Here is a 72,089-nt window from a genome sequence, read left to right as displayed (position 1 = left end):
TTCCTTTTTTTTTTTTTTGATATTAAGGTTTTGATATTAAGGTTTTTGAACCCCTGTCTAGAAGGTTTTGGACTTACTTTGGATTTTCACCAGTCTAACAAGATCAGAATCTTGTCTTGTTTAAATAAATGATTTAAAACCATATTCCCCAATGGCTCAGCCTCCACTAGATACTGCTGTTGAAAGGCTAGTCCCTTTGTTTGTTTGCCAGAAATATGACTATGTGCACTTTGTTTTTGAAGTCTTACTATTAGTGGACATGAGTCTGCTTGTCCTGTCAGGTCCTCAGCCAATACTGAACTTGAAGTTTGCTCTTCTGTTTCAGATCTCATGAAGCCTCTCCATTTTGTCCAGACATATCTTATGGCCCAGAAAGGGTATTTTCTCTACTCACAGACATTATCTTGCCCCAGCCCTGTCAAGAGTTTTTTTATCATTTCTCAAACAGTCATGGAAGGAGATTTCTGAGTTTTTTCTCTGCTTGCTATAAACATAATTTTATTGTCTTTTGGACCTCTTCTTTTTCATTTTGGACTCATGGTTCCAGAGCTGCCTGCTCAAGGTGCTTCCCCATCCCAGGTAGGAAACTGTGCTGCAGCATCTGCAGCTTGAGACACTTGCATTCACCTACACAACGGTCAGATATGGGACTGCCCACAAAGTTTTCCCAGATAACTTGAGTTGAACGTGTTTTGACTAGTTCCCAGGGATCCTAGTCAAACTGGCTAGACCTTTGAGTTGTACTTAATGGATCTACCTGCATATAATTTGAAATACTGTCCTTTTTCAGAAGAACTACCTTAATTCTCTGGTGATGGTTTCTCACTTTTCCATCTTAAGAATGTAACTCTTGTAAGGAATTTTTTAATACTCGGTTCAGTGAAAAATGATGCTTACATTGCACTAACAAGGAATTGCAGAACAGTAGTTTCAATACATTCATGTGCAAGAATTATTAATTACATTATCAGTACCTTACTGACTGATTTTTGAGTAGTTGTTCTCTGAAATTGCAATTATACCTAATTATAATCTTTCTGCAGTGATGCAAAGTCCATGAGAATTTTCCCCCACAGGCAAATAAACTTATATGTGTGAAGAGTCCCAAGCCAAAGACTTAGAGACCTGTGAGTTTTCTGAGTAACACTGCGTGAATGATGGCAGCACAAATGGTCACAGTAATACCATTTTGCTTAAGATTGACTTTGCTATCATGAAAGTTCCATTTATGTACCATATTTTTCTCATTAAATTACTTCTTCTGTAGCAAAAGCAATAAGAAATGGTTGAAAGATTTCATTTTCAATATACTGCAGAAGCAATGTAGTTTTTTGAGTACAAACAATTTCATAGGACTACAGAAGACTGTACATCCTTGGAACATTTTGCACAATTCTTTAATGTCAAAGACACCATGTATTCCAAACTGCTGAATCTGCAACTTAAAAGCAGGTAGGTTTTGTTCCCAGGCTTCCTAATAAGAATTGAGTCAGAATATCTCTCCTTTGATGGTCAAAACCTTCTTCTAATTTTCTTCAAAAAGTTTATTTTTCTAGTTTTAATGGGAGTGTTGCCTGGTATCTTAAGTATTTTCCCCTGCCTGTCCTTTCCTCTCTTAAAGAACTTCTAAACAACAATCATATCGCCATAAATAAACCATGTTATTTTTTTCATTTATTCTGCTGAAGCAAATTTGCATTTTATTCTTGGAAGGTAGATACACCATTTTCCTCACTAACCCATATACTAGATATGGGTTAGTGTCCTAGATATACTCATTGTCTGCTACAGCTTGGATTGAACTTTTCTGAACAGGGAGGGTAGAATACGGCTGATTGTTTTGGTTAAGGTCTCCCACAGGTATAATGACATTAATGTTTTTCTGTTCCTTTTGGATACTATGCATCCTGCAGTCATACCTGTTGTTTCCTGGGTTGCAAATGGTTAATGGTCCTAGTCATCTGTTGTCAATTATCACTACATAAAGTTATTTTTTACATTTCTGGGTTTTTTTCAAATATTAGTAAAAATCCACCCAGATTTTCAAAATTTGAAATATTAGATTTTGTTATTGGAAACCTTTCAATAAATTAGATGGAAAGTTTTATGGACTTTTTCCAACCCTTTTATCAGTTTATTTTTAATAATTTTAATTTGGATCAACATTTTAAAAACCTCAGGTAAACAGTACTACTTGAAATGGTTAAATGTTGATAAATATGATGAGTGTGGAGAATAATCTTGTACAGCATTGTCTATAGTGGGGGTCAACAACATCTGACCCCTGTATTGGTGCAGGACATTAAAAAAACTGAACCAAAGTGACTCTTGTCTGGAGAAAATCTTTAAGATTCCACAGAATATGGAAGCTTTATTAGTCAAAATAAGTTGTAAAATGAAAATTTTTGACATACCTGTTGGCTGAGGAAGAGAAAAAGTAGTTCATGGACTTGTGAATTATATGCCAGATAAAATATATTCAGCGATATTCTAGACTGCCAATCTGGCTTTGCAAAATTCCTGTGACATGCATGACAGACTTAAAAACCCCCACAAACATCACTGTGTTTAAAAGTATCCAAAGAGATCACAGAGCTGTCAACCTATTGTGTGAATTGCAGCAACTATTAAAATTAGGGAATATTTGAGTTCTTTATAAGCAACTCTCAAATCTTGTCTAATGTGTAGCGGAAACCAAATTTTATTTACTACCATTTTTATTAAAATAAAAATTACACTTTGATAAACATCATATCAAACTAAATATTATTGCAGCCATAGCTTATTTCGTACTCATTGCTGCCTCTTCAGATTTTGCCACAAAAGAAGAGGACATAACAGACTACAGAGAATAAGTTACAGAAGGTCTTCAAGGCTGTGATGAGTGAGAAGGCTGCCACAATTATTAGTGTTACCTAGATATAAAAACTTTGATAGGAATAGTCTCATATCCAAGAAGGGTTTGTCACAAAGTTTATAGTAAAAGGCAATGAGTAAATTTTTCTTCCACCCCCTTAACCTTGATTTATCCAGCAGTTTATTACTATTGAAACTTTATATTGTTTTGATTTTGCTAACTTTGAAATAATTCCTTACAGTGAACGGTTCAAAAGCACAATGACATGCTACTGAGCAACACTGAGCTTCATACCATGTGCCCAGGAGAGCCTGGAAGAAAATAAACAGAAATCAAGCAGAAATAAATGATGCAGAAGTCTGCATTGCACCTTGTCTTATTCACATCTGAGGGGTCCTCATACCATAGCAAGCCTAATCATCTGTAGAGTTGCCCAACTTTCTCCACGGACAATGTAGGACATGCAAGCTGCTACTTACATGATGTGGTGGGTTGACCCTGGCTGGACACCAGGTGCCCACCAAAGCTGCTCTATCACTCCCCTCCTCAGCTGGACAGGGGAGAGACAATATAACAAAAGGCTCATGGGTTGAGATAAGGACAGGGAGAGATCATTCACCAGTTACCGTCACAGGCAAAAAAACCTCAGCTTGGCAAAATTAATTTAATTTATTAACAATCAAATCAGAGTAGGAAAATGAGAAATAAAAATTAAATCATAAAACACCTTCCCCACACCCATCCCTTCTTCCTGGGCTCAGTGTCACTCCTGATTTTCTCTACTCCCCAGCAACGCAGGGGACCAGGGAATGGGGGTTGTGGTCAGTTCATCACACGTTGCCTCTGCTGCTTCTTCCTCCTCATGGGAGGACTCCTCACCCTCTTCCCCTGCTCCGGTGTGGGGTCCCTCCCATGAGAGACAGTCCTACACAAACTTCTCCACCATGAGTCCTTCACACGGGCTACAGTTCTTCATGAATTGCTCCAGCGTGGGTCTTTTCCACGGGGTGCAGAGTCCTTCAGGCACAGACTGCTCCAGCGTGGGTCCCCCTCAGGGTCACAGTCCTGCCAGCAAACCTGCTCCAGCGTGGGCTCCTCTTTCCATGGGTCCTTCCAGAAGCTTGCTCCAGCATGGGCTTCCCACAGGGTCACAGCCTCCTTTCAGTGCATCCACTTGTTCCAGCGTGGGCTCCTCGACGGGCTGCAGGTGGAGATCTGCTCCACCGTTAACCTCCACAGGCTGCAGGGCACAGCTGCCTCACCATGGGCTGCACCACGGGCTGCAGGGGAATCTCTGCTCCAGTGCCTGGAGCACCTCCTCCCTCTCCTTCTTCACTGACCTTGGGGTCTGCAGGGCTGTTTCTCTCACATATTCTCACTCTTCTGATTGTTGCTGGTGTTGCACAGCAGTTTTTTTCCCCTCCTTAAATATGTTATCCCAGAGACACTACCACCGTCACTGATGGGCTCGGCCTTGGCCAGAGCCGGCTGGCATTGGCTCTGTCAGACATGTGGGAAGCTTCTGGCAACTTCTCACAGAAACCACCACTGTAGCCCCCCCACTACCAAAACCTGGCCATGCAGACCAATACACACGAACTGGACCTTGACAGGATTTCTAATGTACACAGTGCAGTTTTTACCCCTCTTCTCTCTGTTACAGAAATGTTAATTTTAACCTTAGGGCAGATGTCACTCACTGATCTCTGCTTCCTGAGGGCTGCATCTTCATGTTGGTGCCCTTGGGTGTCACCTCTGCACAGAAACCAAAACCTGCATTTGTAATTTGACAAGACAGTGGAAGGTATCAACTGATGTCAAAAACCAGCAACATAGTTATTTTAATCTAGAGTATGAAAAACTGCAGAACCGCCGTATTATTAATAAACTGATAATTTGTGCTGCTTTTACTGAATTCCTCCAGGAACTTGTTTCAGATCAACATTAATTAAGGTATTTATCAATAGTTTAAAATACATAAAATTATTGCTAAAAGAAGTTCTACAGGCAGAACAAAGATACTTAGGGGAAAAATAATGTTGAGGCCAACTCTTGTTTACAGGACATTGTGGTTCATGTTGTAAACTGGATACAGTCCAGCTACTGTGTTTTAACCGAAGGCCACAGACTCATTAGGAAAAGGGATCTCGTACTCACAGGGTGGGAGGCTTCATTTGGGAAAGCAGTGTTTTGCAAAGTTTTGAAAGGACTGGGTTCCCAGTGTGATCCTGTGACAGAGAGAGATGCTGTAATGCTTGGACAAATTCGTAGCAAAACTGAATGGGCAAACAGGGCTAGGAAAGGGAGATTATTCTGTAGGTTTCAAGAAACACAGCTCGACTCTAAATGACATTGTGGTGGGTTGGACCTTGGCTGGCTGCCAGGCACCCACCTGCAATCCTGCAACCACCCAGCTGCAATCGCACTCCCTCTCCTCAACGGGAGGAGTAAATAAAATGAAAAAGCTCATGGGCTAAGATAAAGACAGGGACATCACTTACCAGTTACCATCTGAGGCAAAACAGACTCAACTTGGGGAAGATTAATTTAATTTACAGTCAATTAAAAACAGAGTAGGATGGTGAGAAAACAGGCAAAACTAAAACACCTTCCCCCCAGTCCCCCTTCTTGCCAGTCTCAACTTCACTCCTGACTCTTCTACCTCCTCCCTGCAAGATGCACAGAGGGATGGGAAATAGGCATTGTAGTCAGTTCATAATGCTTCATCTGTGTCCCTCCTTCCTGCTCATGCTGCTCTCCTGCTACAGCATGGGGTCTATCCCAAGGGATACAGTTCTTCACAAACTGCTCCAATGCGAGTCCTTGGCATGGAATACCGTCCTTCAGGAATGGTCTGCTTCAGTTTGGGTCCTCCACAGTGTCACAGGTCCTGCCAGAAAACGTGCTCCTGCGTGGGCTCCTCTCCACAGGCCTCAGCTTCCTTCAGGGCACATCCACCTGCTGTGGTGTGGGGGCCTCCACAGGTTGCAGGATCTGCTCTACCATGGTCCTCCCCTGCACGGGAATCTCTGCTCCAGCTCCTGGAGCACTTCCTCCCCCTCTTTCTTCACTGACGCTGGTGTCTGTGGGGCTGTTTCTGTCACATATTCTCACTCCTCTCTCTCGCAGCTGCTCTGCAGAATTTTTTACCCTTTCTTAAATACATTTTCATAGAGGCACCACCAGCATTGGGCACCTTTGGCCAGCAGTACGTCTGTTTTGGAGCTGTCTGGAACCAGCTATGTCAGAACAGCAGCCCCTGATCTCCTCTCACAAAAACCACCCCTGCAGTCCCCCTGCTACCAAAACCTGGCCATGTAAACCCGTTACTGGGTTTACATGGCCAGGTTTTGGTAGTGGGGGGGATAGAGGGGTGGCTTCTGTGAGAAGTTGCCAGAAGCTTCCCACATGTCTGACAGAGCCAATGCCAGCCGGCTCCAAGATGAAACCACCGCTGGCCAAGGCCGAGCCCATCAGTGACGGTGGTAGTGTCTCTGGGATAATATATTTAAGGAGGGGAAAAAAACTGCTGTGCAACACCAGCAGCAATCAGAAGAGTGAGAATATGTGAGAGAAACAGCCCTGCAGACCCCAAGGTCAGTGAAGAAGGAGGGGGAGGAGGTGCTCCAGGCACTGGAGCAGAGACTCCCCTGCAGCCCGTGGTGCAGCCCATGGTGAGGCAGCTGTGCCCTGCAGCCTGTGGAGGTTAACGGTGGAGCAGATCTCCACCTGCAGCCCGTCGAGGAGCCCACGCTGGAACAAGTGGATGCACCGAAAGGAGGCTGTGACCCTGTGGGAAGCCCATGCTGGAGCAAGCTTCTGGAAGGACCCATGGAAAGAGGAGCCCACGCTGGAGCAGGTTTGCTGGCAGGACTGTGACCCTGAGGGGGACCCACACTGGAGCAGTTTGTGCCTGAAGAACTGTACCCTGTGGGAGGGATCCATGCTGGGGTAGTTCATGAAGAACTGTAGCCCGTGTGAAGGAATCATGGTGGAGAAGTTTGTGTAGGACTGTCTCTCATGGGAGGGACCCCACACCGGAGCAGGGGAAGAGGGTGAGGAGTCCTCCCATGAGGAGGAAGAAGCAGCAGAGGCAACGTGTGATGAACTGACCACAACCCTCATTCCCTGTCCCCCTGTGCTGTTCAAGGAGAGGAGGTAGAGAAAATCAGGAGTGACACTGAGCCCAGGAAGAAGGGATGGGTGTGGGGAAGGTGTTTTAAGACTAAGTTTTTATTTCTGATTTGATTGTTAATAAAATAAATCAATTTTGCCAAGCTGAGGTTTTTTTGCCTGTGACGGTAACTGGTGAATGATCTCTCCCTGTTCTTATCTCAGCCCATGAGCCTTTTGTCATATTGTCTCTCCCCTGTCCAGCTGAGGAGGGGAGTGATAGAGCAGCTTTGGTGGGCACCTGGTGTTCAGCCAGGGTCAACCCGCTACACCAATACAGATACAGTGTGCATTGTTTCACACCTCGGAAAGGGCATTGAAAAACTGGAAACAGTTTGCAGAACTACAAAGAGAACACTGAGTTAAAAAACAATAAATTCAAATTGGATCTCTAAAAGAGCTGCATATATTTAACTTATTAAGGAAGAAAGTTTAGGGGCAGTCAAGTGATATTTTTTTTTGGTAAATAATCCTGTTGGTATAAAATTTTGATAACAGATGGAGATCTGTAAGTGACCCAGTGCCAGGAAGCTGAAGTGAGCAGAGTGCAAGTGGGTAGTAAGATCATATTAATGGTGAGGATTTTAGTTCTTGAAAGAGTTTACACAAATTTATAATAAGTTATTTCCAGCCTCAAGTATTTGAATGAGCCATTTTTCCTTTTGTGACAGGACTGGTACTGCTCACGCAAACAAAATCCAGGTGTCCTCCACAACGCTGAGTGTTTCCAGCCATGTGGAGGATGTGTGTGCCATGCAGCTGAAGGCTGCTCAAATGTCTCACCTTATGGAGGACTTGCATCTGCTGTATCACTGAAAAAATCAATATTCCCCTACAGTTTAGCAGGCCTGAGGACTCTATTCATGTACCTAACTCTATTCATTAAATTTAATTTGAATGTGGTTTTGACAGAAGAGGAGCCATATGACAGAAGAGGAACCCCAGCATCTGTTAAAAGAAGGCAGCAGACAGTGAAGCATGAGCTGCTCTGGGTCCTTAACTGCATCTGAAGGACCACAGGGAGGCTGGAAACAGGATAATTGGGTAGCAAAATCTGGCAAACTAAAGCAGGTCCATGTTGACCACCCCTTCTCAAGGACAACATTTGACTAGACTCAAGAACTGGTGTAGATTTTTTTATGGTAGAAGGATTAGATTATTATAATGGCCTAGCTGATTTGAATTGTCTATACAATTTACAAAATTCAAAGTATGTATGAAAAAGATTTTTTTTTTAGATTGGAAAGGGATATGACTGGAAGACATTTTTAGTGAAAAGGAAGAGATTAAAATAGAGTTATTTTTTAAAATGGATTTAGACACAGAAACAACAATTCTTATTCTAGATCACACCTTTAAATTTTAGTCCATTTAATTTAGTATTTATCTTTAACAACAGAATGGTCAGTAGCAGATATGTTGGGGAGCCAATCATCTATAGGATAAAATGCAAGAAGTTTCCTAGATCATATCCATAAATCACTTGTGCTGTGATGGCTGAGTTTTTGCTTTTTGTTTTTAATTGAATGTAACTGCCAGCCTGCCGTTTATTCAATACGGCTGTTGAGAAGAGGCGCATATATTTTCCTGTGCCTAGTCTGGGTTCTTTTCTAGTTTTATTTATTAGCCAAAGCACATTATCTTAAACTGATTATTTTGTGTTGCTGTCTGGTAAAGTAACTTTGGATAGTTTATTATATTAATATGTATTTGATTGGTTGCTGGTTTTATCTTAACTTCAGCATTGCCAAAGTAATTTTGTTTGGGATTATTTTAAGAATATATAATCTCAAAAAAGAAAAGATGTTGTTAATATTTAATTTATGTTTCCTTTTTGCCTTGATGGTGCCCGTTGACAGTGAATTCCACTGTGTTATGCGCTGTGGGAAGATGACATAATTCTTAACAGTTTGAATCTTGCTGTTCAGTTTTCTTGAAAGTGCACTGTAGGATGTGAAAGGACCTGGAATTTGTGTCCCTTCATGTTTATTACTTTGAGTCTCCTCTCTCCTAAAATGACTCTTCCTTTTAATAACTCTTGTCACTCATTTCTATATTTCTTTGAATATATTTATATTCCTGTTGTTTGACACAAGAAGGGGCTTTATCCTCTACAATAACTATCTAAAAGGTAGTGTCTAGTCTAAGATAGTCACCTAGGATCTCTTGATGGGAAGACAGACATCTAAGGAGAATCTCACTGCATTGTAAAATGAGTGCTTGAAATAGCTCAGAAAATTCCCATCCTTGAGGTCTGTCTGCCTGTCTTTTAATTACCAAGGGAAGTGTAGTGTCCATTATGAGACTGCACACTGACATTTTGGACAGCTAAAGTTAGATGAGATCGATCCTACACACATGACCAATCCTGAATCACTATCATGGATTTGTATATCACCCAATTTTTTCAGTGTCACATTCCATACTGTTCTTTAAAAAACCATAAAATTCACTTTTTTTTTTTTTTTGGACAGCCATTTCATAGAATCAGAAAATGATTTAGATTAGACAAAGTGTCTGGAGATCATGTAGCACAACCTTCTACTCAAAGCAGAGCCAACATGTCAGGTTTCTCAGAGCCTAGTTCAGTTGAATTTTGAATATCTTCAAGGATGGATACTTCTCAGCCTCTTTAGACCACCTGTTCCAGTGCTTGACCACTCTCATAATGAAGATTTTTTCCTTATAACTATTTTATATTTCCCTTGCTGTTATTTATGTCCCTTGTGTCTCATTCTTCCACTGTGCACCACTGAGAAGAGTCTGGCTCGACTTCTCTGTATCCTCTCATTAGGTAGTTGCAAACAGCAATAAGGTCTTCTCTTAGTCTTCCTAAGACTGAAAAATCCCAGTTCTCTCAGCCTCTTCTTGAACGTCCCTTCTTGCTCTAGCCCCTTAATCACCTTCATAGCCCTCTGATGGACTTCCTCCAGTTTGTTGGCGTTGCTTGTACAGAGGAGTCCAGAGCAGGACACAGCACTTGAGATGAGCTTCCCCTCTGGAACCAAAGGGAATAAACACTTCCCTCAACCTTCTGGCTATGCTTTTGCTAACACAGCCCCATATGAACTGGACTTTTCTGACTACAAGAGGCTTGCTCTAAGCAAAGCATTCCTAGAGCTGTGCAATATGAAGCCTGGGTCCTTTTCAGGGTGGCTGCAGTTACTGCAGATCTAATTTGATATAATTCCAGTTGTGTCTTCCAGTGTGAATCACTTGATGTAAATCAGCATGAAATGGTAAGTGCCATTGCTCAGTCACTGGGACTGGGACAATTTCAGGCATCAAGATGTTAGGTGGCGTGTCTGGGCTAAACATCTGTGGTTGCTCTATGGGTAATGGAGAGAGAACATCTGCAGAGAGTGATTCTTCTCACCTATTTTAGAGCCTTATTTTATGAGGGAATGATGTCTTATTGGAGGGGGTCTGGCTCTTTTCCTTGGTTATGGAATACGCCTGGAGAGTTGGCTTAAACTAAACTCCTAATCATTTGATAGATTTTCTTAAGTCAAGAGAATCTTACCCTTACTGCAGGGTTTTTGCAGTTTTCTCTTGTATAGGCTACACAAAATGTATTTATGAGTAATCTGATGCCCATATGTGCAGATTTCATGCTATTACCATTCTAAATGTTTTCTGCAAGTTTGACCTCCAGAGTAATCAGGTGTGGTGAGATAGATGAGCCTACTTAAAATTTTATTTTACCAAGCAAAACAGATAAAACTCAGTAACTGTTCATCTAATTGCTCTAATAGCCTCATTCATCACATGGCCTTGGTGATCTGATGTTTTCCACTCTATTTCACTCTTGTAATTCTTATAGTAGAGGAACAGAGAACCAATGCCAAGTCTAAGCAAGAAGAGATCCCCCCAGAGAACAGCCAGCACTGGAGAGATGTTGGCTTTTGCTTCCAGCTTATTGAAAAATCAGTGGCCATTTGGTTGACCAGTGCAGATGGCTTCCATCAGCGGCCATTTGGTTGACCAGTGCAGATGGCTGCCATCAAGACTGATAGCTGCTCAGATCTGCCTGATATCAGACAAGAAAAGGTAGTTGTGGTAGTGTAACTTTGGCTTTAGGTTCAAATATTTAATTTTAATTATATTCTTAAAAAGGCTGTCCTACTTTCATGTGTATCTTCACCGATGGTATTTATAATGCTTCAATATCTGAAAGAAGAATTGAATATTTGTTGCCAGAAGGATGTACTAATTTTAAATTGACATGGACAGCTTTCAAATTCAGAGCACTGGCTGTCCTTTGTGGATGACAAAGACAAGGTATTCTACATGAGGTGGGCCTGTGCTACACCTGGATGTCCTGTATCCTTTGGGAGCTTCACACCACTTGCTGAAAATGGAAACACATCTCACTAATGAAACTGAACTTAGAAATGTTGTAGCCTGAATACAGAAATTCCCCTTTCAGAGGGAACCACCTTTCTGCCTCTCATCAGTCATTTTTAAACCAGAGCCTGCATTTCTCTGTGAGTGAGACAGAAGCAGAATGATTGCATTCTTTCCTCACCCAGAGGGCCAGATGGTACTATTGTAACATTCATCGTCAGCTTCAAAGGTTCACTGCTGTGCATCAACACTTTGTTCCCTCAGTCCCTTCTCATGCTCAGGCTGGTGAGAAACACAGTGAGGCAATTAGGCTGTGTTGTCTTTAACCTACAGATGATATCCAGGTTTGAACTCTCCTGGGGCTCACCTGAACATCATTCAAAATCCACAGCTGTTGTCAGATATTGTTTTCATTTTTTAGTGACACATCTTATTCAGAGGGCATTATACTCACACGCTTTCATCCATAGAATTTGTTTGTTCTTGATTTGAAAGATGAGTATGGTTTAGCTGAAACAAAAGGCCTCTCAGAGTGTAAATGTGCAAGAATACATAAAAATGCTTACTTTATTATAATTTAATCCCGCCTTGAAATAGTTTGAATAATTTATTCGAAGACTGAATAGATTAACATAGTCTATGGTAGAGTCTCTACCAGCCAAACCCTGCTGAAAAAATTGTTCCTACTAGCTAAAATCTTGGGGATGTAGAACACAATTTACAATGTGAAGCACAAAATAATGAGACTAATTATGTGTGTCAACTGCTTGTTATTTTAACATCTTTATGCCTCCAATGCGTTGTTTCAACTGTCAGTTTAAAATGCTTTATTTCAAAAAGGTCCTTGATCAGTATTGCTGTCGTGCGCTTTTGAAGTGAGAAAACAAAAATGTTTGAGCTCGGTGGAGGATGCGTGGTGAGAAGCTCACATTCTTTATTTGGAGTGGTAAAATCTTGGCTACCTTAGGTTAAAATGAGAATGAATAAAGGGCAATTTAAGTCAGAGACTTGACTTGGAGATATCAGGGAAGTCAGAGGGCAAACTCAAGCTGTCAGCAGGAACTGAAATTTTATTCTCATTGTTATTTTAATGCCAGCCAGTCAAAATAAATAAAATTATTTAAAATACATCATCTTTCAGTGTAGATGTATGTAAGAATTTCAAGGCTCCAAATAAAAGCAAGAGACCCATGGCCTGAGTGCTGTCAAAACCAAATGAAATGTCAGAAAATGAAGAACAAGAAAAATCATAATTTTTATACAGTGTCAGTGCACAGTATGTCTACAGAGGCATTCACGCAGTTCAGATGCCCCATCTCAAGAGGGTATGATAGTAAAAATAAAGATTCAGAGCAGGGCAGCAAAGATGATCAAATGTGTGGAAGAGCTTTAACATCAGGAACAAATGGTCTAGGACTCTTCAGCTTGGAAAAGAGGTAAATGAGCATAGATAAGACATAGGTCTATAAAACAATGAATAATGTAAGTAGGAAATGGCTGTTCACTGTCTCTCTACATTAGATGTGGAGAACATAAAATTAAATGACTGAGCGATAGTTTCAATTAAAGAGAAGATGAGATTTTTTCATCCCTTTTTAGTGAAGCTGTGGAACACACAGTTGTACGGTCAGTGGTGGATGCCAAAAGGTTTACGTAGCTTCTAACTTGAGTAGCCAAATTTGTGGGAAAAGAAAAGGAAAGAAATCCCTCAAGGGCTATTGAACACATAGATCCCTCTTCTGGAAAGGAGGTTGCTGAGCTGCAGACTGCTGTAGGCTGGAAGGGGAGGCTGGGGAATCATCACTATATGCTTGACCTGCCCTTGGACTCTTCTCTTGGCCTCTGTTACTGGCTGTTGACAGAGTTTGGCCACCAGATCTTTTGTTTGACTCCTGACAGATGTTCTTACACCACTGCACAGAGACCAGCAGCACTGTTAGACCTGTCACTGTGGCCTCTATAAACGTCTTCAGCTGGAACACCTTAATTACAAGTGTGAACCTACAGTGTTCTCAATGTGAGCACAGTGCTTGTGCACAGCAGATCATTACACTGATAGTGATATTCATGAAACTATATTGAAACAGATTTATGGGCAACTCTAAGACTATCAATTGTTTGCGCAGGACTTTGAGGATCTAAAATTATTTGTTAATACTGCCTGTAATAGGTTTCTATCCATTAAAACTCCCTTTAATTTACAGTTGAGTTAATGCTGGGTGTCATCTGTGACACCTAATTCAACAGTGTGTTTAAGTGATTACTAAATCATCATGCTGAGGTATTTTCTTTGGTAGTCCTTAGCTAATTGCAAATAGAATGATACCATTTGTCAGTCAAGAAATAGAGTACCTATTCTTCCCCTACATCCTGCACTTTCAGCAATTCTCTTAGTGATACTGGCAATAAAGAACTTTGGCAGTAGCAGCTGCTTTTCTAAAGGAATGGACTGCCAAAGGTGTGAATGACAAAGTGGCTCTGAGTTTCTTCTTACATTATTCCTGCCATCCATAAAGCAAAGACACAAGAAGAAAAGCTCCCAACGATCCAGTAATCCCAGACTGCATACGGTTTTTTACTTCATTTGCCAGCAACTTAAAGTCCCAATATTTGCCTTGCTGACAATAGCAGACTTCCAATTGTGGGTGAAGGAGATCTGGGAGGACTGAAAATCCCATCAACTTCAGAATTATATCTTGGCAAACTGAGCTGAAATCAATCAATGGGACCCAGCAAAGGCCAATATGAAGTGGTTTGAAGGAGAAGAAATCATGAAATAGATAAGAATTGGTGAAGAGAGGGATATTGGTTCAGTAGTAGTTTAACACAGAGTTTGGGAGTGGGGGGATTATTGCTGAAGATAAATTGAACAGAGGTCAATGAAAAGTGAGACACTGTCATAATAAATTGTTCTTACTGGAGGAGTAATTGAAATGGCTCTGTTAGCTTCAGTGGGAATTGGATCAGGCTCTGTAAACTGCTGCAGGAGAATTTCAGTTAGCTTTTGGCATTCAGTTTTCATGGGGATAAAAATCCTTCCAAAGGAAGATCCTAGAACTTCCACCATTGTGGACATTAACGGTCTATTTGAATTAGTTTCAGACTAATTGAATTAACACTGCTGAAATGTAGGAATATCCATGGGTGAGTTCCCCTGAAAACCACTTCAGTCTTACAGTTATTCTATTAAATCTGTGAACTTCCCTATTTTTCCTCAAATACCAAAGCCAAAACCCAGCAGTGGATTTTCATATATAAAAAGATGTTTCACTTACAAATGGTGAAGCAAAAATTCTAAAAGTGTCACATCAAATGAATATTCACTAGGTCCCAATCCTGGACCGTCAACCCTTGAAAAAAGTTACCAATATGAGTACCTCCATTTAGGTGAACAGTCTTTTAGTATTAGCCATATATCTGCTGGCAAAGTCATGTCCAACAATTTTGACCTGTCTGTAAACTTTAAAGTGTTGCTTTAGGCATAGATGGTATAGAAAGAAAAACACTTGAGTAGAGCTGATGGGCACAACAGCAGGCGAGTGAAGTTAGATGAAGAGTTAAAGCAGGAGGGATATCTTAAAGAATAATTTGTAGACACTGGACATCAATTGATTTTTTTTCCTCATATTTTAATATGATTGTAAAGCCAGGGCCAAAAAAAGACAGGCAGCAGGGTAATGTTTTATCAGACTACCATGTTTGAAACGGGTTCCAGTTGACAAGTGAATTTTGATTTTATCACTTTGGATGCCTAGTTCAACTACTGGAACATCCATTATTTCAACAATATTACATCCACCCAGGTACGCACTCCAAATAAGCCTTGTTAACTTGGTGTACACAGTCTGACATGAAAACAGATGCACTTCTGTTTAAAATAGATGTCATGCTAGAAGACATTGAAATTGCTGTGGTAACTGAGGACCTGAGAATACTTCCCTTAAAATTAATGGCAAAACTCCTGTCGCTTTCAGTGAAAGCAGAAAGAAGTTCTATGCCAGGAATTTACAAAACCAAGTATTTTTTTTTGTTTTGATGAAACTGTGTCTACAAATGTCCTTTGTTTAAGAAACACTCTGTATCGTGAAAAGGGCTTGTACATAGTGTAACGAGAGAATTTTAGTGGTGTCATTGCTAACTGGAATATAACTAATAAAAATGAAAAGCCACCTCATATTTTCTAAACAAATGAGCCTCACAAAACTACTCTGCCGATTCTCCACTACTTCTCTTCACATTTAGAAAAGGAGCCTGCATGTTTACACAGTCTTACTCAAAAGAAATGATCAATGTAAGTTAGATGCCAGGTAAATCAGGCAAAAAAAATGGCAGCGTGGCAAAACCCAGCCATTGTTCCTGTGTCTTCTCAGAGGTGTGGAGCTGTGTCAGCTTAGGTCCACCTAATGTGAGGATGAAGATAGAAGACATATAGAAAGTCTTTGGATTAGATTTATTTGTTGGTGCCCTCTCAATAAGAAATGCAGTGGACTGCATATCTTTACATGCTTGCAATAAGAGTACAGAGCAGAAAACCACACAAAATTTCTCATCTGGGATAAAAGACACAGTGAACACTGCAAGGATATTGGGGGGATTGGGTTTTTTTGGGGGGGGTGGATTTGGAAGTCAAAAAAAAATACAGTTCTTTTTTCATTAATTTCTTTGGGTTTTGTATTCCTTTCCAAATTTCCTCTTCCAGCTGTCCCCTCCCCCATATGGTTCCAAACACAAAAGGAATTAGACGTTATTGCACATTGAATGAAAGAAAAAGATAAAAGGGAAGAAAAACCCTAAATGACAGTCACTAACAATTGTCAACTTGGTGTAGAAACAAGGACTCAAGAAATCAAATGCTTTGTAAACCCATGGGGCTTTCAAAACTTTATCCCGACTCCTGAGGCAGCAGGTAACCTGGCATCATTTGGCATTCCAGCTGATTCTAGAGGAGGTGGAAGTAAAGAGGTGTATGAATGTGAAAAGTACACTGATTTTTTTTTTTTTTTTTAACCTCAAAACATTGCCTTAGTTCTGAATTATGGTTCAGGTCAGTTTGTAAGTTATATGAGCCAGTTTGCTGATCCCTAGATATGAGACTCTAGGGAGATAAAGCCAGACTCCAAAACAATCATTCAAAAATCCAGTCAGAAAAAGGATGAATATGATACTTTTGGGGATGGTGGCCTGTGGAGGGAAGAAAAAGAGCTTTAAATGGGAAATTACTCAGAATATCATAAAAATGAGCAGTGCAAAATGAAAAAAAGGACAACTCTTTGCATTGTGGGAAAATATTTTCATCTGCAAAACTCTGCAAAATAAAAGGATATCTGTCTTTCCAGCTCATACTTTCCCCTAAATTTGACGTGGGTCCTCCACAGTGTGGGACTTCTCAATGTGTGTGCTCCTGCCCATCACAAAGATCCTCACTGCACTCATCGATAACAGCATCACCAAAGATCTCTGTAAAAGGTTTGCTTCAGTAAATTCCAGAACACGCATGGCTTTGATGAAAAAAAAAAAAAGTATATCTTAGTAGTAGAACAGGCAGGGTCACTGAAGCCACTTGCAAGGCTGCACCAAATAAACCTAGAGATTTTCTTCATGACCTTAAAGCCTGAAGTTCAGCAGTTTAGGGGTTACAAACATACATATATTTTTTAATGTTTATTTTGGCCAAACAACAGCTGGATGTGGATTAAAGGGACACTTCCATGTGTTTGACTGGTCACCTGCACGTGTAGTTAGTGAAATTAAAAATTGTTTTCAGTGATATGCCTGCATAGTGCATGCATATTTCTGCACTGAAAACATCTGAAAATTGGGCCTATGACCTCTTTGCCAATGTTTCCATCAGGAAGTGTGGGGAAATTGTTCCTTCAATAAGAACCCAGGGATATTGTGAGGCTAAACGAGTTCTTTTGGAAAGCACACTAAAATCCTTGGAAGGAGAGCACAATGTAAGTGCAAAGTATTTTTTTATGTAGGCTGAGTCACATTCTCCTACCCTAATTGTACAGCTGAAATAGCTGTTTAGTATTAGTCTTAATTAGGAAAAGACTGCAAAGTGTTCTGTGTGCTGTATGGTATGATCATCACTGATGTAACAGCACTGGTGCTTGAGGTCCTGTCTGCTGAGTACTTATGAAAAAAAACTCAAAAATGGGAACAGAACAGGAACACAGGTGAACCCTGTATTTACCAATGTGTACATCTGCTGCAGACGCCTTGAGCCTGCCAATTATGTAGATTTTTTCATGGGCAAGAGGGAATGTGAATTTTTTTGTTTGTTTAAATTCATGACATATTATAAAAATGTACCAATTATGAAAACATCTGACATAGGACAGAGAACTAAAATGAGAAGCCAAGTAACTGTACCCTATCACTCCTGAAGCATACTATAACTGCAGCAGCCACAGCATCACAAAAGCTTCAGATCATTGGGCTTTATCCATCAACTGGAATAGGAAATTATCTGTGCTTTGGTGGGCTCCAGTGTGTCAGATTGATTGTCTCTTCAAACTGAAGCTGAAAGTGAGGATGGGATTTTGAGCTATAAAGGGGAGAGGTGAGTTGGAGAGTCAACTCCTGTTGAACTTTGACTGAGATTTTCAGGTAGTTGTGTATATTTGGGTAACTAGATCTATCTATATAAGCCTAATTTTAAAAAATGTTTTATCTACTGCTGTGTCTATGAAAGTTAATATTTACTTAGCCTACATGTTGATACCATGAGCAAAACAGGGTCATAAAGACCCTAAGGGCTTCTTATCTACCCAAAAGCACCATAAACACATTTGACATGGTGTGCTTTTAAAAAACAAAAAACAGAACTAACCACCCATCTCGAAGCCAAGTCTTCTGTTCGGGACTCCATTTGGCCTCAGTACAGCAACAGCAGCTCCTGACCTGCCAGGCCAATTCCAGATTTCAGGCGGTCTAGTGAATTGTGACAGACTGGCGTCAGTCTTGTATTCCTATCTTATGAAACATTTTAAATGGAATATTTTAATTAAGATCAGCTTTGCACACTGGCATTGGAAAACTCATAACCTTCCCACAATCAAATATCAACTAGAGAAAGCAGTAAGTAGTTGACTACAGAGCTGTTGCTTAACTCTGAACCAATGTAGGAACCTGCTCCAGTTTGTCAGGCAGTGTCTACCTGCTGCCCTGTTCCTTAGGTTCAGCTTTGACTCTTCTGTAAGAAAACAATAATGTATAAAAAGCGCCCATGTATCTGTTCCACAAATACACAACTCACTCCCTGGATTCAGATGGATTTTCTGTTATTTAACAAGTAAATCTGTAATGGGGTTGGGAATTAAAATTAATTAAAACCAGGGTTGTTTAAGGAATTCAGCGTCTGCATCAATTTGTTATTGTTGTTTTCCCAATGGATGTCAGTCACTGGGCACTATTTCCAGCTTGCCGTGTCGGCAGCGTTCACAGGATCCATGCATAGACTGGCTGAGGAAATCAGGTTGTTTTTAAACAAAGATGCAGACTGTGGTCACTTAATTTTTTGAACTTATAGATTTCAGGGTAGTTAAAGTTCCTTTTAAATGGGGTGGTTGTCTCGGTAGATGTAGTGGCCAATCACCACTTCTCCTGTTAATTTGCTTATAATGAGTCTATTGTTTGTAAGGGATTAGCATCCAGAGACTGTTGGCTCGTCAGGCTGCTCTTTGACAGATTACTTGGACCTGTCATGACTCTTTAAGGATCCCTGCTAAGAGGCAGAGTAAATTACCCTCTGCTGAGCTCTGTGCTGCTGTGGCTAAGCTGTGGTTCATTTAAATCGAGTTCAGCTATTACCACACCACTCTGCAGCATATGCTGCAGACAAAGAAACGTGGGGTTTCGTGCAGCTTGGGCAGCGGGGCATGAAGGGTTCCTCGAGAGTTGTTGACTTGACTCTGTTTTGCATAGGGCGCAGACCCTTAGGGGCTGATCATGGTCATAACCCTGATGGCTTTGGTAGCCCCGAGTGAGGTCAGTGTCCTTCGCCATCACTCTGCCAGGAGTGAGCCCCATGAAGCACCTTCAGCACAGCAAGGGGACCACCGAGGCAGGTGATGGAGAGCTATCAAGTGGAGTAGGTGGATACATTTTGCCTCCTTTCCTGGTGCAGTAATTGGAGGTATCAAATGAAGCTAGCATGTGATGAGTTCAGACAGATGAAGGGAGGCAGCTCATTGCTCAGGGTACAAAGGAGTTGTGGGGCTCCTTGCCACATGAGACTAAGAATGCAGTTCCCATGAGTTCAAAGGGAAGCTGTATCCATTATTGAAGAAAAAAAATGCTGAAGCTGTGAAGACAGTGTCTCTTCCTCAGAAATTCATAAGCTATAAGATGCTGGAGGGATGAGAGTGTTTGGGCATGTAACACTAGATCCTTGTGCTGCTCCTGAGTTCTTCCACAGAAATCTGCAAAATCTCCAGCTGTGACTGATGGAGAAAAGGCACTGGGTTAGACTCTCCATCCACCCAGAATGATTATTCCCCCATTTGTCACGGATGTGTCCCTTGCTCCTACCCACTTTCAAGACACATGCTAGTTTTATTGTTCACAAACCTCTTAGTTAATTCAAGTATGCGCACTTGGGTTCCACATTGCAAATTAAGAGAGATTTACCAAGGTACATTGGTCACTGCATAATACCAGTGTTGCAGAGTTGCTGTTGTTTGAGTCATGTTGGCTGATGCTTTGTGGAGACTCTTCTGTACCAACAGATCTACCCTTCAAAGTTGAAATTTTAAAAGGAATTTAATACTAAGTCTACCAGTCTTCAGACTAGTGAAAACACACTGTTAGTACTGGCTTTGGGCTTCCCATACAGAGAACATATATGCAGTTTTAATTATTTAAAAACATGTAAGAGATGCCAGGAAGCAAAGCTACATTAATCTGGAGTTACTGCTAAAAGAATATAGTAATTTGAGGAGTAAAAAAATATTACAGGAATGTTGCTATTATCTCAGAACCAAGCCTTATGAATCCAGAACATGCAAATTTACATTTACACAAAGTAAGTTTATACTTAAAAAATAAATCTAGGCAAATGAAGATGTGAGAATACATATTTAAGACAACTGAATGATTATAGCAATCTTACTAAAATAAGCCTTTATCCCCAACATGAAGAGAAAAAATATGATGAAAGTGAAGTGTGTCTGTAAAAGTCAGCTTAATCTAATTTGTGACTATGCACATTTCTGACCGCAGGGAAGGCCAAGGTCCTAGGACTTTGTACAACATTTTAGCTAAAGGTAAGATGGAACTTCCTTTCATCTTCTTAATTTAGAGATTGAAAGCCTGAGGTGTCAGTGGCATAGGCTCTACCTGTTCAGCACACACTGAGAGTCCCAGGATCCTGTAGAGGATCACACATGCACATGCAGTTTTAGCTTTGCTGCTCTCATAACCTAGCCTGAGGGTTTAAGGCCAATTTGGGTATGCCTACGTAGACTATAGTAGCTACCTTACTCTGCATGGACTGATTCACCCACTCTGAGACTCCACCACTGGGACACAGCCACTTCTCAGGGGGCTGCTGTGCAGAGCTGGGGCGAGTTGACTGGAACAAGGTTAGGTAGGAAGCATTGCAACAGTACCACAAGTGCTGTCAATGAAGCCTACGTTTTTTACAAAAATGTTTTTAATAGAAATCCGCTTATGTAGTGACGAGGGTTTTTTACTATGGTTTCCAAGTACTATAATATTCTGCTTTGTACTTGTTCACAGCCTGACTATCTCTCCCTGTGGAAGGCTGATTTCAAAGTCGTGATATTCTGAGATGGTGGATTTGAAATTGTTAAGATATCATGGTAAAAAACATCCTTAGAAGGGTATTTTTTAAATTGAAAGCTTTCAAAACACCCAGTAGCCTAGATGGATTAAGAACCTATTAATCTTCTAAGAGCAAAATGTACTATATTATTAGGATTGTGATAATATTATGCACACATTATTAGTGAGAGCTTAATCTGGATTTCCAGTACCTGAAGTAATAATTCTGAACTAGGGAGAACACTGTGAACTTTCTGATGAAAATGTTTCCCTAAATGGGAATGTTTTGATCCAGCTCATCTGCTGGCACTGCCTCTGAGCATCCAACCTCTTTAGTCCTAAATACCAAGCCATGCTCACAGAGGCATTGCACTGATGAAGAGGGCAAGAGAGGCTTAGTGCCAATTGTTTAACCTGCCCTCCTCCTACACCCCTCACACTGCTGGCTGTCCACCCACCTGCAAACATTTTTTTCTTGAACAAGGGATTTCTGAGTCTGTATTTCACCGATCCTTTCAGGCTGGAGCTTCTCCTTCACAAATGAATAAATGCTGCTCCCTGCTGGAAACTCTCAGTACGTTGCAGTCTGCTGATATTTTCCTTACGAAAAGGTGGTGATGGAAAGTACAAATATCTATTTAAAAATCAGACAAATCCAGTCCCCCAGGCAGCAAACTCTCCATGGAGCAACGTTGGTGTAGTGCTGCCAGATGTCGTACTGCCCCTCCTGTTCGGCAGGGCTGCTCTTTTGCAACGCTGGAAATGTAACCACACGTGCTAGGGCACCCTCTTTACCAAGTACTTGGCAGCACAAGAGAGAAATGAGGAGCCATGCAGAGACCACTTGGTAGCTTCTCTTGTACCTCAGGTGAAATCCAACATGTCTACATGACTACAAACGCAGAGCTGTTCCTATTGACTTACTGCATAAAGAGCCACGTTAACTAGCGAATAAATGAACGCCTCACTGCCTATCTTATATCAAGCATGTAAGTGCAGGGAAGCAGGCAAAGAGGAAGTCTTTCTTCTATGACCAATGAATATTGCCAACAATTATGAATTTGGACCCTAAAGTTATGACATTTGAAGCATATCCATTGATGTCTGAAGGCCATGTGGTGGGTCTCACTGGGAGGACATCAGGCCATAACAAGACCATAGATCTGATTATAAAAGGTGAGCTAGTTTGACAAGCTGTCATGCAAACCCATTTCATGCAGGTCAATTTAAGCAGGAAATACACTCATATGCTGTCCCGGATTAGACCAAATCCTGAACATTTGTTCCAACTCACTTAACTAGGTTTCACGTAAGGTGATGGGAGCAGCACCCTCTAGCCCCCCATGGGAAGAGACACTGTACACAGATACTTTCACAAAGTACAGAGAAATCCTTATTAAACTGAGTCTAGGAGCCCTCAGATCTGGGGGATGTTACATCCCAGCATTCACAGTACTCCCATCTCATCTCTCCACAGGCTGTTTCTCTGCAGAAGAGAAGGGCTGTGGTGTCAGTGTGCTTAGATGTGCCTATACCTGTGAAGCACTGAAAAGACTGTGAAAATTCTTCTTGGGCAGATTATATGAATTAAGGTGTTAATTTAACAGTGTGTATAGTCCAGCTGCAGTCAGAAAATGAAGTAGTAATTGTTAGCTAAGGATAAAGAATTCTGCAGAGGAAAACAGTGTTTCAAGGAATAAAAGGTACATCAGAATATGACAACATGCTTGCTGCCTTCTAGCAGTAGGTGATACTGGACCAACTTCAGTCTAGCTTTCATGTCTTTCAACTTCCCTTCCGTATCTCACTTTGGTCTAAGATCCATGTTTTTTCATCCCTCACCTCTAGCAATCATTGCCTCAGTCTTTGCCTCTACTCCTTCCTCAGTTGTGGTTTCTGAATTATTGAGACGTCTTTTTTTGCACCCACTATGTACAATGATTCCTTTATAAATACTGTATTTACTAAGGCCTTAAGCCAGTACTTGGTGACGTTGGTGGGATTCATTCCACAGACTTCAGAGGACTTTGGAACACACTTTCTTTGTGAATTACAATACTAATTTCATTTCTTAACCCTTTTCTTAAGTGACGGAATATCAGCATGGAAGCCAATATGTTCCCAGCTGTAAGCCTTGTCTGGGCAGTTCCCGCAACAAAACCTGGAGAAGACTTACCACACTGAAGGGAAGGCAGCCAAGGCAATATGGAAGAAAGCTGAGGTTCTGTTTTTCCAGTTTTGCGGGAAGCAGATGGTAATTGTGGTAATTGTTGTTAGTTTCAGGACAGAGTTATAGCTCCCGAGTTGGGTCTCAGTCCCTGGTTCCTCTGAGGTCAGGTTGGAAAGGATGAATCAGAGGTGAGATCCAATGATGCATTAAGAGCTTTCCCAGCAAAAACAGAATTAGAGAACAAGCAAAACCAAATCCCCTCAGTTAATGTTCTTTCCTGAAGTCCAAGAAAAACCAAGGACTTCACATGAATGCATCAGGCTCCCAACTGATCTGCAACTTGAAATAGAAAATAAAGAGAAATAGGTGCATCATTGTGATATTGTACACTGAAACTACAAAACAGTGGGCCTGAGCATGATACATGTCTTTCTCTCACCTTCTATCTCCAAAATTAACTTTGCCCCTCTGCAACCACTTCTGTGGACATTCGCATCTTCTGTGTTCTCTTCACCAGGCTCCCATTACCTCTGTGAGCTGTTTTTGGTTGTCTCTTTCTGTTCATGCAATTTGTATAATTTCTCTTCTCTTAATCATTGCCAAATCAATCCTGCTCTATCAAAGCTCTTTTCTCCTGCTATAGCATTCATCTTCTCATTTCCTGTGTAACTGCTGGTAACTTCTTTTCCAAGTGTGACCAGAAATCCTCCAGAAAGTGGTGTGAACCATATCCTCAAATGTTTATGGTTTATATTAGGCAGGCTCCACCTGCAACTTTAACGCTAACTTCCCATTAGAGGGAGCAATGTCTATGAAATACATAAGATTTCTGCATCCGGAAAGCAAGTGTGTTATGTGTTTAATGTCTCTGTCTGCTTTTATTTGGGGTTTTGACTTTAGTGTAACATCCCTCAGTGAGGCATCTGAGCATTTTTTATCTTCTTTCTTAATGCACAACAGCATCTTTTTTAGGTAAATGCTTATTAATGGTGGGAAGCTAGAAAGTGATTACTGACTGACTCAAATAGAAATTAAGACAGAATATAAACAAGAAGGGGTGGGTATTTTATGCTTTTTCTTTTTTTTTTTTTTTCACTTGTCATTTAATTAAAATTTTTACAGAAGAATAATTACAGCTTTGAACAGTTTTACAAAATACAACGTCAATTAAAATGTTAAAACCTCATTGTTTAATAAAGTTACCCAAAAAAATCTTTATGGAAAAATATATGTTTGATAGATAGTTAATATGACATCACTCAGCCTGAACTGTTTCCTGTTTCATTTGTGGTAATTAAAACACAGCTAAATGAAAAAAATGCAAATAACGTACAAGAGCAGCAGAGAAGTGGGGTTTATTTTGAAGAGCAGTGGGATGGCACGGAAATTGTGAGGGTCCAGAAATAATGTTCACAGTAGGGAGGAGAGAGAGCTCACAAGCTTCAGTCAGTATTAAATGTTCAAGAATTGAAAGGTTAGAGGAGGTGGTATAGGACAGGACCTTCTGAAGTACTACAATAAGGCATTTTTATTGAGGTAAGATTGCTGCTTCTTTTTTTTCATAGGATTTGAGACAATAGGATGACATGGCTGTGCTGATGGCCATATTAATGATTTTGGTATGTTTTGAGTTCCACCACTGAACAGCTAGACCCCGTCATTCGACATCAGAAACTATTTATAAATGATATATTATTAAGACTGCATTTTTCTGTTCCAAATTAGAAGTTAAGCCCCTCAGTAGATATGGGAGGTGATAGCCCTTAGAGAGGGCAAGATGATACTGATCACTTTTCTGACACTCCTTTCCCCTGTGACATACAGCAGCTCCTGCCAAGCTCAAAAGAGGTGTGAGCTGTACATCTTGCAGATGCTTGTTGTAAATGCTTTGGCTTCTAGACCTAGGGAACTGATTTGTGGAAAAGAAGGGAACCTAATTGCTGTCTGCAGCTACCTAGTGGGGTGGTTAGAGGGCAGACAAAGGGACAGAGGTAGCTGTCAGAACTTGCAACACGGTGAATTCTGGTTATATATATAAGGAAAAATATTCTTCAAACACTGGAACCAGCTGCCCAGAGAGGTTAGGGAATGTCCATCTTCAGAACTCAGCTGGACATGATCCTGAGCAGCCTGATGTAACTTTGAAGTCAGCCTTTCTTTCAGGAAGATCTTGGCCAAAATAACCTCAAGACATCCCTGCTAACACAAATCATTCTGTAATTCTATTATTCTGTCCTATATATCCTATATAATCAGGCATCCACTCTGGAATACCTTTACCTGATCTATCAACTACAGGCAAAAGTAAGGAGGAAAGAGATTAGATTAAAGTGGAACATGAAGGAAGAAACACAGACATGACTTGGGTTCTGAAATGTTCTTCACTGACTTAGAATAAAAGAAATTGGGAATTGACTTCAGCATAAGACATTCTACAGCAGTGTAAATACTTACTGACCACAGTAATCACTAATTATGACAAAAGACAGCTTCGAGCATTGAGCTGTTTTCTATCACAGTAGCATTGGTAGGAGGTACAGAAGAAAGGCATTGGTTTCCTGAAATGAAACATGGCTCAGAGGAGAATACATCCAAACCAAAATAAAAACCTCAAGCTAAGGATGATAAATTCTTGTGTGTTATCTATGCATGCGATTCAAACACAAAAATTCTTGTGTGATATCTATGTATGAGATTCAAACACAAGATACTGCCTGCATGTGTTGATGAAAGCAGTTGATGAAAGTAATTATCCTGAATTATTTCTGGAGACAAGACTACCAACACTAAGATGAAGATAAGGCGTGGATGATAGGAAAGACCAGGAAACCCTCTCTAAAAGGAGGTTTGTGAGGCAGCTGAGAGTATCACTAAAAATGGACTGGACATGACACCAGCAAAAAAATTGAAGAGATTCATCCTACATTTTTGAGGAGGCATACTGGATGATCTAAGATGTTCGCTTTATTATTAGAGCAAAAAGTGAATTGTAGAAGCTAAAGAACAACCTTCAGAAATCTGTAAGCACATACGTGCATCGCACAAATTATGAACTGCATTCTGTGAATCATTAAGCATTCGACACAGTTCCCCATAGGATTCTCATAGAAAAACTGGCTGTCCATAGCCTGGATGAGTGAACGGTCTGCTGGGTCAAGCACTGGCTGGATGGACGGTCCCAGAGAGTGGTGGTCAATGGAGCTAAATCCAGCTGGTGGCTGGTCACAAGTGGTGTTCCTCAGGGCTCGGTGTTGGGACCATTTCTGTTCAACATCTTTATCGATGATCTTGATAAGGACATAGAGTGCATTATCAATAAATTCGCAGATGACACCAAGTTAAGCAGGAGTGTCGATCTGCATGAGGATAGGGAGGCACTACAGGGAGACTTGGATAGATTGGATCGGTGGGCCAACGTTAACGGGGTGAGCTTCAACAAGGCCAAGTGCCAGTTCCTGCACTTGGGCCACAACAACCCCATGCATCGCTACAGGCTTGGGGAGGTGTGGCTGGAGAGCTGTGTGGAAGAGAAGGATCTGGGGGTTCTAATTGACAAGCAGTTGAACATGAGCCAGCAGTGTGCCCAGGTGGCCAAGAAAGCCAACGGCATCCTGGCTTGTATTAGAAATAGTGTGACCAGCAAAAGTAAGGAGGTGATCGTCCCCCTGTACTCTGCACTGGTGAGGCCACACCTTGAGTATTGTGTCCAGTTTTGGGCACCTCAATACGAGAGGGATATCAAGGTGCTGGAGCAAGTGCAGAGGAGGGCAACGAAGCTGGTGAAGGGCCTGGGGAACAAATCCTATGAGGAGCAATTGAAGGAGCTGGAACTGTTTAGTTTGAGGAAAAGAAGGCTGAGGGGAGACCTCATCACTCTCTACAGCTACCTGAAAGGACATTGTAGAGAGGTTGGTGCTGGTCTCTTCTCACAGATAATTAGTGACAGAACAAGAGGGAATGGCTTTAAACTGCAACAAGGGAGGTTTAGACTGGACATTAGGAAAAAGTTTTTCACAGAAAGAGTGGTCAGACAGTGGAATAGGCTGCCCAGGGAGGTGGTGGAGTCACCATCCCTGGATGTGTTTGGATGAGATGTTGGGGGATATGGTGTAGGGGAGAACTTTGTAGAGTAGGGCTGATAGTTGGACTCGATGATCCCAAGGGTCTTTTCCAACCTGAATGATTCTATGATTCTAATATAATCTTTAAGGAGAACTGAAAAGTTGGGAAAATTACACTGTTCACATGGGGTATTCTCTTTTACAAGTTACTTTACACTTTTCTTTCTTTCTCTCTCTTTCTTTCTTTTCCTTCCTTCCTTCCTTCCTTCCTTCCTTCCTTCCTTCCTTCCTTCCTTCCTTCCTTCCTTCCTTCCTTCCTTCCTTCCTTCCTTCCTTCCTTCCTTCCTTCTTTCTTTTTCTTTCTTTCTTTCTTTCTTTCTTTCTTTCTTTCTTTCTTTCTTTCTTTCTTTCTTTCTTTCTTTCTTTCTTTCTTTCTTTCTTTCTTTCTTTCTTTCTTTCTTTCTTTCTTTCTTTCTTTCTTTCTTTCTTTCTTTCTTTCTTTCTTTCCCCCCCCCCTCACATTGCCAGGATCACTGCTTTCTGAATACATAATTAGGTGATTTCCTTTTGTAGCACTTCAAAAACACTATTTTGCTTCATTCTCAATGTTCAAAGTGCAAGACTGCAGTTCATTACGTACCTGACTTCTTCCTTACTTTATACAAAGGTAAGAGTAATGAATCTAGCTATGAGATTTAATTTTTCATGTCTATTAACACTTTATTGGCATGCTTCTTTAGTCAGTTCTGTTAGAGTGATCATGCTGGGACTGGATTATAATTAATCAGGGACATTAAAAAAAACCCTAAAAACCCAGTGTGAGTTAGACATAGAATAAACAATTTAATAAGAGATGCTTTAGCACCTAACTCCCTACTCGCCACCATCACCTCCTTTCACCACAGGTATTTTCTTTTAGTAAGAGTGTGTGCTTGGTTTACTTTTTTTTTCTTTTGGCAGTGTTTATCTTAGGCCTGTCTGTGGGTGTCTACTTGCATCTCACAAACAATGTAACAGGGTTTATAAGGGCTTTGTCATGTTGTTGAACAGTTTTGTATCCTAAATAAGTGAAACTAATTACCTGGACATATAGATGATATGTAACATTAGATCCTCTTGAGTGGAAAAGATTAATTTGATTATGTTTCTCCCTCCTGTCTGTGAAAAGTAGTTCCCTTAAGTCTCTTATTTAATATCATGTGGTTTAAGTGCTGAGGCTCCCAGTAACTGCCTTGCAGGACTGTTCTTCAACTAAGAGACATCTGCATCTCGTGACTCTCTAGCAGTCTACTGAGAATTTCTTTACACTAATTTCCATCCCCAACTCTTAATTTGTCTCTCAAGCTACTCTAAGCAGTACCTTTCAGCTTTTCATTTCTCCAAGGAAATTCATCAGATGTACTCATGCACCAGCCTACTGCTCAGAGAAAGGCATCTCAGAGACCACTGCTGATGTTTGTTCACGATCCTGTGCAGAGAAACAATGTAACTAGGAAGCAGGTAAGGTGGGTGTCAGCTTAGGGCTGGGTTTGGTGTAGATACTCTTGCAGCACCGGAGAAAGGGCTATAGCAGGACAGCCCCAACGGAAGAAGCTGTGAGAGGCTCAGCAGAAGCCTCTGCCTCTCTGTGCTTGCTTGGAAGAACACAGCATAGGTTTGAAACTGAATCATCTGTTTATCAAGTAAGAGATGAATGCAAGGAGCTTCTGTTCATCCTTTCTGCATTTCACATGAGGCACAGGGAGAAAACACCCAGTTTGTGTTTGGCATTTGCAAGCAAATGCTTGTGCAGAAGAATGAAGGAGACTGGAAGAGGTTCTCTGCTGCCTTTGGCTCTCATTTCTATTGCATTGCTTCAAGAGGCACAGAAAATGCTAATCACTGAAGTGAACTAAAAAGCAATAAGTAAGTAATGTTATATGATAGCTGTGCTTAATAAAATGAGAGACATCTGTCAGTTCAAGTTCTGCATTTCTCAAGAAGTTAAGAAATAACTAACATGAACTGCAGCAGAGACAGTACAGAAGTCCTCTTTCTGTAGAAAAAGATGTCTGTATTAAAAGCATTTTTTCTTGAGCTGACATTAGGTTAATTCCCCCCTTTGCATTCCGAATAGATTGAATGCTTGGAGTCAAATGCTACTTGACCTTGTAAAAATCTGATTGCCCACTGGAAGAAAAACAAAATCTAACAATACAGAGTCTTTCTGATATAAGTAAATAAGGTTCATTTACCTGTTCCCACTAACCTGATGTACTATGTTGCTGCATTCCAGAAATACTGAAGCAGCCTTTTCTATAACATCCATTTATCACGAGAGAGTGCCAGATAGTCAGAGCACTCAATAGCAGCCTCTCCTTCTGCCTGTTCTCAGGGGTTTGAACAGTAGCAATTTGTTTTATGGGACATGGCACCCTCCTGACCTGCTCACGCAAAGAATTGGCCTTTTGTAAGGCCACTCTGTGCATGCTCAGTACCAGCAGATTGCCTTTCTTGGCACACGCACACGAGAGCATTTCAGGGGGAATGTATGCGGCTCTGTTTTGCCTGACAGATATTTTATTCATGTAGTGCTAATTTGGCTTGCTAGCCATAGGCCCAAGTAAGTGTGATACATAAGAGTCCTGGCTCCAAGTTAACCTGGGGGCACTGTTATCCAGAGGTAGCTCCTTGGGGAATATCTTCTCCTCCCCTTTTCCTCTGAAAAACAAAGGTATGCATATTGTCCTTCTCCCTGCAGAGGGAAGGTCTTATTCCACCCATTGTGCCTACTAGCTCCTTTGGCTGGTGCACAGGAGAGGAGAAGAGATGCTCAGGCTGCTCCTTCTGCAACCTTGCACTGTGAGGCAGGGATATAAGGTGAGGGAAACAATATGTGTGGAGAACTGAAACATAGTGGTTATAGTGTGTGACCTGCACAAGCTGACCCAGCAGCTTTAATTAAGGCCAGTACAGCATGCTAAGGCTTCAAAGAGTAGTTACAATTAATTACTGCATCTAAGGTCACAAGAGATTGCAATTAGCTCTCTGATGTCCTGTATTACATGTCACATAGGGCTTCTATTATAATTATAAACATTGTTATAATTATTATCACTATTATTTTAGGAAAACCATCCATCTGGTTTTCAAAACTTCCAGGCAAAATCCTCAGTAAAGTGTTCACGGGGTACATTATTACAACTTGCTTAAACTACCAGTGCTCATCAGGCTATAAATCCATCTGCTAAGCCCAGGAGCCCTCTACTATCAATTTCTGGTCTCCAGTAAGTATTTATAGACTGGGGCAAGAACATCCCATACTTTTGTGTGTGTACCTGTGATTAAACAATACAGGGCAAAGGTCTTCACTCTGTCTTGGCAAAGGGTTTGAGCTGATATGGTGCTGTTCATAAGGTTTGCTTTACTGGTGCTTCTTGAAAATGCCAGATCATAAACTTCCTTTTGTCCTTCGCTTGTCAAAGATCAATGTATCATTTTCTGTTGAACTGCGGATAGCAGTATGTGCTGCTTTCCATGTTCAGAATAGAATAATACAGAGATCCTCTTTGTACATGGGTATACACCATTAGAGTGCAGAACTTACAGGCAAAGGGCAGTAATTAATGTGCCTATAAATTTCCCAGGAGGAACTAATGTAAGAAACTTGGTCTTCAAAGTGCCTTTGTTTTAGACCTTGTTTAATCTGTACTTTCTTCCTGCCTGCACTGATATAATTTTAATGGGTAATTACTATGGGAAAATATAGCCTCACCTCTGCACAAGATTTATTAACAAATCAAATATCCTATCAGAATTGGAAATGATGAAAGTATGCACATAAAAAATCAAGTTCTTAAATATTACAATAACATTCAGCAACCAGAAATTGTTACTAAAATGTTTTTGAAACACAGAATTGTTAGAACTGTGAAATGATCAAATCACAAAACCATTAAAAAAATCCCAGCCTGGTTTGTCCTAGTAATAGATAGTGATTTTTCAGTAGACCACTTCTACACAGCAAAATGAGGCTCCTGCACTTACCCTGTGTATATATGTTCACAGGTACGTGTTTGTTGCCAACATTTCTCCCATAAATTTTGATTCCATTAACCAAGTCCAATCTAATTTGATGGGGGGATAAGTGCCGTATATATTGTTACATTCAGTGAACATTAGCAATTGAATAGGAGACAGGGACCTTTTAAGTGCTCCAGCTGAGGGAAAAGTGTAGTGACAGCTCACACCTTATTAGATGCCAGACAACACAAAGAAGCAGAAACAGTGACCGCATCTTTGGAAAAGCTTCAATTAACGATGAGACATAAATCTGCTGGAAGCAGCACTTGCTTCATCCTAGTGTTCAGAGGAGTGCTTAGCACAGTGCATCCCTGGGGGCTTTGCCAGAGGGGCAGGAAACAGAAGGCGCTCACGGAATAACATTGCAGTGGAGATGCTGTCATACTAAGCAAGCACAAGTTGGGTCTCCATATCACTAAGATCAATTGCAATTGTAATCTCAAATTTCATTAGTGCTATATCTGTTTCCACAGCTATGGAAGAAATACTTCCTTTTGGAGAATTTTACAGAACGTGGGCCACAGCCATTGGCAAAGCTCCCATTGATTCAGGGCCAGAGAAGAAACCTCTTCACACACTGTAGTTAATTACAAGCTGTTTGCATTTTTAACTTATACTAACAATCCAGCTGGAGGATATAGTTTTTTATTATTTACTGCTTTTTTTATCTTATGTCAGGAAAACTGCTATTAATCCAAAAGAGTCTGAGTATTTCCTCTGGCAAAAAAGAAAGGAAAAAAAAAAAAAGCCATGACACTTAAAACTTCAGAGGAGAGAGAGATTTTATCATGCAGTCACCTCCTGCACTGTAAAAGGTAAATAAGAAAGTGCATGACATCATTTATGAGCTAAGCAAGTGGCAAAATAATGAAATGCCTTTGCTGATGGGAAGCATGAACTGATATATGCCTCAGATATCTCACTGTTAATTTAGAAGTTGCTTTCTTCAGCTGAAAACAATGTTAAAATGCCCAGTGTCTGCATTTTATTTCTGGTGTTCATGAATCAAACCCACACAAAAATGAGGAGATTGAAATGCACCAGATAGATGTAGAACTGAGATGGAGATGATTAATAGTGTTGTGATAAGAAGTAAAATTGTCAAAGACTGTAGTTCCTGACTGGTTTTAGATGAACTAGAGACAGGGGGGAATTCACAAAATGGTAGAATTTCATTTTAATATGCTTGTGCAAAAGGCTTCTGCTTCTCATTTCATATATTTTCTTTTCAAACTGATATTGCTAAGGAAAATATTTTGGATTTGCTGAGGTGAGGCAAAAAGCTGAAACTCCTTCTAGAGCATCTTGTAGTGCTTGTCTGTGTTGAGGAAAAATACTTTTTCTTTATGAGACATCTGTCTTCGAACAGTGTTTCCCTTTTCATCTGGCTAGAGGCAGAGATCTCTAGATCCAGTCAGAAGGTGCTACAAGTTGTAATTGCTGAAAGGTCTGTTCTCTTCGGTGCATCATGGCTTTCAAGTGCAATGCTCTGGCTTTATCATAATCAACTGCTCAGCCTGAAGAAGAGAAGTCTCAGGGGGATCTTATCCATGTGTATAAATACCTGAGGGGGATAAAGAAGACGAAGCCGCACTCTTCACTATGGTGCCCACTGACAGAGCAAGAGGCAACGGGCACAAACTGAAATACATAAAATTCTGTTTAATTATCAAAAAGACCTTTTTAACTGTGCAGGGGGTCAAACACTGGAACATGTTGCCCGGAGAGGCTGTGGAGTCCTCATGTGTTGAGATACTCAAAACTCAACCAGACAAGCTGTGGGCAATCTGCTCTCACTGACCCTGCTTGAGCAGTGACTGGACCAGATGAGCTCCAGAGGTGTCCACCAGCCTCCACCGTGATTATATGAACTGGCTTCTTCTCTACCAGTAGTTTTTATGAAACTCTGAAAGCTGACACACTGAGTGTCATCCAGTGATAAACTCAAAGGAAATTAATAGCCATCGGGACATGTTTGTGACCAAAGAAAACTATTTCTTAATTTCTAAGCAATCTCTGTTGTGGCAAATTGTTTCTCTGTCAGCTTGAGGGATAAGATCAGACAATGCCTGTACTTTCTATATGCTGCTTTTGCTGCAGATCATCCAGCCAAAAGTTCCTGAAAATCTGACTTATAGATTATTTTGAAACACTTTGGATAAAAACATATGAAAACCAAAGCTTTCTGCAGGGCATATAAACCATTTTCCTACTGCCAGCACTGAAAAGATAAATCAGCTTCACTGCAGAAGAGGAGAAGACATTCTGAAGGTTTTCTAGAGATTAGTTTAATTAGCTAATAAACCGAATGGAATACACATATTTCATTGAGATAGCAGAAATGCATTATCTTGAACAATAAGGCCAGCATTTGCATGCAGCTCATGACAGCAAAGACACTGTGAGTATCCAAGAGATATAGAATTACCAGGAGAGGAGATGCTAAAGGAGGAGAGAGGTGGGGATACAGGCAGGGCTGGCAGAGCAGCGAGGACAGTTGACACAACAGTTAAGGACATAAGGTTACAGAGGCAGCAGCATTCAGCTCAAGCTCCCTTTGCCCACACCTAGATGAACCATATATGAGGCACTTCCACTCCACAAACCACGTACTGTGTTAATACACTGAGTGGCACAGTATATTGCTTGGGCACTGTGCCATGCTATGGCAGCTCTGCGCTGCTTGAGACCAGAGTCAGCTCTGCGTTCAGTCAGCTCAAAAGCTGGCATAGCTCAAGCAAGGGTCTGTCTGTCCCCACCCACACGTGTATGTCCCGGGCAGCAAATTCCCAGGAGTATCTTAGTTTCTTCCCAAGGTGGGAAGCAAGTGGGACATAGTAAAATGGAAAGTAGAGATTAAAATTGTTCTAAAAATCATGAAACAGTCTTCTGCCAAGCTTGGCATCAGCTTATAAAGGGGACTGGCAACCATTAGAGCTGGCACACAAGGCAGAGAGGGATGGCATGGCTGGGAGAGATGGGGGACCCATGAAGGAGAGAGAAAGAATGGAGGAGAAACAAGATCCCCCTTTGGAACACGAGAAAACTGCTGGATTTGTTCAGCTGCTCAAGAAGCCACTGCCTAAGGTTTTGGGGTGATTTGTGCCCTTAGGGAAACTTGGAGAATATAGTGTCCTCAAATTAATTGTAAAATTAACTTTTATTCTGAAAGATGACAAAATTATGTGAGAGAGAATTTAAGGTCTGTCCAAAGCAATTAAATTCATAGAAGTCTTTGCCATTACAATCACTAGAAACATAATTGGTCTTATATACTGTAGCATAAGAAACTCTCAGCAACTGACTGTCCCCTCCATTAAAACAGAAATGGATAGGGACCTTTGAACACACTGAACATAACTAGAGGACATATTTTATGAAAACAAGTGACTGTTTTCAAAATCAGGACTTTTTATTCTTGATGATAGATTGGTTTACTAGTATAAAGAATGACTAATTGGTGATTTTATTAAATAGGTATTTTGCAACTTAAAAACAGTTGACCACCACCAAAACATCCATAAGTCATTGCTTTTGTATTGCTGTGTAAGGGAGTTTTATTTTCTTTTTTTTTTTTTGATTTACATTCTTGATTACCTTCCTGTATTACAACAGCATCAATCCAGGTGACTAAATTCACTTCAGTATGAAATGTGAAATCTATTTCCCCAATAATTTTTGATTGTAGATATTTCCATTATGAAATCCATACTCCTATCTGCTTGCTGACAAGATGTTCAATCTCCCTCCCATTTTCTTCTTTTTAGTTCCATATACTTTCTCTGACAAAAGCAGAATAAAAAAGATTTTCCCTATTTTTTCCCTTTCTGTTCATCAAGATAATATAGTAAGATGTACAGGTAACTGTGTGTGCTTAAAATACCTTCATTAAACCAGGAACTAATCCAAACATTGTCCTATGTAAATGACAGTAAACATCTTGATGAACATAGCAATTAGCTTGGGGATCCCATGAGAGAGGCTTCAAGGTAAAGAAAGACGCTCTCTCCCTCAGAGCTGTGACAGATTCACATCCTGCGGTGTTTGGACACAGACCTCCCTACTTGCAATGCATTGGTTCATTCTGTGGGTAAATAGATGACTACAGTTATTTATGTAAGTTTGTTGTTGTGTGTCATAGCATGTTTAAATGGGATATGGGGCATTTCCAGTGAAGGATTCTTAAATATTGTACAAACCTTCCATGTCAGTCCTCCATGGCCTGGATTTTAAACTTCACAGCTGTAAAAAAAAAAAAAAAGGCACTAAAAACTGCTCTGTTTACTGTGGTTAAGACTGTGATTTTGAGCCACAGCTTTGAGCTATTACTGCTGTGCTGTGGAGTGTCCCCAGGAGCTGTTTATCTCTCTGAGTCACAACTCCTTTCCTTTCATCTTGCTCTGTGCAGGAGGAGTAACTTATTACCAGCCTCAAATTTTATCTCAGGCTACCTCAGCCACCCAGCTGAAATGTAGGCTTAAACCTATCTGAATTGGAGGGGACATATAAAATAATTTCCTTTTTATTCCTACGCATTGGATCCAGAACCAGATAAAAGGTAGGACATCCAAAGAGGAGGAACTAGTTCTTTGTTGGACCACAGAGCACACACTACAGGCATGTCCATTGACAGATGAGATTTGGGCTCTCAGACGAAAATATATAAATGACATTTCTGTGGATATTTAAAAGGATTTTAAGACTCTCTTTGAGAACAGAAATATATTCCATTATCCAGGCTCACGTGTGCATTACTGGAGCTGCAGTGGTGCCATGTGTCAGCCGGACACTGCCCGCTGCCACCAAGGCAGTGGTGTTCTGTATGTGTACATGCGTACGTGAGGCTTATGAAGGACTGTGGAGCTGGCATCAAAGTGTAAAGCAAGAATAGCGCAAGCAGAAATAATGCATGACCCTGAACCACGCCAGATATGAACACTAATAGGAGTTGTCTGGATAGAGAATGACAACTCTTTGAATCTGAGCACTAAATAAAGACATGCATTTGTGGTGCTCCTAGAAGGACTCTGGTTCCAGAAATCAATGCAAAGATTTGTTCAGCTCAATACGTGGCATTTTTCTCCCCTTCTCAGACAGACTAATTTTACCTAGAAACTCGCTGTCTACATTACATCTCCTCTTCTTTTTCCTGCAGATGATAAGGCATTGTCCAAAACTGACTTAATAGCAGCAGTAAGAGATGGATTGTCACTTTAGGTTACGCAGAGAGTGGTTAAAGTTAATACAGGTTCAGGCTGCTTCTTTGTGCTGCAAATGCTGTGTGACAGACCAGCCTGCTGAGGAGCCCAGTTGGAGGTGCTGGGCCCCAGGTCACTCCTTGGACACCAGGATGGTGGCTGCAGCATTCATTTTCTCATGAAGACATCTGACATTTGCTTCTCTCCATACTTCTCTATCCCTGCTGGAAAGCTGAAAGTGTAACCTCAGCAATGTTCTCCTCTCACACACCAGGACAAGAAATACCATTAGCATGTGAATGATGTATGAGGTGAATAGTTCCTGTACCCCCCCTTTCTGTTCAGGGGTTGACCGCGAACTGTTTCCTCTCTCTTCCCTCCCACAGTCCATCATGGATCCAAAGCTTTGACCCTCACTCTCTGCAATGCACTTCTCCTATGCGCAACTGCTTCCCAACAGGGGCTGCAGAATTAGGCATGAGGCAGCAGCATATGACAAATGATGCTCTTTTTGTAGACTATGCAGAGCTGGAGGTCAAACATACTATTAATAACTCTCTGACTTTTTAAAAGCTGTATTTCCTCCATTTGTTGGCAACATGATTTGAAAGGTCTGTACAAGCCACTTAAACCAGCAGCTGAACAGAGGCATTACAGCACTGTCCAATATTGATTTTTGCTTCTAACTTGCCTTTTTGCTAAGACTGGTTTCAATATCCTGTGAAGTTTAAGTGAAGATACTTCCCATCTCAGTAGTCATGCATTGTCATTTGATACCATAGATAAGACAGTAGTATTTTCCTTAGTAACGTGGTTTGGCTCAAACAGCAAGAATGCTACAAAATCTCCATCCTGGATCATTGGTGCCTGCATTGAAGAAAGGCTGAGTGAGGTACGAATGGGGGTGGGCTGGAGCGGGGAACCCAGTCACCAGGCTGCTCACCTGTACCAAAAAAAAATGAACAGAGTATAGAGCTGCCTCCAGACAAGAGGCCCCAAGGAACAAGAAACTTCAGTAAATTCAAAGCACTAGTTGGTGCGCTCCCATGAAACAAAAGTTTAAAGGAAAAAGCCATTCAGGAAATTTAGCAAATCTTTAACTAAAATTAAGGAAACAAGATAAGCATATGTGAAATGTGAAAATGTGAAAGAAAAACAAGCATTGCAAACATTGGTTTGGCTAATCATGAGAGTGACCTAAAATTTAAGAAATTTTCCCACTGGGGAAATTAGGACATATAATTAATAATTAATATTTTTTTTGTGGGAACACCAGGCAAGGAAAGCAAGTGATATCCTGCTAGAAGAGAAAAAAGGTCATGAGGAAGTACTCTATATTTATAGTAGGAAGAAAAAAGACAAAGAAAGAACAGGTTTTCTGCTTTGTGGGGAGGGAGAGAGGAACACAATTGAAAATGACGCTGAGAAGACTGAAGTGCTTCAGCCTATTATTTTTTCTTTACCTCATTAAAAAAAAAATCTAAAACAATTCAGACCATCCATAGACTTTAGAACTTATTAAGAACTTAGGCTGACAGAGAGCAGAAAAAGAGGCTACATAGATACGTTATATATCTTTAAATCATGTAAGTCTTATAAAATTCACCCCAGAGTGCTCAGGGAATTGAGTAAAGCAGTTTCACAGCCACGAACAATTATCTTTGAGGACTGATGGAGGGTGAATGAAGTTCCAGAAGACTGGAAAATGACCTCTCAAGAGCTCTTCCAGCCATGGTTACCATTTCTGTAAGAAGGGGAAAAACAAAGGTACGACTGTGACTTATTGATCTGTAGTTCCTTTTCAGGAAGCCACAGTGGCAAAGCAGCTACTTGGTATTCTCACTATAGGCAAAGCACAAAGTTTTGAGAACACAGGGTCAGGCTGGATCAAATCAAAGGTCCATCTATCACAAAATTGTCTCAGATAGTAGCCTGCAGAAGATATTGCTGTATCTAAAACAAAGTGTAGGGCAGCATGCACCAGCATACTATCTCAGCTCTTAGCAGTCAAAAGCTTAGGGATTTACAGAGCTAGAGACTTTGTATCTTTTTGTTAATAGCCCTCCGTGACCCTTAATAGCCCTTAACAATTACTAATCAAGAGATCTTGAAAGTGCTGTCTTTATTACATGAAATCAGAAAATAATACATAGAAACTGAAAAGAGTCATGTACTTTCCACTACTTTGCCTTTCAATTAATACATTTTTGTTCCCAGCTTGGATATATTGTTATCAAGTATACATTCATTTCATGAACAGCTAATCCTCGAGAAAAGCAATACCAAAATACCAGGATAGCTACTTGATATTTTTTACATTCAAGCGCAGTTACTCTGGCTAGTTTGTCAGAAGCTGCTTCATGTTAAGAGTTGAACCAAATTTATTTTAAACTATAAAGAGACAAAAGACAATCTCCTGTAGATGGATACCCTGCAGTTGGAGAACAGTGATTAAAGGACTTTATTTACATTTCTAGCTGATCAACATCTTTTAGATACTTCTAATGGGAAGAATTGATTTTTTTCCTCTACAAAAGGGACTTAAATCAATTTTGCTTCTGGAAATGTTTTATTCAACAACAGCTAAATTTCCCTGTGTACACATCTGTCAAAGCAGAGACTATTATTGGAAAAGAGAAGCCTTTTGTGCTGATATAAAGATATGTGTTTTATTATTTCAACAGAAGCCTATTGACTTTTGGAAACCTTAAATAAAAACCCTTACTATAATACAAATGCCTTAAACGGGCAAAACCTTCCTCAAATTCCTGCAAATATTAGCAAGTTTGGGTTGACTTTGCTAGGATTTTTTAAAATTATTTTGTACTTGAAATTAAACTTCAGTGGCATTCTTCAGGAAAAAAAAAAAATATATATTTGCCACCTCATTTGGATTAATTTATTCTAGGGGTTCTGTAATAACTAAGCTTTTTCAGCAGTGCTGGACTGTGACTTCAGAGGCCTTGGTTTCTGTCCTCAGCACTCCAACTGCCTCTCTGGGGAAAGGAGGTGACTCACTTGATCTGTAAAATGGGGGCACTCTCTACGGAGCTTTGATATCTATGTGCAGGAGACTTTTTGAAAACATTACGTGTCATGCTGCATGGTATCTCACTTCTCAATGCAGACAGAAGTACTTTTAGTGCTGATCTGCAGGTTATATACTGGGTGCAGGTGAATAAAAAACACATGTGTTAGATAGAATGCAATGCCTTTATTCACAACAGCACAGCCAAACGCCTGTGAGGTGCAACTCAGTTAATGATAATATCTCAGTATTTTTACCATACATAAAGGTACACAAATCTGCACATAAATGAGCAGAAAACTCTTTACAAGTCTTTAGTAAAGCAAGTTTGCAGAAGTATTTTAACTGTGGATTTGTATTGAAAATCTAATAAAAACATGCATTATTTGGCCAAGTTTCTACAGTGGGCATCACATTTCTATTTACATAAACAAATATTAAGCAGGCTCATTTCAAAGAAGAGGTTCTTGTCTTGTTGGTTTTATGCAAATTTATAACAGGCACAATTTAAACTGATAAGAAAATCAGAGAAGTCTCACCTCCCTGCAGTCTACACGACTCTTGACCTTGCCAGGACTTAAAAATATGGGGGAAAAAAGTCCCTGTGAATAAAGTACATGATGATGAATCCTTCAAAATTTAAAAAGATAAGATTAAGAAGAATCCTGTAAAAAAAAGTAACAATGAATTTAGTGTTTGCTTTTAGTTAGAAAGCCTCCCAGATCTTTAAGCTGATGGATTGTGATATCTATAAATACACCTACTCTCTTAACCTCTTACTGTCAGTTGTACGCCACAGGCTACATCTGCCACCAGTGCAATGTTACTGCACCAATTTGGCCACCTCAGGGACACATTTATTACTGTTATGAAGGTAACAGCCTGAAACCTGAATTGCGAATATGGGGCCCTGTTGTACCCGGTCCTGTGGAAACAGGTATATGACAGCAGACAGCCCCTGCTCCAGCCTGGATCCACACTCATGGCAGCACTCCCACCCACACTTTGATTCACACGACAGAGGTAGGAAAGGGGCTGATCCTTCGTATCACATTTGGGAGGGAGCAGAGGTTGTCAAATGTGGTTAAGGTGCTTAACTGACATGCACTGGGCATCGGAGAGAAACAAAAAACGCAAGGCAGGAGCAAACTGTGGCTGCCTGGAGGACCTGCTCAGCTGCTGGTGCCTGTCCCTGATGGCCCCGCGCCAGCACCGTCCCATCACTGCCCCACCCTGGCACAGCCATGGCATGCTGGTGTCACTTCTGTAAGGGGAGGTAAAGCTGCCACCAAGGCGGCCATGCCCAGCCCACAGCCCTCCGGGAGCTCTGCTCGTGCCTCTCCCTGCACCACCTGCTGCCACTAGCCCTTTCTGGGGACCCTGCGTCCACCCGTTGTCACCTTGGCCGGCGCTGGACCCAGCACCAGCTGTTGTCCTGCCCTGGCCACAGCCAAGCCAGGCCAGGGTGAGGACATGGTACTGAAGTGATGATGCAAGTGGTTATGGTGGACAGGGGCTCCTCAGCTGCTGCAGCACCTCCCCAGCTGCCTGCTCATGCAGACCCGTCTGGTCCCACTCACCTTCTTTTCTCTTTATTTTTTTGGTTACACAGAGATAGGTGGGACATTGGTGCAACGGAGTTTTAAAGTCTGCATCGTCTGGCACTTTCTGACTGGGAAGGACCATCTGGCAGGGACACGGTCACTGGGTGAGCTCGGGACAAACCTGGTGCACCAGCACAGCCGTATCTGGTGCTGCCTCTCACCAGGCAGCCCTGCCGCCCGCGTGGGCCCTGCCTTGGCTCCCGGCGGCTGAGGACGAGGGGCTGCGCCCGCGGCATGGTGGGGAAGAGCCAACCACTGCAACCGGCAGTTCAGCGAGAGCAAAGAGGATCATAATGACAGCATTCGGCTTTACAGACTTTTATTTTTCAATCTGTACAGAACACTGTTGCTATTATAATAAGGCATCAAATGCACTATTGAAAAGCTCACGATGGACTGTGACGCTTTGCCCCGTTGTGGGTCAAAAAGGAGTTTTACAAGATTAAACTGCTTGCTTTCCCAGTCAGTAAACTTTATATTCATTACAGACATAATTTTAAAAGAATTACAAAGATTAAAAAACTGTAAACATATGAAAAACAGCAACAACCCAGCATAGCTTCCTAGGAGAGAGTCTCAGACACTTCTGCTGCGGGGCCAGCTCGGGCTGGCAGTGAGAAGGCAAGGCGGGCTGTGCCTGGGAGCCACGCTGGGCACCCGCCGCCCCAGCGCGGCTGGGACCATGTGGCAACAGGCCTCCTTTTTGGTGAGAGTCCCCAGCAGGTGCCAGGCAGTTCCCAAATGGCCAGTCTCAGCCACAAACATCTAACCGAGAAAAACAAACGGAGAAAACCGGTCACCAGGGAGCTGTTTGAAGAGCGGGGAGCCAGCCGCAGGCTGTCGGTGCCTCACCGCGGGACAGGGGAGCGCAGGTGCCTTCGGCCCAGCTGCAGGCCTCTGGGTCCCCTCCGGCAGGAAGGCAGAGGCCAGGGCAGGGCCCGGCCTGCGGACATGTCATGAGGTAGAAAATGGGAAAGTGTCACGTTTCGCTGTTAGGGTCGGTCAGAAACAAACTGACTGACGGCACAAATCCCGATATGTTTCCAGGGTACTCCAGGGGGCACCTAAAACCCACCTGGTATGCCCCAAAAGTTAAATCCCCAAAGAAGAAAGCTCCCCAATGATCCATGCAACAACTTTAACCCAGGCGACAAAAAAAACCCCAACAATTTTTCTCACACTTGTACCCTTAAAGCATTTAAATTCTGAGCAGGGGAAATCAAATTGCGGGGGTGCACGAGAGGGCAATTAATTTCCCTTGATCTCAGCCTTTGGTACTGCCTCATGTAAGCTGAACTATGCAAAGGCTTGTCCACCGGGCTAATACATTCATTTTCCAACATCAGCCAGCAGACAGCAAGCATTTTGGTCTCTGTCGCACCACACAGCACGAGAACCTGAGAGGCCAGAGGTTTTATATCACATTACCAACCCACACAGTCCTGTAATTTGTAAAGGTATCTGGTTGGGTGATCAGACAAATGTCCTGAGATTTTTTATCTGCTAAACTCCTGCACTCTGAAGGCCTTCCTTTGCCTCTTTCGTAGTGTACACTAACACCAAAACAAAGAAACTGTGTCTTGTTACTTAAATTTTCTTACTCCTCACACTTTTGCAGTGTATTTCTAGATTATTAGGTTGACTTATGTTTCCTCAAAATGCTCAGGGAAAATTTGAGGGTTCATCTGAGTATTACAGGCTCATGATCTGTGACGGGCATTTTACAGTGTCAGAAAACTTCTCACATGATAATAACATACTGACAGTCAGGGGAGTGTTCCCTTTTCTAGTACTAATAATCAGCATTAAGGCATGCCATGGTTCCTACAAGAAACCTGTGATCCTTACAGCTTTAGATGTCATCTTTCTGCAATAATGAAATGTACTCCAATTTTGTGCATATGTATCATTAAAAAACAAAAATAATGGCTCTCAAAACCACCAGCCTCAGTTTTAGAGTTTCTGTCACACAGGTGAGTACAGCAATTTACGTTAGGGGCCCAAGCTGGTGAAAGGGTTTTCATCCCCTGTTGACATTTGTCTCCTGCCCCACACCATCTTGCTGCGCCTGGCCCAGCACCGTTTGCCCTCTTGCTTGGCATGGCTTTCCCTGCACTTCTGGAGGCCACAGCCAGCCTCTTCCCATCCTCAGGGCAGGACAGGAGGCAGCACTGTCCCCACCACCCCACCTCAAGCTGTGTGTCAGGCCCTGCAGGCAGTATCCATGTACTCACCAGCAGGCAAAGGACAGCTAAGGAACCTTCCTCCTCCGTGTCCTGCTTCTCAGGCTATTTCCTTCCTTACTCTCACTGATCACAACAGGCTGAAGGCTTCTCCTTACATCTGGAAGCTATTCCATTTATCTACCTTAGAAATTCAATCCTGAGTCCCTGATGACACATCCAGAAGGATGTAAGCTCTCCAAAGATGACTGTGGAGATGCTGGCCACTGTTGAGTTCCTGCCTGCGAACATGCTCCGTACCATGACATAAACTGGCAAAATCATCTACCGGGCAGCAGCACCGCCTAATAAGGCTGCTCATTTAATTACCAAATAACACTGAACTAAATTGGCAGTTAGAGCAGATAACATCTGAAGCAGCATCTCTTTTGCAGGGCCAGCGTTAAAGCCTGGGTACCACATCACGCTATTTACAGTGACCAAAGGCATGAACCTGGAGCAGTGCAGCTCCTCGGGCCTTCAGTCAAAGGCACCCGTGCCAGCACCCATGGCTGGCAAGCAGGAGGGATTGAACTAGGTGAGTGCCAGCCTCAGGTGCTGCACATGTCTCCTGACACGAACAGCCAGAGAAGAGGGAATGAGGAACCAAGTGGCAAAACAGCCATTGTCTCTCCACGTGAGGACCCCACGTTTCCACCTGCCACTTGTTATTCTGAACCTTCTGCTGCCACATACTCCTGGATAAAGGGAGCATAAAGGAGATCTCCTCCCCCCTTCCCAAGAGAACTCTTCTGGGTATGTCACAGTGGGGGAAAAAAAAAAAAGTATCCTTTCAAAAATATTTGATATTCCTGATATTTGAGACTTAAGTCATGACTGACAAGGCTGTGACAGTGAATCACATGTTTCTACTAAGACTCAGCAGTCAGGGACTGTACAGAGCTCTTCACTCATGTTTGGCTTTGGAGGGGACATGCACATATATATAATAACATAAATATATTTTAACAGGACATATATATAGTAACCACTGTTCAGTGACAGCAGTGCATACAACAATCTCTATCGGTTTTCTCAGCACTGCAAGAACACAACTTTAATGTTCCACAGAAACTGGCTGATAATAAATAGCATCAGTGGTTTTGGCTACTGTGCCACAGAACTGTGACTAGTAACAACATGTACCCTTGATCATCCCGTATGTTGAGTCCCATGTGAGCCAGTAAACTGCCTGATACTTAACCTTTGTATTTCCTGACAATTTATTTTTTACAAATAAAGTGGATTTTATTGAACAAACCTTAGAAAGTTCCTTCCTGACCCTTTCTTGCTGGCTATGAGAAGGCTGACAGCCTAGTGACATAAAACTGAAGTTTCAAAAGGACTAGTAAGATGCAGAGAGCCCCAGTAAGCCCTGCAGCTGAGCTTGAATTTCTTCTGGCATTCTGTACTGAAGGAGAAGAGTTCTGTCTCAGCACCCTCATGCTTTTCCACTCTTTGGGTCTTTTGAGACTCTAAACAAGAGGTCAGTTAATTCAAGTTATGGCAGTTTTCATACAAAGACATCTGTCCACCAGGAACTAAACTTCTTTTATATGGGTCACTATAGCTATCAGAAGTTAATGACTACCAATCTTTGCTAATCTGAACTGAAATGGAGCCAATGACCTCAAGCTGAAAGAGCCTTTTGTCTCCTGCCACTGCCATGAGCCATATGGTTCCCTGCCCTTTGCCTCTTATTTTATATTTTAAATAATCATCACTAATTGTACAATTGTTTGAAAACATGGGAGGTTTGTGGCAAGTCATGACCAAGTGGTTTTCTTTTTTCCCTTAGCTCTCACTCGATAGAAGAGATAAAATAAAAGGATAAAAATGCATCTCTCTTGATTAAATATTAGCCCTGCTATTTGATTATTGGTCCTGCTTCTTAACAGTCTACCAAGTAGACTGTTAATAATCCTGCAGGCTGCAATAATTAACAGCTTCCAAAGTGTCAAGGTCGTTCCTGTTCTATGTGGGAATAATAAGAAAATTATATAGGCAAGACACCAATGGAATGTTTTATATTAGGATAAACAAGTATCCGAGGAACCTACTTATCACAAATCTCTTTTTATTCAGTGGTTTTCATTATTTTATATCAGTTGCATTTTCTCTGGCACGTTTTCCCTTTACAACAAGTGCTCATATACTGCAAACATTTGATTATAGAGCTTAAGAAAAAACCATTCTTGTCAGACAAATAAACTGCATCACCAGCTATCTTTAGCTGCATCTGTTTTCTTTAATGAAACATATTTTCCTGTGAAATGCTGCCTTAAAAATCATGACCACGCTAATTATCTATGGCAAGCACATCTTCCTCAACTAACGACAGCTCGAGCATATTATCGTTTGCACCAGACTTCATTCTGAAATTGAAAGACCCATAGAGCTTCGCAGACTCCTTGGAGGATGCAAACCTGCTCCTCCGGTACAGCTCCCCTTTCCACATGGACATCATCAGCAGGCTGGAGAGCACCACTCCCCCCAGGGTTAAGAGACACAGCCCGGCAATAACACAGCGGTCCAAGTGAGCCCCGATCCTTGCGCTCTCGTTCTCCAGCCTCTCCATCTCCCGGGCAGCCACAGTGTTGGGATCCACAGTCACGTCTCTGGGTACCACGTAGGAAATGATCACCAGTAAAATGCCACTAACCAGGAACAAAATGGCACTAATGAACCCGTAGTCCACGGATTTCCCGGCCGCAGCCTCTGAGGCAGCATCGTCCTCCTCGGAGGCCAGGGAAGGAGAATCGTGCACCCACTCGGGCGGCAGCTCCCTGCAGGAACGCTGCTGCAGAGGAGCATCCTGGCAGCGGCTGCCTGTAGGACTGGGAGGGCTTCTTGCATGCTCCAGGTTTACATTTTCATCCACGTAGGTGAACGATGTCTCGAGTTCCTGGGCACAGCAGCAGGCTTTCTTCTTCCCTCCATCCTCTTCCCCGGGCAAGCGCTCGGGCAGGTGGCAGGGCTGGGACGTGCCGGGGGGTGCAGGGTGCTCCTGGGGTGAGGTGCCCGGGGGTGAGCGCTGGGGTGCCACGGGGGGCTCAGCCACAGGGCCCCTCTGCAAGGGCTTGCAATGCCTTTCGCAGCGCAGGGCTGCCACGGCAGCAGTGGCTCTGGGGTCCACCTCACCCCCCTCACGCTGCTGCTGCTCACAGGGAGGGGAGGGCACGCTCCAGCCGGTAGCGGTGCCCAGGGACGCCTGCCTGCTCTCCTCGGCCAGGTAGAGAAGCTCCATGCAAGCCATCGACCTCGTCCCAGCCAGCCCCGGCTCCTGGGCTACCGCATCCTTCAGCGAACGCTGCCCCTGACCCGCTGAAGCGGCTTCACAGCACCGGAGCTGCTGTATCCCAGAAATCTTCTACTCTTTCACCACCGTTTTGTTAGGGACATGGCTTGTGTCAGCTGTTAAATGATTAAACAAATCCTCTCTGACATTCATTTCTTTTCGGTCTGCAAATGAAATAGTAGAGGGGAAAAAATGCAACAACAACAAAAACAAACCCGACAACCTCATGATGATGCATTAATACACCAAAGGGAAGATAACGCAAATGTGATACATCAGTCTTCCTCTCAACTGTTCGAGGGGAGACAACAAACACAATTGTTTTAACCACACATTTAAAACTGCAGTCCTCTTGCAGATGCAAAATCTATTAGGGACTCTAACCAACCTTTGACATCAATATCCAGTTAAGGCAGTAAGTCATCTACAGAGCACAGGATAACCAGAATAACTGTGTAAAATGTCAGAGAAGAGAGATGTCTGCTCTTTTAGCAGCAAGTAACTCCCCCACCCCCTTCCAAATAAAGAATTTTAAACTCAGATTCACAGACTAATTAGAGAGAAACACACAAATCCCATGTAGCTCGATAATCCTGGATCTGTATTCTCTGGTGGAAATCTGATAATCCTATGGGAAAAGCAGTGCTTTCCTACAGCAGAGCTCCTGTTCGATTAAGAGCTTTCAGAATGAAATTACGCCTCAAAGATGCATGACTGAAAGACGGATATTACTTCTCATCTGCAATTAATTCTTTATTGCCCCCTTCTTCTGCGCCCCATCCCCCCTCGAGGCCGAATGCCTGGTGTCATTAGAAGCCTGCAGCCCGATAAATGTGTTGCATGCGTAGAAAACACATGTGCGCCTATAGCATATACGTGATCGATAACAGACGTGGCTCACTCACGCTCTTCTCGGGACCTCAGCGGGAACCGGCCACGCTAGGAAACGCGATCCCGGCCGGCGCGGGGAGTAGCCGGATCCACACGCAACTGTGTGACCCGAGTGATCCCGAGGTTACAGGCGCGCAGACACGCACAGGCACACACGCACACGCCGGCTGGCAGGAGCACGCCGCCGCCGCCGCCTCCTCCCCCCGCGGGGCTCTCCCCTGCCCGGCCCGGCGCCGCGCTGCCCGCCCGCACACCTACCTCCCTCCCGCCGCCGCGCCCCGCGCCCGCGCTGCGGCCAGCGCCCCGGGGCGCGCCGAGCCCAGCCCAGCCCAGCCCGGCCGAGCCGAGCCGAGCCGAGCCGAGCTGAGCCGCGCCGAGCCGCGCCGAGCCGAGCCGAGCCCAGCCGAGCCGAGCCCAGCCGAGCCCAGCCGAGCCGGGCAGTGCCGAGGCGAGGCAAGCGGGCGGGCTGTGCCGGCGGGCGGGCGGTTGCTGCGGCACGCTGGGAGTTGTAGTCCGCGGGCGGCCGCGCCGCTGCGGCAGCGCCAGGAGCCGCGCCTGCCCGCGCCTGCCCGCCCCTGCCCGCCCCTGCCCGCACCTGCCCGCGCCGCCGCCGGCGCCTCCAGGCGAGGGGCCGGGGGGACCCGGCCGCTGCCCCCCGGCTCTCGCCGGCAACGTTCACCGTTTAGCAGTCAGTGCCCGGCGAGCCCCAGAGTCCTGACCGGGGTTTGGAGCGGAGCTTCGATGAAGCGAGCCTTGTGAGGTTGCTCTGGTGCGTCTGCCTAGCGCGATCATCCCCCTGGCTTCTTTTCCATAATCACGGGAGCTCACGACTTACTCCGTGAAAAGATAAAATCCGATTCTCAAATGATCGCAGCACTCCCAGAGCTGAGACTTCAAGAAACGTATGCACTGCCGCAAGATTTACGGGAAAATCTCGGGAGCTCACTCCACGTTGGCAGGCTCTCCACACACTTTCTCCCTCAAGCATAAATGACTGTTAAAAAATAGGCTGTTGCCAAAAATACATAATAAAATGAATGACCAGTTGGTACGAACCTTCACTGACTTTTCTTGCCAATGCTTTCTCTGAAGAGATAAACTATGATATGAAAATAAATTGTAGAGGAGGAGGAACTGAAGATTTGTCATAGATGGATACTGTGCTGTTGGGGAGAGACCAGGCTCTGGGGAGGCAAAGAGCATGGAGGGAGGGATGTTTGGTGTGGAGCCGAAATGAGGATGCCCATGGGAAGTAGAAGTGTGCAGCACCTGCCTGCATGGCTACCGGGCAGGAAAGCAGGGGCACAAGAGGGAAAGCGAGCTGAGAAGGAACCAAACGAGGCAGAATAGAGAAGGACAGATTGTCTGAAGGAGTTGTCCTGACAGCAGAGGACAAGACGATTCCGTGTAAGGACTCTTTGCCATTTCTGAACCTGGCAAATGAGTCAAACATTAGGCAAACAAGTCAAAGTTTTGAAGACAAATCCTGCTGAGACCCAGAAGACCCAGCACAGAAGATTCAAATCTTTTTGGCAATAACTCCCATGCATGCCAAAATTACTTGCCAGGACACGGCAATACCAGGGGACTCCCCGTGCCCTTTTCACAGATTGCTCAGTGCTGTGGGCTGGTTTGGACCACTGTTTCAAAGCAGCTCCAGGCAGTGTTTCCATTAGCAGAGTGCAGTTTCAATGCACTGAATAGTGTATTATTCACTCTTGGAAGAAAAATTGTAAGGAGAAAATTATGGAGTGGGGGAAACAGCACAGAGTGTCCTTGGAGCTTTTTGTAAGAATGCCCTCTTTGAAATAAATATAAAGGAGCAAATAAAACCTAATCAAAGAAACAAAAAAAAGCCTATCTGTAAAGTGTTCAAATACTTTAAAGCAAAAGCAAAGACAGAAACAAACTCTCTTTTAGGCTGTTGCACATTTCCATTTGGTGAGCAGCAGGATAGGAGCATAAGATATTGGCCGCTGGCACTGCAAGCTGCACCTGCCACATCTGATAGACAAGTCTTAATTAAGTGACTGACAGGACAAAATGTGGTGCCCAGCCCCAGCAATGCAGCCTAAAAGAAAGCAAGCACCTCTCCTGGGCTGCCGCAGCACAATCTGCCAAGGCCTTGGGTGGGCAGTTTCTTTCCAATAGCTGATACAAAGGCGCGAAATTGTTGTCAGTGCACAACAAATGGCCATGTCATTGACCTTTCAAAACCCAGGAGCTACAGCATGTATTCTTGAGTGCTTACTAGAACGTTAGTTACTTGTTATTTAACCATGCAGAAACATCTTTGCTGCTCTGCCACCCACTCTCCTCCCCATTGTGTGCCAGCTTGTGTTGGGCAAGTATATTCATTTGTTGCTCATAATTACAATCCCACAAAGTAAGGACCAAGCAGAGGGAACTACGATGCTGTCATTTCAAGTCTTGTCTATTCTTACATGTCTTCCCAGGTGATGCTGTCCCTCCTTCGCCTCCTACAGTGCACAGACTTCTATAGTGAAGTCATTGTCTAGTCACAATCATAATACTGATGTTCCTTTTTCTTACTTTGGATGCAAAGAGTTAACAGCATTTTTGTTTAAAGAATGTAAGTGATTGTTGCCAGTGCTCTGAGGTGTGGAGGTGGTGAAATGAATGCATAGCAACACATACTCTGCAAACACAAATACAGCTGGTGAAAAGATTAATCAAGCAAGGGCAGGAAGTAAGAACATTTGTCACGGAAAAAAATGGCTACATAGAGCTAAAAAACAGAGTGATGGACAGACAATGGGACAGGAATAAAAGACTGGAGTAGACTGTCAGGGTTGATGAGCCTTGTTCTTTCTGCTGCAGCCTACCATATCATACAGTCCTTTCAGAGACTGAGCAGGGCTGTGGTAGCAACACAGTGATAATATGGGATGTGACAGTAGACTGATAAAGGTGTCTCAGTTGTGATATACGGGATTAAATTTAAACCATGCTCTAGACCTTCTTGGAAACTCTCTTCCAGTTAGCCCAACAATAAATGAGTATTTGAACAGAGGATGTGTATAGCTTTTCTGTTCACAGTAAGCTATGCTCACTGTAAGACTGGAAGGAGGCTTGTGAGGATCTAAAAGTGGTCTCACCCCATCTAACTATGCAGGTATTTGTAGGCTTGCTGAGGGCCTGACCAGCCCTGAAGCCATCAGAGAAATCAGGCAAAACTGGAATGAGTTTTCTGAATGGTGCATCCCATCATGGGCTGATGAAGGATGGATTTAGAAATATTCTGCTTGCTCTTACCAGTCCAGGAAATTTTCCAGTGCTGGATGGGATCCTCAATGCTTTATTCCCCCAGGCATTTTTATTCTTTTTATTCCTTTCAGCTTAATAACATACACAGAGCCCTTCAGTGATCTTGTGTTCATAGTGTCTTCAACTCCTTGCCCTGCACGGTCACAGGACCTTGGGTTTCCAGTGGTCCCTGGACAAGTGTTGCAAGACTGCATAGCTTCTAAGATAAAGGTGCAGTATGGTCAGTGTGGCTCAGAGCGTAATATATTCAGAGAAGTCTAGGGACACTGTTGCATAAACTTCCCATTTCCACTCAAATAGATCATATTGCTGAGTAAAGTAAATTGGCTAGAATGCCAATAAAAAGAAGCTGCAGAAAAATTTAAAACCTATTAAAAAATATATGGACCTGTGTACAGCTCTGTGAAAAGTAACAAAACCAATAGAAGTGAATGAAGAGGCAAAGCTAAGCTTTTATATAAAGCGCAAAAGAAAAAAGTGATAAAATGTTTTTGCTTGGAGAATACAAGTATTCTGAGGATAACAAGCAAATATTTGGACAACTCACTGTGAAAAGAAGTATCTAGCATTTCTGTATGTTTAAAGCACATTACTGTCACAGATCTATTGATTTACAAAGCAAAAGTAGATAGGGAAGCAATTTAATACTACTTTGGTTGCTTCACAAATGCACATCCATTGTGTATTGATAAAAGACACAATAAGTAAATAAATTTACAGAGGGATGAAGAAACCATAGATGTGTGATATGATGTACCAGAATTGTCAAGTAGAGATTAAATCCTTGCTAAAGCCTTCTGCTTCCCATGTCTGAGTATATGAAATCATGGTTTGGATAACTAGAGCTCGTCACTCCTTGGTCTTAAAGCAAAGGGTCACCTGGAGGAGGAAGGGTGGAAGAGTGAGGTGTTGACCACTTGAAAACCATGGTTGTTATAGCCCAGTTTTTTGGGTCAGCTTGTTTGGACATTTTTAGCTGTGTGCAAAGAGACTCTGCAAGTAGGAGAAATGCAATTTAGAAGGGTAAATCAATTACTTATGGGCTAATAGACATGAAGGGCAGGTAAGATTAACAAGCTGTCAGGCTGAGGTTCTGCTCCCTGTAGAGCCTTTGCTGGCTTCAGGGGCACTGGGAGGAGAAAGGCCAGGTCTGGGTGTCCCAGAGCTGCTGTCTTTCACCCGCTCTGCCCGCCAGTGGCTTGAGCTGGTGACCAGCCTCCCTGCTTTCCTGCTTCAGGAGCTCATACTTGACCATTTTCCCTCCTGAATCCTTGAGCAACTGACCACCCCCATCTCAACATCCCTACCCTTGACTGTACCTTTATTTTTCTAGCGTCCCACTGACTTCCTCACAGCTTTTTCTCAGAAGTCTGGGCTCAGGTTGCACAGTGGGACATAACTGAGCTGGCCCTGCTGTGTCTGAAGTAGGCAGTCTGCCTAGTGCCAGGCACCTGGACACCACTGTAAGTGCCTCAGCTGTTCACACTGGGGTGGTGGAGATGCCTCCTGCCTCCCTGCATGCCTCCATAAGCTGATCACTGAGTTGTGCCGTGTGCTGTGAAGGAGCCTTGATAGACTCCAAACAGCTCCTCCCTGCTGTGGGCCTGGGGTCGCCACATGTCCCCACAGGCATCTGCCCCTGATGGGGAAATACCAGCACTGTGCTGTCACTCACCTGCAAGACCCAAAGCCTCCATTTGCTTCCCACCACTGCCACACTTGGGACATTAAGGACACATTTCCCCTCAGGTCAACCCACAGACCAGAGGCTGCAGCTCTGAATGCTCTGTGGCTGCTGAGTTCCAGATGTCATGCACATGACTGATTCCTGTCATTGCCTTTTCCAGACGCTTTCCTGGATAGCTCTTCTCACCACCTTCCTGCATGGAAAGACAGTGATTCACCTCCAGTAATCAATCACATGTTAGATCTGGGAGTTGTAGTCCACCAGATGTCCAGCACAGACTGCAAAATACTGATTACAGAACAGAGGAATGTAAAGGAAAAGTGAGATGATAGACTACCCTGCGGGGAAGCCAACCTGAAAATCAGAGGCTGCTTAGGGGAGAAATAAAGAAACCACCAAGGAGGTTTTAAGTAAGGGATTTAAAGGACAGAGGTTAGTGCAGAAAAAAAGGGGAGTGCAGCATAATATGAGGAAATAATATCTTGATCCATAAATGAGTGATTTTTCTTTATGCTGGATCTGGAAACAAAAATTACTCATGGCTCTTGCAGTACACATAAAACTATGGGTGAAAGAAGAAAGTGAAGGGTGCAGTTTCTGACAAGACAAGGACACACAGCCTTCAGTAAAATATATATTACTGGTGACAGAATGAGGTTTTATAGAAATTATCAGGAATAGTAGACAGAGATTCTATATTATCAGCAAAGTGTTGAAGATATCTTCAACAACAATGAAGATGTGTTCACATTAGAGAGGTAATCCTGATAATTTATGAAATATCCCTGTACTGAAAAGACAAAATATAAAAAGAAATAATAAAACCTCTTCTCTTGGTAGTGCTTTGTGCCCACAGATTTTAAAGTACATTAAAAAACTGAAATCATTATTCCCATTTTAAAGACGAAGAAGCTGAACACGGAGAACTTGTGTGATTTGTTACAAGCCAGACAACACATTAGCGCCAAAATCAACACACCAAAATTGAGACACCAAACTTAAGACAAAAAAATAGGGGCTTGAGCCTTGTTCCTCATTCCACCTCTTATAGCCAACTGAAATGGGCAAGTGGTGTCTTATGAGAGACTAAAATCTTCATACCCAACTGGGGAACAGCCATTGGCATGAGAGAAGAGGGCCATGGAGCTATATTAAGCTCCTAAATCATAGCGTCAGAGCAAGATATGCCAGGAAGGTATCTCAGTGGTGTTTCAAAGCAGTGCTAGGGTCCATGCAGACTGCTGATGGCGGCATTTGTACCTAAATTAGCAGCCTCAACAGCCCAGATTCAAAAGGGCACATGGCAGAGCCTTCCTCCCCTTTCTCTTCCTCTCTTCCCCAGTCCCTTAAGCTGAGTATCATGCTGAATTTATGTGTGGAGCAAAGCCTTTCCCATGTGTCTAATCCTGGCCCCATTAAAAACACCATAGCATTTTTGTAATCAACTTTAAACAGACCAGGATTTCTCACTGTCCTTCCCCATCTCCTAGTAGTAATATGTTTCCTTGTAGAAAGTTTTCTGCAAGGAATGGAAAAAGACTGGTGGTAGTCTTTTCAGTTCCATACCCACCTGAGGTAGGTGAAAAAAAGGGGGAATGTAAGACTAATCACAGTAATACAGCCTCTGACAGATCTGGCAGACTCTTCCAAAGGGCAACATTTCTTGTTCAAATACTGAAAAACAGTTTGGACAAAGTACTAGAAAATAAACTGCAAGGAGCAATCCTTCACGGGGCCACATGGATGAGCTAGGCCATCTGTCTAGGCATTTTCTTCTCTGATGTCCAATGACTTGATCCTGTTTGCTTTCCAAGGGCGTATGTTCAGAGTGAAACTAAAAGGAAAAATATTTCATCTTTTTCAACAGTCAAACCTTTAAAGTCCAGCCTGTCCCCTGAATTTTGAGAACGCAACTGGAGGTTTTTAAACAAGACCTCTATTGATATGAGTGGCGTGCATTGCAGACCAAACACCCACAAACATTTAATTCATCAGTTATGGTTAAGGCTGTTAACGTTCTTTTTTGTGTCACATAGCCACTGTTCATATTCCTAAGGACTTTCTATTTGCTGTCCTCCTTTGATAGCCTTGGAGGAGGGAGTAACACCTCTTCTTAAGGCTGAGCTTAATGGAGGTATCTGGAATCAATAGAGGAAAATAAAACCTGGCCCAATGGTTTTGTTTTTCTTTAGTTAGGAGACATGGAAGGATATATGACGTCAAGCTCCATATTAAACTCACTCTCTCATAGCTTTCAATTGCAGTGTGTTTTGAAGCTGTATATTCAAATGAGGATAGCACACTGCGTTGGCTCTTTCACAAACAGAAGTCTCAGAGAGTCACATGCTGCTAAAGAAAATGTTTTACAGTTTTCTGTTCTTGACACATCAGTCATTTTTATCTGGTTACTATGTTATGCATGGAACAGAACTGCAGTGATAGTAAAATCTGCGACATGCAGACAGGGCTGCGGGCACAGTTTGAAAAAAAAGAGTTGCTTACTTGAGCAGCTGAAGAGCTCATAATACATTATTTATAGGGAATCAATATTTGCTTGTGAAAACTACATATACATGTCTATCTATCCATTCAAAAAAGCAAAGAGGTCTCTATCCCACTGTTGGTGAAAAGCAGAAAGCAGGATCATAGAGGCCTTAGTTTACATTGACTAATTACCAACAGTTCCTCTGGTAATGTCTGAGGACCCATCACAGACAGGTTGGGTTTTGCAGGAAAATTGGCTCTTGAAAAAGAGAAGGTGATTTTAACCTGTGGCAAAGACCTCAGTCCTGGGCAAGAAGGTCTGTGTTACACAGCCCTGAATGCTCTTTCCATTGCGATGGGGATTTCAATGTAAGAGACAACAACACGTAGCAAGCTCTTTGGTGACACATGTCTCAGCATGAGGCCTCCTTGAGTGCGACCAAAAGAGGAGTATTTGTGTGTGGGGTGGCAGGACACCTGCCTTGCCCAGGAGAGGACTGCAGTGATCCAAGTGCCCATAGGGGAGTTCCTCAGTTGGGGGGGACAGGGTAGAGCCTGGCAAGGCACTGATAGGTGCAGATAGATAGCTTCTCCTCAGTGAGGGGAATCTTGAGGTGGTTGATCAAGGGAGGGAGATTTACTGTGTGCTAAATGTATCACCATTTTGTCTTTCCCATTCAGCGAAAAGATTTAGGGAAAGATTTATTTGCTTGTACGCTTTCTCAGAGTCCTCCTGAGTGGGGAAATCATACCTAGTGAGGGCATGTGATTTTCTGGCACTTCTTGGATGGGGATTTAAACTTGATTTAATCATTTGCCTCAAGAGATGTGAAATACATTTATGCTACTGGTTTCTGCTCTCATTAACCACCTGGCTGAGGATTATAGGTAGACATTATATTAAGGTAATACGATTTTTTTGATTATTCTTCTGAAGCATTTATGTGTGCATACACATACACATATATATATACACATGTACAAAACATATGCACACACGAATAGTTATATGGAGATTTCAATGAAAAGTGGGAGGTTTGGAGATGAATCTCCCCTCCTTTTACTCCAAGTGACACACTCTCTCCCCCGCAAAATACTATACATAAAATGAACCATGGAGGACTATTTTCCCAAGCAGACGGAAATGTTGTATTTTGAGGTGGGTAGTTGCATTTCAAAGCCAGAAATCTGCATGAAAGACATTTGTACAGTGCCATCTGGACAAGTTTTTAATTAACGTGGAAAATAAAAAATGAACGGAGAGACTAACAATTTCTTCATGTTGAAAGGCATAATCCTGCAGGGGAAAAAGTACCCAAGGTTATACTTCCAGAGGATTAATAAAGAGCATCTACCATGGATTTATGAAAATAAATTCAGATTGAGAAATCAATATTTAAAACATTTATGGTTAGTTTTATTGATTAATTTTATTAATTTAGAATAATTCGGTTTTCTTTAAACAGAGCAAGAAAGGATAATGACAGCCAATGAAGAAAAATTTGTGTGCATTCTGAATGATGGATTCTTTCTACCTAATCAAATAATAAAGATAACTTTTGAGGAGGAAACAGGGAGATGAGTTTCCCTCTGTTTTGGTGCACATAATATAGGAGTTTAGCTATCTGTCCATTTACAGTGTGAGCACCCCTTTTGCTACCTGAGCATCAGAAGGTAATAAAACTTATGATTACACTGGAGACTGAGTTTTCTGCCTGTCTTCTGAAGTGTTGAAATAGAAAGTGTGTGAGGACTGTTTGAATTGCATTGCTTTGCAGTCTTTGAGAAATACTGTCACTTTTTAACTAATCTGCTTCTTCATCTGGTTTTCTTGTTATATTTTTAAGCCAGGAGCATTTACATCCCTGTTTTTGGATGACAGGAGAAATCAAAAGATACTTGTGACCACGAAAGATTTTATTCAATTTATATCAGAACAGATATATCCTTCTATATCCATATATATCCACACATCTTTCTTGTCTGCTGAAACTTATTTCATGAGTTTCATTCTGAGAGGGTGTTTTTACATCCTGGAATAAAGTCCTATGGTTTTGTTCATTGCTACAAATCTATCTTGTCCTTTTCCTTCCTCATATGGATTCTGTAACACTTTTATTAATGTTTTAATAGATGTTGAGATCTTGGAATAAAAAGACAATTTATGGTTAAACAGAAATGATAGCTTTTTATGCTGGAGGAGAAACAAGCAAACAGTAACTCTGCAAGTGTGAAACCAAAGGCGGAGGGAACATATGTCTCCCATTGGGAACAGGAGCTAACTGTTTCAATGCGAGTAAGAGATGCTAACATTGCTGCGTGAGGCAACATCTGGGCTTAGAGTGAATCACTCCCCAAATTGGCCAGAAGCTGGGGCAGGGGGAGGAAAGATTATGGCTCTCATATTTAGGTTATTATGAAGTTACTTCTTTACTCTGCCCTAACACCATTAGTTAAATAATTTAATAAATACAACATCTATGTCAAAGTCTAAATGTAGGGAACGTACTTCAAGCATCAAGACAATGAGTTCAGGAGAAAATCTGATTTTATTCCTAACATTATTCAAGTTTGAAAATGACATTGTATCTATTTAGCACATTAAAAGCCATGAAATGTAGTCTATGGATTAGTACAAGATGTTCCTCTGGCCTCCAGATGTTTCTCCCTCTTTGGGTATGTTCATTCTGTGCAGAACACTGCAGCTAAGACAGTCTTCTTTTTCCTGCTTCAAATTTCTGATCATGTATTTTTAAGTCTGGATTTTTCCCTGACTTGCTCTAACGCTCATCATCAGAAGTAATCTGTTTCATTGCAATTATTCAGGTGGATCCAATAGAGTCAAGTTTGGCATTCATCTGACTGACTAAATATGGAGCTATGCAACATAGATGTCTACATCTGAACCAGCTGTCTTGGCTACCTTTGTAGCTTAGAAGATCATCAACTCAGCACAGTCAACAGAGTTTAAGATGCGATTCATCTGACGAAAGGTAGGCATTTACTCAGGGTGAGGTGAATCATGCACTGAACTCTGTTGACGATGATTGTAGCTCACATTGGCTCTGTCACACACTGGCATTCTCACTGTGGACAGGTGCATTTAGAGTAATCCCACCCTAGTGAGCAGCTGTTATTGATTTTCAGTGTGATTAGTGCAACAATCTTATTTAAAAAATACTACCTGGTGCCTTGTCAGTAAGGCTCAAAAAATGCTGTGTTTGCTCTGGAGTGAGAAGATTTCTGTTTCTCTCTCTCACATCTTGTCTTCTCTTCCTTATGTCTCATTGGTTTTCCCTGTTCCTCTCCTCTCTGCTTCTTCCATGCTTCTCTTGTATATTGAATATGACTTTATGGTGACAAAGGAGAAATGTTTTCACTTCTCTGAGCCACCACTACAGGACAGATCTTTTTGCTGAACTGGGTCTATTTTGTTCTAGTATCTGAAGCATTGCTTTAAGTAAGGGACTAGCTCAATGGTGAAATGGGTATATGTCAGTTCCTCGAGAGCCTTATAAATAGTAGTGTTAAACTTGTTTCACAACCTTGTAGTGAATATATTTGATTGACCAAGGACTTGTCTCTCACTCACTGCCTGTTGTTCGTCTGTTGAGACTGTATAATCTTCAGGACATGTGTAGGGTTTGTATTCCTCATCCAATTTATCGTCCACACCTCACTCTAAAAGAGGGGTAGGTGGACAGGTGAAAGAGGGCAATTACCTGAATACTTTGCTCTCTGTGTTTATATTTATTCATAACTCATATTCAGTCCTCAGGGACCTCCTTATTCTGCAGAGCATAGGGGCAACTCATAAGAACAGTGATCAATGCTCTCACAAAGTCACATCCAATGACAAATTTGCATTACTTGCTATTACAACAAAAATAAGCACATGAATTTTGTGTGCAGAGGTAGAGATGTAATTTTGTAGATGTGACCATTAAACAATGGAGGCTGTCGATTAGGCAAAGTGTTAAAACATATATATAGCTGTTAGCATATGTATAATCTGAATCGATTTATGAGTTTGAGGTGCCTGTTGGATATGGGCCTAGAAATGAAATTTCATAAGAAATATATTTTCTTATACTAAATTACATTTCTGTTTAATGATATTTTTTCTGCTTACATCTTTAGTTCTTGATTTGCTAAAACCAAAATTGAAAATGTCTGCTTTTAATTATGAATATGTATTATGATGTGACAGTACCACATAAAACTTACTTACATACTAAAGCTTGTTCTGAAATTTTCTATAAATATGGACAAATGGCGATTTAATCAAGACATGCTGAAAACATGCAAACATCTTGCAGCTTGTTTTGGACAAGAATATGTAAGAAAATGTTGAAAATTATTCTTGAGAAGCATGAGTTATGAATGTAGTTTGTTATAAATAATGTCACATCATACATATTGCTATTCATTTTAAGCCTGCATGCATTTTGATGCAGGTATTGCAAGGATGATTTACGCATTTCTAGAAATGCAAACACTTCATTTTCTACTAGTCTGGAGGTAATGCCAAATGCCTGTTCATTCCAATACATGCTGTCTGTAGCTTTGGCTGCAGCAGAAGAGCAGCTTGATTTAACTTCTGTCTCCAGGGTCCATTCTAACACTAGTTACTGGAGAAAATAACCTTACTTTCAGCTGTTGAATTTAACTTTACAAATAATGCTTAATAACTAGACAGTAGAGGTACCCAAGTGGATGCATGGTTCTCCTTTGCCAGTCTACCCTGTGTAATGTCTACGCATTCTTCTTCTGAGAGTAAATTAATTTGCTATTGTGGAAAAATGATGCTAAGTAAAGCCGATCTTGAGGCCATGAGGTTATCTGAATTATTGCTTGAAGACATGTTGCTATTGTGCTCAGTCTTTATAAATTGCAGGAATTGATTTCTAAACTTGCAGGCTGGAAAACACTTCGATATAAAATTAAGTCACTATCCTTGAATTCTTAATTTTGGACCATGTTTCTTTGGCTATTATGTGCCACATGAGATGTCAAGAATTTGAAGGAATAATTGGGATTCAGAAAATAACTTTCTGTGGAAACTTTAAGGAATGATCATCGTACATGGTAAGCTATGATTCTTTCAAGTCTCATGGACACTTAAAAAGTTATTTTAAATGGATTTTTAAAATGTTTTATGATGTTTAAAAAAAATCTTTCTGTCAAGAATACCTGTCTTTTGATGTGTTAAGGAGGATATATTTTATAAGGGGGGAAATTGTAACCATTCTCCTTACAGTTCCACTGGAGAACTCTAACCAGGTTTTTATCCTTCACAGAGAGGCATGCTGAAAATGAAATGGAATAATAGTAGCAGAACAGAAGAATGAGAACAGTAATACAGAGATGCAGAGTAAAGTAACTTTACAGTGATGTTTAAATAACTTTTAAGATGATGTTAAGGGAAAGGACAGAATGAAACATTCAGGTATCTAAATACAGACATGTAGTGTTGTTTTAGATACTGAATAGCAGATATGACAGCAAAGCCCTGACTGTCTAGAACAACAGCCAGATGTAGCACCCTAAAGCATCTAAAATGGTGCTAGACATCCATGCTCAGGCAACTGAATCCCACTCAGAGAGGCTACCTTGATTTGATAAAAATATTCCAAATCAGTTTAGAAAACAGATTTAAGTAGCTAAAAGATCACATTCATACTGCAGATCTCTTTTACTCAAGGTAAAAACAAGTTCTTGCAATCATGTGTCAAAATGATTATTGTTGTCTGAATAACTGGCGGAAATCTGGGGGCTGTAAAACCAGAAGACTCATTTAACCAGTGAAGCAAGAGACTGAGACATGCCTGAGGCCTTGATAGCATCCCCTGCCATTGTGACCAAGTGCCTGAATATGCTCATACTCTCCTTGCAAAGATTTATCTTTTTGCTTGAAGAATCCTTAATTATTTCCTTGATAAGATAGAAAACAAAACTTGTGCTCAGAAATTATTGTTTTTTACATACCTGATGGGTTGATGTAGTAAAAGACCAAAGCATACCTAAGAGAGGGGAATTAATCTAGCTGAAGGTTTAAATAGCTATGAAAAACTTCTGCTGCTGCTATTTTGTTTGCATGAAGTCTTTCTTTATTGTGCATTTAAATACCTGTTAAGGGCATTTATAGCACTAACTGGGAATCCTGCAGCATGGAATTTTAAAATGGGAATAAATAAATGCTACCTTATTTGACGGAGCAGGGTGATTTTCCAATAAAGAGGAACAAGCAGCATAAGTCATCTGGCAAAGTGTCATGCTGGCCTCTTATGCTAAAGCAAAAAAAAAGATTTCCCACAGAATACCTATCTATCTTAACCATCACTGTCTTCTCATAGATGATAAATTCCACATGGAAAAAACAATACATTTTTTATCCATAACAAGGCACAGCCCTTTGGCACAACACGGGATGTTGAGGTAAGGCAGAAGCCACATGTGAAGATCCTCGTGCATCATCAAGGTTGCAAAGGGCTAAAAAAAACCTACTTGGAGAAGATGCATCAGGTAGTCAAGAGCATCTTTACATGCTGCAGAGAAGCATCCTTCCGTGGATCCACATGGCTAGGAAAAGCAATGTTCACTTACAGAAAGGAGAGAAGCCACTGGATCTTTGGCAATGGTGATCCAAAATCTGCACCTTTGGAAACCTCACCTGAGCTTAACTGATCATACAGATCACTGATCACACAGGGCAAAGTCTATGATTGTGGTAGCTGGAGAGACCTCAGCTGGGTAGAAGTGAGATGATGGGAGGAGGGGAGTATGGGAACAAGGGGAGAAGGAAGCAATTGATGTGATTGCTGATAGGATCAATATGATGTAGACAAGAATGTCTTTTCCACCCTTACTCAGCCCCTCATGTTTTCCTCATTTCTCTCTGCAGTTGACTTCCAGAAATGTAAACATATGATAGCACTAGCACATTACACAGAAGATCATCCTGTTTTCCTTTTCTACCCCTCCCCCAAACCGAAATAAAAGAATTAAGTACACAAGCGTATTTTAATGTTATGTGATTGTTCCAATGTCACTACCAATTTGAATACAATAAATTGAAGGTTACGCTTTTGTAATCTTTGTGAAATGTTACTGATGTGTGGATTTCTAGTTGTAATTTATTTATTCTAATGAAGACAAATCAGGATAAAAAAGCCCAAATAAATGACTAACAAAAAAATTCAAATTTACCTCTACCATTTCTGTATTAATATAAATTCTGATTTATTTCACTGCAGCCATTGAGTTATATCAACCTAAATCTACATATTTGCTATTTGTTAACTAGCTAATAATTCAAGAACATTTTGATTTTTATGCGCTTGTCCTCATCCTCATTAAGCCTTTACAATGACATTTCTGCCTACAATCTGAAAAAGAAGATATGTCAACACTACTGTTTAGTACTGGAATGGGCAAATTTTTTTTAGTCCAGAAAATTTCATGCTGACATTTTTTCAGGTAGCAAATTAATCACACAAAAGATAGAATGGCATTTAAAAAACCACAAAACTCTGCTAGGGTTGTTATTGCCAGCTGCTAATTCGGCAATGACAGGTGTATATTTTTCACAGTGGAAGATTTTATTTTTCGGTTACTGGGTGCTCTGAATAAGCTCAGAATGAGAAGCTGAACACATGCTGCTGATATTCACTCTGAGCAATAGAAATGCTCAAACAGTGGTACTTTACCACCAGTCAACCTTTTTTCTAATCCCCAAATCCATCCATTGCCTGAACATTTATTCACTGATATGTTTGCTTCTGCAAAGTGCAGAACAAGGTCTTCTTGGAACAAGAGGATGCCTATTGGTCTCAGGGTAACTTGCATTTTTTTAGGGATGATGTCTGCACTGTGAAGCAATCACAAGACGTCACAGGAAATTTGGAGATTGCTTTGGTAAAATGAAGAGTCTGTTGGGTCTACCTGTTCATTTTTCTGTACTGACACATTTGAGGATTAATAGACTACTTTGAAACTTCCAGCTTTGTTTCCATAGGGGTTCTGAAATAGGGCTCTGTTCCTAACAGCTCTGTACGATAACATTAGAGACTGTTTTTCTCCTAAAGGCTTGAGGATCCTGAGTACTGGCAGGCTCAGGTTCAGTCTCTAATCCTTTTTTCCTATCCCTGTTAGGTGTCTCGCAAAGTTGAGAGTCAATCAATAAGAAACAGGCACAAGTGTTTTAGGAGGATTTCAGCTGGCTTCATCTGGGCTCCACTGTCCCTGTTGTGCATGCTGGGCTTCACTGTGATTTCGCTGTGTGCTCGTAGCCTCAGCCTCTGTGAGAAACGGGTGCAGGGAGGAGCGCACTGTGCTGCGCGCTGCAGGGGGAATGCAGTACATGCAGCACTGTCCTACGAGCTGTATACAGGGGATGGTGCTAAGGAGAGAAAATCTGAGGTGGAGAGGAAAGCCATGACATTGTTCAATGCTAGTCTGAGACAGTGAATTCAATTCATGTTGGATTAGTTGGAGAGGAAGAGAATTGTTTAGCCTAAATTTATATGCAGCACGAAACCATAGACCAGCTGAACATACAGGGCATTCTAGATGGCAGTGCCTTTTTGAACATATGCTACAATTATTTCTGCCTCTTTGATTATATACATACAAACATCAAAAGGGACATCATTTAGAAATTCACTTACACTGGAGTGAAGTGACATTATGACCATGTCACTGTTTAGCTCCTGCACAGTGACCCATGTAATCTCCGCACAAATGTTCTGCAAGGACATGGCTGCTGGTGCCACTGCAGCGACAGCAGATGGACTCGACTCCCAGCTCTGGAGCAAGTAGCTGGTTAGGCAGCATCACTATGTCATTTATGGAAAAGTTGTTCTCGACAGACATTTGAGAGATATGTGCAGCATTTTGGACAGCACTGCCACATTTAGGCCTGAAGTAAATAGGTGCTGTCATGGTTCGGCGTTTCTGAAAGGCAGCAGATTTAGGAAGCTAATGGTGGACTTCTGTACTAGCTGGTTTGAAAAGTTAACCTTGTTAGAAATAGTTACTTAAGTGTTCACGGAATGTGTACAGGCAATGAAAATATTGGGAAATGTAGCAAATAATAAGGGAGGCTGAAAAGACTAAATTTATTAGTTAATATATTCATTAGTTAAATTAAATATATTAATTAGTTAACATATTAATTAGTTAACATATTCAATTTATTACTAAATAGCCTTTATTAGTAGTATTTGTTCTAGAAAATACTAAATACCCATCCTTACATTGCCAAAGCCGAGAGATACATGGGCAGCCCCAGGCTAGGCTGTGGCCGACCAGCTGGGCATGGCAGAGGGCACGGGGAGGATGGTGCTGCGCAGACTGGGGACCCTCTGCGGGGAGTGCAGGATCCTGCACAGTACCGCCCCGGGGTTGTATCTGTGGGGGATGGCTTTCCCAGCCATCACCTCCTTGAATCCATCCCTCACCAGCCATCATCTCCTTCAATGGTTGCCTCACCTGTGGAGCCATGCCAACCCCGGCATGCAGTCTGGTGCAAACTCTGTGCCGCTGTGGTAAGGCTGTTCCTGGGGCCAGAGGAGGAGGTTTGTTATGCACAGTCCCTCCCAAGGGACTATGCTATTTAAAATTATTTTAAGCACATGAAATTCAGACTTCTGTCATGTGGGGGAACTCACAGCAGAGGATAACTAGAGGAAAACCAAGGGAGGCTTTTAACATTGCACAATAAAATTGTCCCGTGCCTTGTGTGAGCCAGTGCCAGGGTCAATGCACTCACTGCCTGCAGGGTGCTGGCTGAGACCAGCAAGGGGCTGCAGAAAACCTCTGTGATGACCAGGGGTCAGCGCCAGCCACAGCAGACATGGGTTCTCCTCTTGGCCCCGAGCAGGACTGAAGTACCACTTTTTATCAGAGGATGACATGCTTTCAGTAGTCAGTGTCAAGGGTAAAATGGTAATACAAGACTATTTGGAAAAGTTATGTGAGAAGCATTGCCTGCTTAGTGTGCTTAATCTAAGGAGTGAGCATCTGTAATTTATTTAAGATTCTGCCCTCTGCTTAATTATGTTTTCAATTAGTTTGCTTTATGAGTACTTATAAATAGATTTTCCCTGAAAAATGTAATGACTTCAAGTTAGTAATACGTAATTCACTGACAAAAAATGGAATGGTGCCTTAATAGAATTAATTGGTAATGGAATTCTTTTATCGAAGTCAGATATGAGATGTGATTTATACATAGTGCTATCGATGCCAAGAGAATATTTTTACTATCTCTCCTAGAAATCTTCAGACTGGTGGTATGGTGCCCAAATGCATGCTTTACTGTCATTTCAAAAGGGAATTGAGGGTAATTCCAGCACCCCTTTTTTAGTCTTTCAGATAGATAAGAATGATATTTTTTTAAGAAGGCTATATAATGAGTTCCTCTGTAAAACATTTTTCAAAAAGAAATTAATGTGCTTATACATTAAAAGAAAATTCTTTATTAAATTAAGATCTGGGCATGGTTAGCAGAAATTATATATATGTTTCTTCAGGCAAAAGCTACAGTTAGGTTAAGGGTTTTTTGGGGTGAGAAACATTATCATAGAAAATTGTTAAATAGCACTTTCTTCCTTTTGTAAAAAACAGCAAGACAAATTTGTTATAGCTAAAAATTATTTCTGTAGCTGGGGAAGTTGTTTATTCCTTTCTAAGTCACAGCCTTCAGATGGTTTTAGATTCTTCAGAGAGCCCACCTAGTACTTAAACTCTCTCCTAAGGTAAATTTTTAAGAGTTTTTTGCGTCAAGGTTCATTTATTCTGGTAACCAGAGACAGATGCAAAAAGCCAAGTCAAAAACCCAAACAGAATCCAGTGTTTGCTGAAAATTTACTGAATTAGCTAAGTTACATGGATATTGTGTGACTGTGAATTGACTAAACACTCACTGAAGTTAAAAAAAAAGTTTAGCTGAGGAGTTTATCAACAGGATCTCTTCTGTACTGCAGAAAATCTTGAAAGCACTGAAAATGGCTGAATTGCATTAGATACCTGAGGACAGAGCATGTTTTACACACGGGCTTTTGCTTTCAAAGCTAATTGAGCAGGGAGTACTGAGAAGTTTTTATTGGCCTTCAAATTATTTACTTGTCTTTTTCAAACTTGCTTCACATGCTGATTTTCTGGCATGGGCATGCTTAGACCCATCTGCTAGAGTGCTGTTGTGCTTCTTCACATCATAAACTGATGCATCAGTTGCAGATGAGCAAAGCGCCGAGCCCACTTCAATACATGTTCTGGGATAAAATATGCAAAACGCGCATATATGAGCTTGTTGGGAACAACAAGATGCAAATTTTGTCTATGTGCTTCCTAAAAAGGGCCACAGCATGAACATTTGGCCTCTTACCATTAACAAACACTTTTTTACTTAGCTACCTTTGCTGCACATTCCTCTTTTCATGTTTTCACAGGAAAGGAAAAGCAGTACTCTGGGTTATTTGGGAGCTCAGGTCTCTGCATAGTCACTCTCTGTGACAACTAAAAATAACTGATTTTTCAATACATTTTTCAATACAGTCTTTCTTTGTCACTCTGCAGGATCACTTAGAATAGCAAAGTTTTGACATTTTTTGTCAAAATCAGAAAATGTCATAACATGACTATCACACATTCAGGATGAAGCATGCCCAAATCCATGCCTTCCAGCCCCAGCTACAGCAGTAACTTTCCTCTTCTTTATTGCCTCTATCTCCTCCTCCTAGGAAGAAGGCAAATAGTACTATTTTTCCTCTCTTCCTCTCCCTCTGCCCAATATAAACTACACATTTCACAGATGGGCCACATCTGCACCTGCTCAGTATTTCACCAACACAGAAATGGGACTTACAGAATTCTGCATAAACCAGCACAAAAACAAACAAATAAACAAATAAAGATGATTATCCTGAAATGCTGCATGCAAAATGAAAGAAATAAGGACAGGGAAATATAATCCAAATGGCATAGAGAATGTCTGTCTGCTGACTAGCTCAGAGAGTAACTCACTGAACTCCAATTCTGTATAAGAAAACCCTCTCTGAAGCATCTCCTAGGACAGGCATTTAAGAGAAAAGGCACCTCAGATAACCCCTTTGAGAAAAACTATTTTCTGTCTGATTCTAAATGAGGAGGTTTGCATCAGGAGCTGGCGATACGCACCCAGGCTGACAGTTAAAAATGTGGGTGAAAAACCATATGACAGAAGGGAGGGCACTGGATGGATCGGGAAAAGATGATAATGTATTTTGTCTAAGGGCAAAACATGCTTGGAGGGTGGGTGGGGATAGTCCTTTTTTGGATCCTCTGTCCATTTAGCTTGTTATGGGGAGGATCTCTGACTTGCTGCAATGAGTGACAAAACTCTTGTACACTTCCAAGAGGAAAGGATTGCCACCCTTTGGAAAGGGGAGGCCTTGATGTCCTCAGGGTCAGCAGGTGATACAGTAATATGGCTCAGAAATTAGTGAGAATAAGCAGAATGTGACTCCTAAGGCATCTACAATCCTACTTTTGCTAGTTAAAAGAGTATAAAAGGGACAGAAAATGTAGCCAGGCTTTGAATACATTTTCCAGCACTTTTTCCTGGAAGAGCCAAAGAGAATTATTCTGATAAGAGGGAAAATATAAGGGATGTTTTTCTGAGATATTTATTGTATTGAAATATGAATAGAAAAAGACTAGTCCTGAAGAACAGAATAGGGGTTTTTTTGTTGATTTCAGCATATTTCACCCACTGACTAAACTCACCAAACTTCCCAAAATATCCTTTCAGACCCATATAATCAGCAGTGGCTTAAGATATGAAATACAGCGCAGTTCAACATTTTCATTAGGAGGAGTTTGTCTAGCATAAGAAAGGAAGAGCAATGTGGTATTTCACTTCATTTGCCGCTGAGAGAGATTATCTGAGCCATACACTGTAGTGCAGGCACTGACATCTATTCACCATCCGTGCCTGTTTCAGTTGTTGAGACTACCAATGGCACAACTAACGAATCACCGTCATGTCAGTGAAAAATGAGACAAAGTCAACACAGATTAGAGGACTTGATCACATTTGTGTCTGTGTTGTTTTAACGGTTATACAATGTGTGAATACCATTAATTTTTTGTAGAAGTCATGCAGTGTTGTATGTGCTCGCCCACAGCTGTCACATTTGCTTAAAAACACCTGCCATTTCTTAGGCCCAGTGATTAACTAAGGTTTATTAATTCAAGACATAGCTAATGACAACTGAGGAAGCTGTAACTATCTCAGGTTTTAGCCTGGGTTGTGTCTCACCATATTCTGATGTCTTTAGATGGAATGAACCATTTCTGATGCTCATTCTGGCTGGGCTGACTAGGCAGAGGGATGAAGGCACACAGCAAAAGGTTAATAACCCCAGTGTGGAGCATGGGGCCACCACTCTTCTCCTCCTGGCCCCACCACCACCTCCATCACCTCACCCAGTGTGAGAGACTGAAATGTCAAATGACTGTCTCAAAGCTGACTGTGCAAACCTCAAGGACAAGCCTCAAAGGGGGAGACATGGACTGACCGAAACCAACTGTTTATCAGTGGCTCCATGTGTAGCCATTTGTGGTTCTATTGTGTAGGCCAGACACCATGCACGCATTGCTAATGAACTGATAAGAGGTGAGAATTTTTGCCCCAGAAGCCAGATGCAGCAAAAACCTGTGGGACCAGAGGAAAAAAAAACATAAAGGTGGGCAGATATGCTAATCAGCGGATACAATGAACTTAAAAAGGCAACAGAAAGCTTTGCTCCGTGTGCACCCACCACCAAAGAACTGAAGACTGAGGACCAACGGGATGCCTCTGGATCCATGGTGGTGACTATTCTTGCAACCCTATCCCACATCCTTGCTTTATTTCTGTCTTTTCCTTCTGTTCTATCCTATCGCTACCCCTCTTCACTTTTTAATAATAAAAAGCTGGTTTGGGTGTACGGCATTTGACCTCATTTTTGTCTTAATCTCGCTCTTCAGATCATATTGAAACCTCCCCCAACATTGGATTGGGACACCCAGCCATGGCCAACTCGATGAGTACAACCTTCTTGTAGTACATAGAGCTTGTGGTTGAAGTGACAACAGCCTCTAAGCTGGACAATTAGAAAACTTGTACATGACAAGGCAGAAAAGTGCCCAGGCTTCACATAAATTCTACCAATAAGACAGGCTATCTGTCTGAGGAGGAATTTTAAATCTATTCTTGATTTTCATCCTAAGCAGAACAATACCTCTTTTGCAGCATGTTCTGACTCTGCAGCAAAATACATTTATATGTACTGAGCACTAAGAACCATTCACCTAGCTTAAATGATGTGAATGAGAATGATGTATTTACGCCTGAAGGTTAACTTCTCCTAAAGTAAGACTTGTATTAAAAACACCCTCCACACTTAAAAGCCTGACAGTTGTCTGCATTTTCACCCAGGGATTCACACCTAGGGGTCTGTAGTGTGTTGAGGAACAGGAGCAGTTATGCAGCAAGTTGTGCCTTTCTTTCCTGATGATCAGCAGGTGCACAGAGAGCAAGGAAGGCAGTTATTTTATTTTTCCACAGTTTTATCTCCTTGTAATATCCCAAGGCCCATAAAAATGATAAAGAGATCAGCAATCCAGTTATAATGAACTTACTTTTTTTCCCAGTGAGGGAGCCTCTGGCCTTTTGTATTTTACAAAACGGGAGAATATTAAAAAGGCACAGGTAAAAATTAAAAGATCCAAAATAAAATAGAGCTTGTCATTTAACTCCTGGGTTTTATTATACTTAGAGTGATCTCAAACATATATCTTGCTCTTCTCCCTTGGCTCTCACTAGTATACTATGGCATAATGGATAGAAAAAATAAATGATTACTGAAAGTTTTAAAGTGCCTCAAATTTACAATGACTTTTGGAAAAGTGAATAGACCAATAACCATCAAACACCAAGAGATGAGTTACATTACCCCCATGCAGTTATTATATCTATGTGAAAAAGCTGTGCAGCAGATGGTAACTTCAGCTAGTCTTTGTTATGTTTACTTTATTTACATATAAATGAATGGATTCTTTTTTTTTTTTTAATGATTTTTTCATTACCAGCTCTGCCCAGACTTGACGAGTGGAGAAATACAAATGATTTTGCATTACAGATAATATTTGTAACCATAAATGAAGCCTGCTGTGAATTCCACCTTCTTCTTTCAGGTGGAGATCTCTGTCCTTGTCCTTGTAACAGTGCTTGTCTATCTGTGAAGGATGTTGCATGCCTAGATCTTTTAATAAAACACTTGAATTCAAGAACAGAATTTATTTTAATGGTACATATCAAGCAAAGATAATAGTGTAACAACAACCCTTGTTTTCTCTTCAGGGACTGAGCCTGTCACTTCTGAACATGAAAGTGTTAGCTTGCTCTAGTGATTTGTGCCCTTCTATTTTTCGACTGATGCATGGGCCACATACTTATTTAGAGGTTTCTCGCCAAGGAAATAAGATTTATTGCTGAGGTGTTATCAAAACGTGAATTAAAGCACACAATGTGTAGAAGGATCCTGGAATATTATTTGGTCTTTGGTAGACATGAAATGCCCCAGAAAGAGAGAAAAGCTGTAGTGGAAAGATCCTTCCTACCATGTACAGTAGTGTCCAGAAAGTCTCATTTGCCCTGCTTGGTCCAGGTCATATCTGATAGGGATTTGTCTGATGACTAAAGGGTTGTTACACCTCCTGTCCCAAGGATTGTTCCCAAATTGGAGATATTTAGTGTTCTCCTATGTCATCTGATATGGCTGTGGTTGTGCAACCTCTGCATTTGTATCACGGCCGCATCTTTTGTCTCTCTGCACCTCTTTTTAAATACTTTACCCTTTTTCCCCTCTCTCCCATCTATTCTGACTGGAAATTTTCAGGGCAGCAGCTCTCATTTGAATGTGCACAGACAAAATCCACATGAAGCTCCTTTTTATAGCAACAACAGAGCATGGATACAGAAGCATGCTCCAGCATCAGATTACTGTTGTTTCATTTCTCACATTCCCATTGAGCCCTCTAACACCAGCCTGGAACAACAATTTGTTTAACACCATCCTTGTTGCTGCTTTTACTCTTTCACCTCTAATATTTGGAAATTAAAAATTTTCTCATAACTATAGTTGATCACAGCTTTTTGAGATCTTTCTCATCTTGGTATTTTATCTCTTAATTATAGATATATATTGAAATTGTAGGTTTCCATGTCAACAAAGTTCATCTCTTTCCATCCAGCAAGGGAGCTGTTCTTGAAAGCTGGCCAGCTGGCTTTGGTTTTTTACCTTGGCCTGAGTTGGTGGTGAAAGTAGAAGGCTTATATTACTTTCTTAACTATTTGCATGGAGGGTGATTGCATTGTTATGAATGTAGGCATATTACTTTATATTAAATATTCATAATAAGCAGAGGACATAGGTAACATGTTTCAGCCTTGGCTGTGCTTGGCTTCAAGCATATATTTGAAGTTTTTGTACCGCTGTAGTATCCAGAAAGAAGAGCAATCTCGCACCCAAGAGTGTGAGGAGCTGTAACTGTGCTTAGATTCTTTATAAAAAGTGAGATGCATATAGAGAAAAGGTTCAACAAATCTGTCCTCCCTGTTTTATGTAATTCTAAAATTTTTGAACCATCTGGCCTATAAGAAATGTTCTCCATTCCAGAAATGAGCCTTTGAAAATACCAAAAGAGTGATGGGATTTAAAAAATACACTCAGAAACATTTCTTGGGCTCTTTTCCTGAGGTCAGCAGGTCTTTAAAGAAACCAATTTCCAGTCAGTGTCAGATCAGGGATTTACAATCAGGAAAATATTCATTTCATTTGTAACAAAATGTTATATTAATAACCAAATGTGGCCATCAAGTTGGAGAACAAGGCTAAGGATA

General features: G+C 41.6%; 1 protein-coding gene across 2 annotated transcripts; it reads right to left on the bottom strand.

Annotated features, from left to right (window-relative positions):
• Positions 1–41,594: 41,594 nt before the first annotated feature.
• TMEM74 (transmembrane protein 74) lies at positions 41,595–48,392 on the bottom strand. 2 transcript variants are annotated; one of them, XM_074846732.1, is made up of 2 exons: positions 45,938–47,064; positions 41,595–42,232 (listed from the first exon to the last, which is right to left on the bottom strand). In XM_074846732.1, exons 1-2 carry the CDS (start codon positions 46,765–46,767, stop codon positions 42,055–42,057), a joined length of 1,008 nt encoding a protein of 335 aa, XP_074702833.1. In that variant the 5' UTR covers positions 46,768–47,064; the 3' UTR covers positions 41,595–42,054. The 2 variants fall into 2 exon arrangements, with proteins under 2 accessions (XP_074702833.1, XP_074702844.1); XM_074846743.1 differs by lacking the exon at positions 41,595–42,232 and adding an exon at positions 48,296–48,392 and having other exon boundaries at positions 45,572–46,973.
• Positions 48,393–72,089: the final 23,697 nt, after the last annotated feature.

Source organism: Strix aluco, chromosome 1, assembly GCF_031877795.1.
Source record: "Strix aluco isolate bStrAlu1 chromosome 1, bStrAlu1.hap1, whole genome shotgun sequence".
NCBI lineage: Eukaryota > Metazoa > Chordata > Aves > Strigiformes > Strigidae > Strix > Strix aluco.
This window is presented reverse-complemented; position numbering and strand designations above follow the sequence as displayed.

Coding starts and splice junctions, on each gene's coding strand:
- TMEM74 (XM_074846732.1), bottom strand. CDS start 46,767: ATGGCTTGCATGGAGCTTCTCTACCTGGCCGAGGAGAGCAGGCAGGCG. Junction 42,233..45,937: donor GAGCTGTACCGGAGGAGCAG/GTTTGCATCCTC, acceptor ACATGTCCGCAG/GCCGGGCCCTGCCCTGGCCT.